At 42.6% G+C, this 72089-nt stretch overlaps 2 long non-coding RNA genes across 2 annotated transcripts; one reads left to right on the top strand and one right to left on the bottom strand.

The window, feature by feature from the left end:
* Nucleotides 1-28915: 28915 nt before the first annotated feature.
* On the bottom strand, nt 28916-30008 carry LOC137231276 (uncharacterized). Its single transcript, XR_010946438.1, has 3 exons — nt 29935-30008; nt 29088-29179; nt 28916-28970 (listed from the first exon to the last, which is right to left on the bottom strand). It is a non-coding gene; the product is annotated as an uncharacterized lncRNA (long non-coding RNA).
* A 34736-nt stretch (nt 30009-64744) lies between these two features.
* LOC137231275 (uncharacterized) lies at nt 64745-68311 on the top strand. Its single transcript, XR_010946437.1, has 3 exons — nt 64745-64875; nt 67384-67468; nt 68241-68311. It is a non-coding gene; the product is annotated as an uncharacterized lncRNA (long non-coding RNA).
* Nucleotides 68312-72089: the final 3778 nt, after the last annotated feature.

The following is a 72089-nucleotide window of genomic DNA, read 5'->3' as shown; positions in this document are numbered from 1 at the left end:
ATTAATTTCTTTCGAGCCGTTTATTTTGAGACATTTTATATATGTTCTAACAATTACTTCTTACAAAGTCCAGTCCTGTAAGGTCGAACTGACTTCTGCCCAATGAGAGCACCAAGATACAAAAAGTCTCAGAGTGATTTTCCCAAGGCCCCAGGGCTTGGTCACTAAATCCTGCATGATTTCCACTAGACAATATCAGTCAGCGGTGTCCTCCAAAGGCCTGGATCTCAAGGGGAGAAGAGGCAGCTTGGAGTAGAGGAAAGAACTTTAGTGGAATCTGTAGGTTCAGTTGCAAGGTAGGTTCAGTTGTGAGGTCTGGGCAAGTCACTTTCCCTCTCTCAGTCTCAGGTTTCCAATTTAGAAAATAAGAATGTCCTTCCTTACTTTACAGAGTTGCTGTGATGATCAAGTGGGGTAACATGTAAGAACAGTCTGTTCGTGCTTAGTGTATATGGTCAATGTTCTATGTAAGTAAGTGGAATCTGATTCTGTCTCCAGAAACTAATTTCAACAAGGAAGCTGGGAAGAAGTTACACAGAAGAGGCACAGGGCATAGTAAGTGAGAGGAGGACCCATTGTCCATCCTGCAGGGCCCTCAGAGGCCAGCTGCCAGGGCTCTGACATCTGGACATATCTGGTAGAACTGGGAAAGCATACCAGAAACTGTTTTGCCACTTCCTCGGCTTGTAGAGACCAAATATCCCACTGTGCGTGATGTCCAAGGAAGAACAAATATAGATGCCCTCATCTTCCCTGAATCATTGATTGTGTTTGTCTTGTGAAAAGTCCTATTGCTGTCTTTATGGCAAACTGTAAAAAAGTATTTTTGCTCCTTGTTTATCCAAGAATAACACAATCCCCCCTAAATAGCTATTTTATTATGACCACAATCAAAGCTGAAAACAATTTCATTTTCCCCTTTGAGGTCCTTGGAAACGATTTTAATTTCATAATAAAGTGAGGCAGCCCAGAGTTTGCTTCCCAGAGACAGCAGACGAGGGGTATGAATCCAGGAACCCAGGAGTCAGAGCTGGGCCCATGCTGGGGGGCTTCCCCTCAGCCTGTGCTCCAGATGGCTTGGAAAGCATTGCAGAAACCATTTGCAGTGTTCTTCCTCAGCAGGCTCTGACCGTATAGGAGGGCAGAGCATGGATTCACATCACTTGGAAGCAGGAAAAAAAATACCCCATGCAGGAGCAATCTAGCACTTCAGCAGATCTCAGGCCATGGTGGGGATCCAGAGAGGAAAACGGATCTGTGACAGGGGATGGGTACTTCCCTGTACTGCCCACTCAGCAGCAAGGCTCCACCTGGGACCCCATGCAGGAGAATGGCCTCACCACTCCCACTGCCCCAAGTTAGAAGCCTGAGTCCTACTAGATATCCCCATGTCCCCACATGTCTTCAAGTGTCAAGTCTTCCTTATTTCTCTCTTGGTTTTTTCCCTAAATTCACCTCTCTCCCTGTGACCATCTTTACTCAGACACTATCATATCACTCTCATCTGGACAACTACAGCATCCCCTAATTTGTCTCTCTGCCTCCCCTTTGGTCCCACCCATTCTTCCTCCATGTCACCAGGCCTACCTTATATTTTAGTCCTCTACTAAAAATCTCCAAGATCTCTCAATTACCTGGAATTAAGTCCCAATTTCTTAGCCTGGTATACAAGATTAGGCATTATTTGGTCTCTGCGTACCTCTTGTTACTTAGGAAGAATTATTCTTTTGTGAGATTATTTTATAAAAGTGAATCTAGATCCTTCTCGACATATTTCCAGACATTTTATGATGAATATTTTCAAACACAGAAAAGTTGAAAGAATTGTACAGTGAAACCCATATACCTGCAACTTGGATTCTACAATTAACATTCTACAATATTTATCACATATTTATCCATTCATCCATCCCTCCATCCATGCATAAATTTAACTTATGTTTAATGCATTTCAAAATAAGTTCTGGACATCAGTGCTTTTCACTCCTTAACCTTCAGCATACATATCATATGACCATTAGATTTGTTTACATCACCCTTTTCCTCCAAAACGGCTTCTGAAAGCATAGATATACTAGGACTAACAGATTTGCAAAAGGCAAGTTAAGCATAAAAAATAAAGGCAAGAGGGCTTCCCTGGTGGCTCAGTGCTTGAGAGTCCGCCTGCCGATGCAGGGGACACGGGTTCGTGCCCCGGTCCGGGAAGATCTCACATGCCGCGGAGCGGCTAGGCCCGTGAGCCATGGCCGCTGAGCCTGCATGTCTGGAGCCTGTGCTCCGCCACGGGAGAGGCCACAACAGTGAGAGGCCTGCGTACCGCAAAAAAAAAAAAAAAATTAAATAAAGGCAAGATAGGGGAAGAGGTAAAGTTTATAAAGAATCTCTGACTGAAGAAAATTATGCAAATGAATGCAAAAATGCCTCTGAGCTTCCTAAAAACCAAAAATCATATTAGGTATATTGCTTTAATCTTCTTGTAGAAGGCCTAGTAGGGACAAATTTTTCAAGTCTTGAAATCTTTGAATTTGTCAGAGGGGTATATTTTTTAAAGCGCACTTAGAAATGTAGGAAACAACGTTAATAGCATATAATGGTTAAGAACTCAGACTCAGGAGCTGGAGGTCTTGGGTTCAAATTTAGCTTCCACCACTTACCATGTGTGGGTGCTTACGCAAAGTCTTTTAACCATTCAGGTTCCTCATCTGCGAAATGAAGATCTCACAGGGCCACCTTCACGTTGTTTATTTGGTGACTTTAATCAGATAATACACTTAAATCACTTAATATAGTGCTGAGCACATAGTAAGCACTCAATAATTATAGTTGCTATTTAAACAATGAAAAGAAATGCTTCAGTGGAAGGTGAGATTATAAAATTAGAGCATGGTTTTATAAAAGATTTTATATGTGAGTGGACATGTGATAATCTTCAGAAAAATGTTTTCTTTCAATCTGGCTTAGCACAGTGAAAAATTTAGCTACTCTTTGAGGAATGTAGAAGATACCATTGATTGCTTACCCACTAATGATCCCTGCTTCTACTTCTAGAAGAATCTAAATTTTGTTCAGGTAACAGACACAATTTAGGGCAATATATTCACCCGCACAACATGAATCATTCCAGTTCAAAACCAATCATGCTAATTCCATTCCCATAATACAGTGATTGATCTAGAAACAAATAATTAGTCTTAAGGAGCAGCGTGCTGGAGTGAGTGTGCAGAGAACCATCTTGATAAAAAGAGAGAGAAAACTTCAAGGGAAAGGCCAATTTCTCACTTTCTGTTTTAGATGGTGTGTGAGGATGTGATGCATGGTACTGCAGCAGCCACTTTGTCACCATGAGGAGAAAGCCAAGGAATTGCAGAGAAGCTGACCCAAAGCTTTGTGTCCCACCTTCTTGTTATGTGAGCTGAATGAATATCTTTAAGCCATTCTTAGATAGTCATTCTACAATATTCAGCTGTAAGCATTCTTAATTAATTATAAAACAAAGAGCTAATATTTCCCTTTAGCTTATCTCTATTGTTTACTGGCTTTCTCTGGCTGGTTTGACAATAGCTGAAAGGGCTTTAAAATGGGTTAGTCTTGGGGCTTCCCTGGTGGTGCAGTGGTTGAGAATCTGCCTGCTAATGCAGGGGACACGGGTTCGAGCCCTGGTCTGGGAAGATCCCACATACTGTGGAATAGCTAGGCCCGTGAGCCACAACTACTGAGCCTGTGCGTCTGGAGCCTGTGCTCCACAACAAGAGAGGCCGCGATAGTGAGAGGCCCGCACGCCGCAATGAAGAGTGGCCCCCGCTTGCCACAACTAGAGAAAGCCCTCGCACAGAAACGAAGACCCAACACAGCCAAAAATAAATAAATTAATAAAATGGGTTAGTCTTACATTGTACATAATCACTGAGAGGAAAAACCAGCCATGTTACAGGAACCCCAAGTTTGAGTAGATCATGGCGGTCATTTTCTGCAGCAGTTGCAGAAGCCCTGCTCACTGATTTTGGCAAATGTTTTGTCAAATAGACATACAGTAAGTCCCACTTACGAACTTTCAAGTTGAGAACTTTCAAAGATGCAAATGTGCCTCTGTATGCCACCTGTTGTACTGTACTACTGTACTTTTCAAGGTACTGTACTGTAAGATTAAAAATGTTTTCTGTGTGTTTGTTTGTTTTTTATGTATTATTTGTGTGAAGAGTATTATAAACCTATTACAGTACAGTACTATACAGCCGATTGTGTTAGTCGAGTACCTAGGCTAACTTTGTTGGACTTTTAAACAAATTGGACTTACAAACGCACTCTCAGAATGGAACTCATTCGTATGTAGGGGACTTACTGTACCACCAAATGGCCCATTACCCAGAAACTTTAATGAGAGAGTAAGCTTATAACCTGTCAAAGGCATTGCCTGGAAGCATCTGAAATAGTATCTTCAAGAGGCTCTTGCAATTAGGGATTCTTGCTAGCTGCTAGCAGAAAGACCAAGCAGCTGTGGCAGATGGATAAGTCAAGCCCCATGAAGTAGGGAAATGTCTGTTTACCCTATGCTGTTAATTTATTGAAATCGATGTGTGAGGTCATAGAAACCAATTGTATATTTGGTCACCATATAGCAGGGTTTGAGTGGGAGGAATCAAATTCTATTGTCAAAGTTGGGGTACAAAAAAAAAGTTGGGGTACTAGTTGGTGTAAATGTAAGTATTCATAAGTGGGACCTGTATTCTGTGTTTGGTAACATATCTCCAAAATCATTATGGAAGTAAGGGGGAAATACATGGTTAAATATAAAAAATACCTGGAAACATGAAACTCTTCATGAATGCCTCAAATATGAGGGATACCTATGAGAGGGGCTGTGTGCACCCCAGCACAGTTGTGATCAATGTTCTCTAGAGCGTGAGGAGGGGAAACAGGGGAGGGAACTAACTTCAGATTGATGTGGCACAAACTGCTTGTTCTCCACCAAAACCCATTCCTTCTTCTTCCTGGGCACACAGCAAATGCACTTCCCAGTGGCCCTTGCAGTTGGGCATGACGATGTAACTAAGTTCTAGCCAGTGGGATATGAATGGAAGTCATATGTTTGCCATTTTCAGGCCTGAACAACAAAACCTCCCACATGGCCCACTCCATGCTCTTTCTGTTTCTGCCATTTTGTTGCAGACGATGGCCACACCCTACAAGACAACGGAGACTCCATAAGGAAGAGGGATGGATCCCTGAATTGCTGAGCGGAAGAGAGCTGTCAACCACACACCCTGGACACCTACTTGGGATTACCACGTGAGTGTGAAATAAGATCACATTGTGTTTAAGCCGTCATACGTTGTTTGTATGTTGCAGCAGTTTAGCCTGCACTAAGGGGTACAATTGTGTATCTATTAAGTGCATGGATATTTTCCACCTCTGGAGTCCCATATCTACTATAATATACATATGAATACATACAATAAGACCAATAGAAGTATATTGTGTTATATATATATATATTGTGTATAAAGACTTTAGTCTTTAATAAGATAATTTCCCCTAGAAACTCGATTTTGTTAAAATAAATAAATGAATGAGTATTTGAAAAGCCTGGTAGGAGCAGAGGTGGCCTCCTGGGGCTTTGGACTCTACAGCCCCTTCCTGTCAGGCAAGAAGAGGGTCCAGAAGGGGAAAGAAGCAAACTAAATTGCAGAAGCCAAGGTACCAAATAGTGTTATTTTTCCCCCTTGGACCCCATATTATTCACCAAATTTGCGTTGCTCATGGATGCTTTTGCTTGAGTAGTACATCCCTAAAAATGTTTATTTCTAGAGGGCATCCATAAAGAAGTTTGGAGTTCTGCATTCACTTGGATATGGAGAAAGGGGCAGGCATTTCAAATACCCACTTAGAGCTCTTCCAGAAAAATGCACAAAGGGCTCTCAGAGTGCAGGAGAGGAAACGTTTTCCCTGGCAAAGTCAGAGAAATCTTCAAGGAGGAACTGAGTCATCTTGAGAGATGAGTCGGAACCCACCAGTCTAGAGAAGGAGCAAGGACATTCCAGACAGAGAATATCAAATGGATTTCAGCCTTGTCAGGCCATGGCCTTCACGGATTTCCCTGATTACTGGGCCTAGGTGTCTGACCCTGTCGCCTTACCGTGGTAAATGCAGTTAACATCACTCTTAGCAGAGCGGCTTGTATCTCTGCGGTTACCTAAGGACAGGGATGTAAAACTCCTCAGATAAGGGGCTCGTGTGCATCTCAGCAATCCTGTCAGTTATCCCTGGGCTGATTTGCACGCCTGCTCCTTCTCAGCGTTAACACTGGCTGGTGAAGGAGACACTTCCTTTTATCGGTGCCTATTGTGCTGTCAGTCTTGGTTTACAACACAATAAGCTTACAGACATTTACAATTAATGAGCTTCTCACGCATGTTCACAAACACATTAAAAATGAGCAGGTAGCAAATTATCTATGGATCTCAATAATCTGCACTTACATACACATCCAGTTCTAGCCAGACTGGAATTGGCTGAAAGTCTGCCATTTGTCAGGTGATGTGTCAGCTTAATGGGCCCCGGAGCTCATTTATGGGTCACCATCTCCCACTAAACTGTCTAAATTGTCTGCCTGAGTTTCCAGAAATGCTTGCAGGGGTGGAGCCGGAACATGAGCCTTATCTGAACTTGACATCTGTGTGGGCCCCAGTTCTTAGGGAATCCATTATGGAATTCAGGGAAAAGTTCCCTGTTTTTTTTTGTTTTTTTTTTCTTTCAAAATGTACATCCACGAGAAAGATACAAGTGTGGACAGTATGGGGAAAAGCACCCATGGATTTGGTTTGAGTCTCTTGGTTTACTTGCTGTGTAATTTTGAGGACGTTAATGTCTCTGAGCATCAGTTTCTTCATCTATAAGTGGAGATAATCACAGAAGATTTAACATAAGGATTAAGTGAAAGAAAGAATGCAAGGCATACCAAATTTACAAAGCACTATGTGCCAAGTGTTGTGAGCACTTTACATTAACTCAGTTTGTCCTCCTAACAATCTTATCTGAGGAAAGTACTCTTTTGTAATCCCATTCTGCAGCTGAGAAAACTGAGGCCCTGAAAGATTAAGTAATTTGTTTAAAGTCACATAGCTAGTAAGTGATGGACCTGAGATTCAAACATGGACACTGTGATGCCAGAGACCTTTCTCTGTTGAAGAATACTACGCTGTGCTACCTGGTGCAGTACCTAGAAAGGGGTTAGTTCATGCTCTGTGAATGTAGGGAAGCTAGAGAGATGAATAAGATATGCACCCCAACTTTAAGAAAATACCAGTCTGTCAGGGAGATTTGTCTTGACCAGTCTGTCAGAGCCATTTGAGCCCTTGGTTAGTGTTATAACTGGGGCAACCGCATGCATCAGTTTTGATTGCTGCAAACAAATGACCACAAACTCAGTGGCTTAAAACAACACCCATTTGTTAACTCACAGTGTCAATGGGTCAGGAGTGTAGGCACAGCTCAGTTGGGGCCTCTGCTCAGGGTCTCAAAGGCTGCAGTCAAGAAGTCAGCGGTTTTCCTTTCTGGAGCTCAGGGTCCTCCTCCAGCCCACATGACTGCAGACAGAATTCAGTTCCTTGCATCTGCAAGACAGAGGCCTTCAGCTCCTAGAGGCTGCCCAGCTTTCCTGGCTGCAGTTCCTGTGGCTCTTTCCATAGGCTGCTCAACCCTAGCAGCTCACTTCTTCAAGGCCCATAGGAGAATCTCTCTCTTTAGTCACTAAGACAGAGTCTTAGATAAGGTAACATAATCGAGGGAGTGACTATCCTGTCACCTTTGCCATATCCTGTTGGCCAGAAGCAAGTCACCATGCATGCCTTCATGCAAGGGGAGAGGATTAGAGAAGGACGCGACTCAATAGGGGTCACCGCAGGATGTGTCTGTCACACCACACAATCTATTGTTCAACTGGGACAATTTGGAGAGCAAAAAAGATGCTCTTAATAAATGCTGGAAGAACAGGCATAAACTGGAACTGTCCCAAGCAAACTGAGACGCATGGTCATCCAAGCTAGAAACAGCACGAGCCACTTACTATGGGACCAGTGGAGACACGGTGTAATTCTGACCAGGTGGATCTGATAATACTCCTTTGAGCAGATGATTTCTCAATCAGGCTGTGAAGAATGGGTTAAATTTCTACAAGCAAATATGGGGTGGGGCAGGAGAGCATTCTTCCAGGTAGAGAAAGCATTTTGGGTGAAGATGTAGCAGTGAGAAGGAAACAGGCCAGGTTCTCAGAATGAGACATTCCAGGAGGGGCTTGTGAAATGTGTTTCAAGGCCTTTTATCCCAGGGAAGTGGGCATAGGGGTCTGTCTTGCTCTGTGGTCTTTGGCTATGGTTTCTGAATAGAGGGCACCTCTCTAATCCTTAATGCTCTTGGATATTCTAGGAGACCCACAGATCAGGAGAGAGAGGCCCTCAGCTTTCTGTTTCCTAGGAGGGCTTCTCTTGTGCATACCTGTGGCTCAGGAGCCCTTCACTTCATCACTGTTGTGGAGAAAATTCTAGAGAAAGGAACGAAAAGGGGTCAGCTAATTCCATAGATTTGATCAATGATTTGTTAGAATTGAGATTCAGTAGCCATATTATTCCGCGGATCAGCTCTGCAATTGTCTTATTCAGAACTGTGGTAAGTGCAATTTCTCTGTGTCATTGTTTCTGCTGGGTTATTTCTGTGAAGCGGTGTGTGCCTGGCTAGCCTCCCTGCTTCAGGGGAGGTCTTGTTTATTTCCCATCCATCCGTCCCCTTCTGTGACTCAGTGTCTGCCATGAAAGGGGGGTTTCCTAACCTCCCACCACTTCATCCTTCACTTAGATAAGCAGGAGGGATCCTTGACATGGCCACCGATGGGCCCTCTGCTGTCACTAGCCCACTGGCGGGCACCACATGGTTCCCTGGAGAACCACATCCAGGGAAGGGCCAGAGAAGGTGCCATGGAGGACGAGGCATGTGGTTCAGACAGGATCTGAGTCAGCCACTCAGGCTGGAGCAGAGAAGTCGGGATGGAGATATTGAGCCACATCTGTGCCAAGCTGCCATGGCTTTGGCTTCCTGCTCAGGGGCGGCAGACTAGCCATACCCTATAGCCACGGGGAGAATGAAGCCAGTCCACGCGGTTGGAGCAAGGAAGGAAGAGGGAGAGCCAGACAAGTCCAAGGAGCTGCAGCACATGTCTTCTTCTCCACCATAAGGCAAAGGATACACATTTCCTGGGATGCATTTACTCCTTTACTCAACAGCTAGTGACTGAACTTCATCTGTGTGCCAGGCACTGGATGTTCAATGGTGACCAAGACAAAACCTCTGTCCTCGTAGATCTTACAGTCTCAGGTCGGGGCGGAGCAGAGATAAGGAAGAAAACAAATAAATACAAGGTAGAATAAACAAAATGGGGTGGGGGGTAGCTGGTTAAATAAAGGGAAAGGAAAAATTTTCTCTAAGGAAGTGACATTTTACCTGAGATGAGTCAGAAACATCAACAGCATTGCAGAGAGAATGTGCACAAATACCCTACAGTGGGAAAGAGAAATTGGGAGAAAAACACAACAAAACAAAACTGTGGCTGGAGTTAAGGCGTGAGCGAGAGTGTGGGCTGAATGAAGTACAGCTGGAGGCAGGTCACAAATGCACCTCCACTCTCAGGGCGTGTTGAAAATGGGGGTGGCTATGCAGGTGTGAAGGCAGGAGGTATATTCCTATATCTCTATACCTTCCTCCTGATTTTGCAGTGCACCTAAAACCGCTCTAAAAAAATATAAAGTTTAAAAAAAATGCTAGGAGGAAGTTGGGACTCTTTTTTGAAGGTGGAATACTGGATGATTTAGATATAAGCTGTATTCCCTGGTGAAAACAATCTGACAAGGAACAGCATTCCAGGGGTCAGAAAGCCACAGTCATCACCAGGGAGACTGACAGAGTGGCTAGACAAATATTCTGACTGTCAGGGGCAATAGCCACAGGATTCTCCTGAAAAGGCAAAGCAGGATGAGGAGCGCAGCCCCACCGGTGGAGCAACTTTTACAGGCAACAAGTCCCCTCTGGTCTTCAGAGGACAGTGCCTTCAGGGTAAAGGATCCATGGACCCCTAGTGAAAAACAGAGCTTTGGAAAATACATCTGAAGGGAAGAAGCGGGCAGGGAGGAGGTGAAATGGTCCAAGACTGGAGATGGGGCTTCCAGCAGGTGACATCAGGAGAGGGGTTTCCGGCTGCCTGGGGCAAGTGACACTCCCAGCAGGGCGGCCTGGAGGAGCACAGAGAGAGATGGGAGAGGTGTGCTTCCTTCCTTCCCCATGCTTCCAACAGGAGAATGGCCACATTCAGAGTTCTGGTCCATGAAGTGCAGACTCTTTTAACTGAAAGGAACTGTTGTTAGTTTTACCTCTTTCCCAGAAGGCATTTCCCCATGTAAAAACAAAAAGACCAATGGTGTGGCAGACACTTCTGCATGTAAATTCACTCCAAAGAAAGAGTTAAAGTGCTTTCTAATATAAATTGGTTTTCGGTATTTCAGTGCCAATATAATTAGATTGTAACAAGCAAAAGCCCTGTAACATAACACAGCGAAAATTTGAAAATTTGATTCTGTCTGGCAAACAACCAAGTCCCTGCGTGTGCGCAAACCTGACATTAATAAGCTACAAGAGATTACATGATTTAGAAAAGAAGCACTTGGTGTTACCAAATCAAATAATAGATCTCTAGGCTATAATTAGGAGAATTGGGACTCAACAATGAAGTCATAATACTGTAATTTAGCTGTGAGTAACAGAGCCATGGAGGCACATTAGGAGGTGGGTGGTGTCTCCGGGGTGTGCAGCTCCTGGGGGGTGCCTGCTCCGGCACCCCACACACAGACACCTGTTGGCACCACGATGCCACAGGATGGACCCTGGTCCGCCTTGGCTGAGTGGCTGGGGCTGGGGCCCTTGTACTTGAGATGCATGACTTTAAAGATGGAGCTCCCCAGGGACAGCTGAGGAAGGCAGAGAGGCCGCTAGAGCGATGCCGGCAAATTGCTGCCCCGCGGTGCTTTCCGGGCTAACAAAGGACACATTAAGAACGCAGAAACATAAACAAGGCAAAATAAACACTGGAAGAAATAAAAAGAGAGTGAGAGAGGCCAGCAGCCTCATTCACAGTCCCTGAGCTGCGGGGGATTGCCAGTTTGGGCAAACGCATTTTTCCTCTGAAATAGTTTCTGCAGAGGCTGTGCAGAACTTAACTACCTCCTGGCAGAGTAACACAATCCATGCTCTTAGGTCATCAAACCATATAATTTCACGTTGAAAAGAAACCTTAGCAGGGCTTCTTAATCTGGGGTCCCCCAAGGGGCCTGTGGATAGAACTGAATTTCAATGTAATTGGTTTTCATTGTAATCCTATGAATTTTATTTTATGCATTTCAAAACATTATTCTGAGAAGGGGGCTGTAGCAGATGTTGGAAGCGCCCCTCTGCATATCCCCGGACCTTTCTGGATGCTCCAGCTGGCTTCTAACTGCCAGTCTCTGCATCTCTGGGGCTGAGAACTCTCTACCCCACCAACTATGCAAAGCAGCATTGCTTGGTGCCCACGTGGTATACAGGCTGGACGTGCCAGGGAGGTAATGCCCAGGAGCAGGTATGTCATTACCCCAGCTCCATTCCCCTTCAGGGGTGAAAATGCTGAGAAGTGGTTTTGCCCTCCTTGTCCCAAAATAGCCCGCAGGATTAAGCTCCAGTTGTCCATCTTTTTGGCGGCCTTTCCCTTCCCACTTCTCTATGGTTATTTCCTATATCTCCCAAATAAATTACTTGCATTCAGGATCTGCTTCTGGAAGAGTCCAGACAAAGATAGGGCCAACAGGTAGGTCAACAGACTGCCAAAAGTGTCAAAAACAGATTAAGCAGCCCTGCAAAGTGTGATTCAGGTCTTCTCACCCTCATCACCGTTTCACAGATGAGGACACCAGAGCACAAAGAGCTAAGTGTCTTGCCTACAAAAGGGAGTTATGAAGTATGACATTCACTTTCTATGGCTATTGTTGTTATGACGATTTTCCACACTCCATACTTTCAATTTGACTTTTCTTTTCTCCTCATTCTTTCCAAAATCCTCTCCAACAGCGGCCATTGGCCTACGACTGCTTGAAAGCAGGGTCCATGGCTGGATGCCCTTTTGCTTTCTCCCTGAATGCAGGCATCTGGCAGGGGCTTGGTACTGCATGACCCTGTTCCCAGGCCTGAGCTGAGTTCTGGATGTAGGATCAGCCACAGCAAAGTGTGGGAGAAGAGTCTCTCCTATCACATTCCACACAAATACCTTTTCCATTCACTTACCCCTTCAGCCAGATGGTACCTGTGTCTAAGCTTTATCTGGTCCAGGATTCCACAGTGGGATTTAGCATGGGGGTGGCAAATAGTATTCTTTTTTGTTTGTTTGTTTTGGTCACACCGCGGCATGAGGGACCTTAGTCCCCTACCAGGGATTGAACCCACGTCCCCTGCTTTGGAAGCGCAGGGTCTTAACCACTGGACCTCCAGGGACGTCCCAGTGTTCTTGTTATATTTACATATTATATATTATTTACTTATAAAGGACATTGTTCCAATTATTATTTTAAACAGATTTTAGAAATACTACAATATAATAAAATGATACAAGGATATCAAGTAGAAGGAAAATAGAGATATAATTATAGTAGGAAGCCAGCGTTAAACTGCGCAGAAACACACAGTAGTAGTAGTAGTAGTAGTAGTGGTGGTGGTGGTAGTAGAAAGGCTCTTTAATATATTGATTATCTCTTTTAATCCTCAAAAAAACCTCAGGAATTTGGTATTACTATTTTTAGATGGGGGAACTTCCTCAGATGAGAAAACTTCCAGGAAGCAGTTTAGTATTTTGCCATTCATTCCTCATTCTTAAAAGTTACCTCTTTTTCCTTTATTTTCCCTTCTCATAATAAAAGCCCCCTTCCCCTCTTCCATCCAAGTTGAAGGATTAATCTTGGCTTGCTGTTAGGACAACAATCTGATTAAATTTTTTAACCTTATTTTGAATGATTTGTTAGATCTTCCTATGATTGCTTCTTAATTAATATGAATCTCTAAGTTTTATACATTTTGACACAGAAAATAAAGCAAAACAAAAGCCATCTCAGGTATCAGGGGTAAATTGTCCTCAGGCAAGGTGACTTTCCCAGAATTCCACAAAGCCAGGAATTCCAGCCAGGTAGTAAGTATCAGAACAGGAAAGAAACAAACAAAAAAGAAAACCTAGGCCAGGCAGGCTTTATACGTGGGTCCTGAAAGGTGGTTCCTTTGACACAACAGCCTTGCCCTCCATTGTCTATTCCTCAGCACCTCAACGTGATGATTGAAAAGAAGAAATCCAACTATGTGATTTCCCTGCCCTAAAACTTTCAATGCATTGTTATCAGAGAGGATTAAGATTCAGTCTTCTTAAAATAGCATTCATGGCCAGCTCCTGCCCATATAGCTTTACTTCCTTCCTCCCTCCTTTTTAACTCTCCTCCAATCAAACTCTAACAAACGCCCCCAAATACGCCATGTTTTCTTATACTTTTTCTCATGACGCTTCCTCTTTCTGAGGAACCACTTATACCTCTTTCTGTTCTCACCCTTCTAAAGGTTTGGCTGCCCATCCTCTGAGAACATACCGTAATAATATATTCAAGTACCTGACCTCTCCCCATTTCACACTTGTCTCCCCCTGTTTCACACTGCTCCAAGCAGATCCACTGTGGATGCCTCCTCCTACTCATAAAGGATTCAGCTCAAATGTCACTTTCTCAGGCAAGCCTTCTCCAACCACTTTAAATAATGTTTTTCACTCACGTGTTCTTAAAGTGGGAAAATATTTTGAAAAATAGTGATGTAGTTCCCTTTTTTGATTTTATGTCCATGACCTTCTCCTTCATTTGTCATCTTCCGAACATGTGGAGGTGGGATGGGAGGGGGGTGAATTGCAAGGAGAATTAAGAATGTTGCAGAAGGGAAAGAAAAAAGGAAGGAAGGAAGTGAGTTGATTTGTTATCTTTACTATTTTGAATTTTTCAGAAAGTCAGGGCTTGCAAGTCAGACTTTTCAAGATTGTAGAGAAAGAGATTTCTAAATCCCTCCTGTTTAGCATGTCAAGTGCCAAGTGTGCTAGACTAGATCGTAGTCCCCACAGCCCCCCTCATGTTTAAGCCATGAGCACTTTTCCTGTTTTTTTTTTTTTGAACACAACGAAGTTTTTATTTCTATGTTATTCCAAGTTTCTATAATTAGCATAAATTCATTTCATAATTATAAAAAATAAAAAGATCGTGGCAAATGTCCACAATGGTTCTCTAGGAGTAGAAAATTTCTGATTGTTTCCTTAGAGCTTTTGTCCTTATTTTTGTTATTGATGACAATTTTTTAAACAAAATTTTTATTTTAGAAATTTTACATTTATAGAAAAATTGTGAAGATAGTACAGAGAGTTCTCATATGCCCTACACGAAGTTGCCCCTATTATTGACATCTTACATTTGTATGGTACATTTGTCACAATTAGTCAACAGTGATAGATTATTAACTAAAGTTCATACTTTATTCAGATTTCCTTCATTTTTGCCTACTATTCTTTTTCTGTTCCAGGATCTCATACAGGATAGTACATTACATGTAGTCATCCTGTCTTCTTAGACTCCTCTTGACTATGACAGTTTCTCAGACTTTCCTTGTTTTTGTTGACCCAGACAGTTTTGAGGAGTACTGGCTAGGTATTTTGTAGAATGTACCTTGATTGGGATTTGTCAGATGCTTTACTCATTAGTAATCTAGGTTATGTGTTTTTGCAGAGAAAAGCCACAAAGGTAAAGTGCCATTTTCATCACAGGAATATCAAGAATACCTGCCATTAACATGACTTATCATTGTTGCTATGAACCATGATCACTTGCTTGAGGTAGATAATTGTCAGGTTTCCTCACCGTCAGGTTCCTCTTCTTTCTCCCTTTCCATGCTGTGCTCTTTGGAAGGAAGTTACTATGTGTAACCCATACTTAAGGAGCAGGGGTTTATGCTCTACCTCCTTGAAAGCAGAGTATTTACATAAATAATCTAAAATTATTCTGCAAGGAGATTTGTCTCACTTCTCCATTTATTGTTTATTCAATTATTTATTTATATCCGTATGGAATCATGAATATTTTTTATTTGGGGTTATAATCCAATACTATTTTATTTACTTCTTGCTCAAATTGCTCCAGCTTTCACCACTGGGGGGCAATCTTTCAGTTGGCTCCTGTGTCCCTTTAACATAACCTCTATCATTTTGTGTGTGTGTGTTTGTGTGGTTTGAAATTTTTTAGCAATTCCTTAATTTCTCTCACTACGAGATATTTCAGGCCCATCTTATATATTTGCTGCCCCGCTTCTAGAACCAACCATTTCTCCTTTTATTGGAAAATGGTATTAGAAACTAAGAAGACCTAGGTACTAGGGGTGCTTATTGCTACTGGAGTGTCATTGCTTCTAGGCCTTCTCAGCTGACAGAGCAAGGAATTATATATGTGTATACTAACCTACATTTATACACTTATCTATAAATACTTCTTTATGTAACCATCTATATCTATATGAAGCTAAACATGAATTCATACTGATGTCTCCAACACTAATCAATTACCACATGGGTCATTCTAGTCTCTTTCCTTTGCTTATCTCTAACCTCCTACTCCAACAGTGAATCTGGCTCCCACCATCCACCATCCATTTATTCATTCAATTCTAGATACATGTATAGTGGTATCCGAATTGTTAACACATACTAGCATGGGGAACAATTTCATCAACTAGAATACAGTGCTTATGTACAGTTCATTGGACTTTAGTCTTCCAGAATCCTCTTATTTCCGAAGTTACTTCTGTCAGCACCTTTTTACCCCAACCCTTTCAATGAAGTTGTTTCATACATTTGTAAAACAGTCATGTTGTTCTGTCACATTCTACATTCCATCTTGGGGTCCCTGACCTCCTAAATGATTTTTAATTTGCATAATCAAGGATTATTCTTTTGCTATAAAACCTTTATAAAGGGTCTTTACAAACGCATAGTGTAAATGTACTCACCATTACAGCATCACACAGAATAGATTCACTACTCTACAAAAATCCCTTGGATAGGGACTTCCCTGGTGGTCCAGTGGTTAAGAATCCATCTTGCAATGCAGGGCATGCCAGTTCGATCCCTGGTTGGGGAACTAAGATCCCACATGCCGTGGGGCAACTAAGCCTGTGCGCCACAACTACTGAGACTGTGAGCCACAACTAGACAGAAGCCTACATATCACAACAGAGAGCCCACATGCCACAACTAAGACCTGACACAGACAAAAAAAAAAAATCCCTTGGATATCATCTATTCAACCCTTCCTCTCTCCCCCCAAACCTCTCTTGACCACTGATCTTTTTACTGTCTTTGTACAATAGTTTTGCCTTTTCCAGAACATCTCATAATTGGAATAGAACTTTATGTGGTTCCATTTGTCTCCTCTCTGAGCATATCAATTATACTTCTTTAAAAAATAATTTTAGTAGTTTCCCTGGATCTTCCAGTATACATTTTTACCTAGTCTAATTGCACCTTCAAATAACACTATACTGCTTCATGTATATATAGAAAGACAAAGAGTATTCCCAATTCCTCCCTCCCTTCCCTTATGCATTGTCATCATTCATCTCACTTACCTGTATGTTATACATTGCTATACACCCAATACATTGTTACTATTATTACATTAAACAGCTATCAATCAAAAGTAAGAGAAATTAAAAATTTTTCACTTACCTTCATTTATTCTTCTATGTAAGTCCAAATTCTTACTTATAAAATTCTCCCTCTACCTGAAAAACTTCTTTTAACATTTCTTGTGATGAAGATTTGTTGGTAATGAATTCACTCAGTTTTTGTCTATCAGAAAATATTCTTATTTCTCTTTCACTTTTGAGGGATAGTTTTACTGGATATAGTATTCTAGTTTGGTATTTTTTCTTAAAGATTTAAATAGTTCACTCCATTCTCTTCTTACTTGCATGGTTTCTGAAATCTGCTACAATTCTTATCTTGTTCCTTAATAGGTAAGATTCTTCCCACCACCATCCTGCCCTGGTTTCTTTATTTTCTCTTTGTCCTTTTTTTTTTTTTTTTTTTTTTTTGGTAGCTTGAATATGATATGCCTAGGTGTAGATTTTGGGTATTTATTGATGTTCTCTGAGCTTCCTGGATCTGTGAGTTGGAGTTTGTCATTAATTTTGGAAAATTCCCAGCCATTATTACTTCAAATATTTCTTCTGCTCCATCCTCTCTTTCTTTTCCTTCTGGTATTCCAATACACATGAGGTATACTTTTGAAATTTCCCAACAGTTCTTGGTTATTCTGTTGCTCTTTTCCTTTTTCTTTTTTACATTCATTTTTCTCTTTGCATTTCACTTTCAGAAGTTTCTGTTGACCTGTTTGCAAGCTCACTGATAATTTCTTTGGCTGTGTCCAGTCTGCTGATAAGCTCATCAGGTCGTTCTTCATTTCTGTTACAGTCTATTGAATTTCTAGCATTTCCTTTTGATTCTATCTTAGAATTTCCAGATCCCTATGTATATTATATTACCCATCCTATCTTTCATGTTGTGTGCTTTTGCCATTAGGCCTTTAACGTATTAATCATAGTTATTTTAAATGCCCTGCCTGATAACTCCAACATCTGTGTCATATCTGAATCTGGTTCTCGCGCTCACTTTGCCTCTTTGGACCAGGGTTTTACTTGACTTTTAGTATGCCTTGTAATTTTTTTGTTGTTGAAAGCCAGACATGTTGTATTGAGTAGTAGGAACTGAAGTAAATAGGCCTTTAGGTGAGAATTTATGTTAAGTTGGCTAGGATTTGGCTATGTTTAATGTTAGCTGTAGGTGCTAGAGATTTTAAATTTCCCCCATGTCTTTGGTTTTGTCTCCCTTGTTGTTTTTGGGCTTCCCTAAGTACTTTTCCTCAGGGAGAATCTTACAGTTCTTCCAAATAATATCTACCATTATTATGCTGGAGCCCTGTGGGTGTGGTGTCCAAGTAGGTAGGAGGGGAAGCATGGTATAATTTTATGATTAAATCTTGGTCTTTTAACAGGCCTGTGTCTCTGGGCTGTGACGTTTACAGTGTTTATGTATTGGTATGGCTTTTTGCCCTGTTAGGTGGGACAGGAAAACTAGAGAGGGCTGGAGCTGGCTACTTGCCTTTCTCCTAGGTGGGATAAAATTCTGGATCCCTCCTGGAGAATTGGCCTTTGTTATGAGGAACGCTCTGTATATGTTTCACAATGATTACTCTTCCCCTTTCCCTGCCAGAGCCACCAGGGAATTCCTGCATCTTCACCATGAGAACCTAGAGGGGTTCCTAGAAGGAAAAGCCATGAGAGTGTGGCTCCCCTAAGACTGCAGCCCCCAGGAGTTTTCCACCCTCTTGCTAGCTCACAGTCAGCCTCAAACAAATCATCAACATTACCATTTTAGTGTCCCTACAAGTTTATGGCTCCAGCAGCTCTGGCTCTAGGTAAGTAGATCTCACCTGGATCTCTCTGGATTCACCCGTCTCTCCACATCTTGGGGTGTTGGTTTACCCTGTTACTACAGGTCTCTGATGGGTCTAAGAAAAGTCATTTATTATTGGTTTTCTCAGCTTTTCTAGTTGTAAGGATGGAAGTGATGACTTGTAAGCTCTTTACAGTCACAAGGCTTTTAACCTTAGAGTAGAAGGAGGTTATGATGTAGAAGGAGAATTCTATTCTCTTCTACCTGAGGAATTTTGAGAGAAAAAATAGAGACAGAGGGAGAGGAACAGAAGGTCTGATGTCAGGGTTTTCATTTGTCCCCCTCCTCATCTGAAGGCTGAACTTTAAAGAGAGAGGCTTAGAAACCGATTGGGGTGAAGAGAGCATGGACAGGGGGTTTTCTGCCCTGCTTCCCTCATAGGACTCTGGGGAAGGAGCACCTCCTGGCAGCTGTCCCCTCCCCTGCCTCTCTGACAGTGCAAAAGGGTTAGTAGAAGGAGGTGCTAGCTTACAGCTCTGCTAGGCTTCTCTTGGTTTCCATGGGGTATGTAAAAAACTCAGCAGTTCCTGAACAGTGACTCAAAAGGCAGTTGATTTGCAAGCCAGTAGACCTGTCATGGAGTCTGCCATAACAGTGGTAGCAGTGACTCCCAGCAGAGGACACAAATGCAGGCCATGGCTGGTGGTATCTCGGCAGAGGCAGAGCCTCAAATGCATATGCGGTGCCAAGGAGTGCTGAGATGAAGACCAGGTAGCCGGAGAGGGCTAGTACGTCCGGATTAAGCTGAGAGAGAAGCGGAGCCAAGAAAACACTCAGGCACAAATGGGATGAATGTCATCCGAGAGAAGAAGACATTGCTTCAAAGACCAGAGAAGCTGGAGGATAGTACAAGAATGCCTCAAGGATCTAAAGACCCCTTCTTCTAGAATAGCACAAGGTCCCAGATAAGACACACTCCTCTAAGTTTTTGCCTTGATTTGCAGTCAAAGGTAGGGCAGCAAAATCCTACAGACTTTTTAGATTTTTGCATCAGATCAAAATTACAGATTGGACTAAGAAAGTTAATTATTTTGCGTGCTAACCATCAGGAAACACAAGAAGAATGGCAAAGAAGTTTTAGATAAAAGACATTTCTCTCTGCGCATCTGAGTATAGTGGGCAATTTGTGACTCCACTGCATTCTCCATTCCATTACTCTAACGCGTGTTCTTTATAACATCTTTTATTCTCTAAAGGCATCTTATTTATTTGTCTGATTAGGCTGTCTACCTAGCAGAGAGAGAACTTAGAAAAAACAGTAGCCTGGGCTGTCAGTCACTACTGGGTCCCTAGCCCCTAGGACAGGGTCTGGCACATTGAAGGTGCTGAATTAATACTTATCAAATAAATGGTGGTCTTTATCAGGTGAGACAAGTGGGTATAGGATTTTGAACCTTCAACTTTATATTAACTAATTATATTAACTAATATATATTAAGTGCTATCTCTTGATTCATTTAAATACTTATAGCAACACCATGAAGTCAGTACTATTATTATCCATGAAGTCAGTACTATTATTATCCAGTTTCCAAATGAGGAAATGGAGACACAGAGAAGTCAGGCAATCTTTCCAAAGTCACAGAGCTTAGAAGAGCAAACAAGGCAATCTGACTGCAAAGCCTGCGTGCCCATAGACCACACCACGCTGCCTCTCAAAGTCTCCTGTGTGGCCTCAGCTCACCGCCTCCTTCCCCTCCTCCCTCACACCAGATGAGCCACAGACGGCTAAGTAGGCAGCGAACACTCCTCAAGATGTTTTCATCGATTTTGCCAACACTCAGCTGCTTTATCGGCTCTGATGAAACATTTGTGACAACCACAGCAATTGCAATGATCATTTCCATGCTGAAAACATTTGCCTACAAAGCAGACATTTTCTCTTCAAAGTAAACATTGGTGCTGCTGAGAAGCTGCCACCCACGCCCATACATGCTGCTTCCTTAGAATTCTGAACGCCTCCAAGGCAGAATCCCCCCGCATCACTGATGGCAACACACAAGAGGAGGTGGACTTCTCCAGGTGACCTCACCTGTCACTCCCAGGCCAGTCATGAGGTGTCGCTCTTCATCCCCATCTCCATCCCCCCAAACCAGCACTTGCTTCACACACACTAGTAACAGCAGGCACAGGGATTAACCCTTCCTTATGATGTGTCTACTTCCTGTCTTGACGTGGCATGATATGGCTGATGCTTTATTGATCTTAAGCCCAGCACTTAGTTCCTTTGTTTAATTAATTAGTTAATAGTAAACAGAAGAAGACCGTGAGACCGCCTGAAGCTGGTCCTTTTAGTGTCCAGAGGGAAATGAGACAGAAGGCAATAGAACTGGATAGAAGGAGAGCTTCCCAAAGTATGTTTCAGTAAGTCCTACTCTAAAGGATATTAATAAGGCACTTGGGGTGGGGTGGGGTGGGGAGGCCCTCATTGCCAAATAAGATTAATAAATGCAGAGTTAAGCTGAATCTAAAGTAAAAGGATTTCTCGTCTGCAGGACTTTTCAGAGCCTTTGGCATGCCCAGGTGCGTGGCGAATCTCTAAAAGGGCCATGCCACGTGTAGCATTTTGCGAAAGCATTTGACTACAGAGACGTTTCTTTGCCAGGCTCTTCAGGGTCCTAGTGGACATAAAACCAACTGAAGAAAGGCCGTCTGCATAGGCAAGGGGAGAACGTCCATGGTCTAACAGTGCTTTGCATGGGCGTGCATGGGCAGACCACTGGGAGCCTACCGTTGGCACGGATGAAGTCTTTTTGAGAATGGAAAGACCCTCTTTAGGCCCAGATGGCATCTCTGTAGGAACAGTCTCCCAGATACATGGAAGAATGTGCTGTAGACAGGGCCCAATGGACAGTTACTTGCAGGCATCATGCTGGGTCCTCTCAGGCAGCTAATTTAGCCCCTGACAGCCCTGTGAGATTGGCATTATATTCCTATTACACAGAAGAGAAATTCAAGGAGGCTGGGCAGTGGGCTTAAGCAGACAATATAAAAGTCTTCTGGATACCAATCCAGCCTTCTCTACTTCTCCTAGCTACTCAGATAAAAAGTAAAACCCAAAAGGTTGGGTCAAATTTGGGAGCAGTTACCTCTCCTTCAAAGGTCTGGCATCTGCAAGACCCACTCTCTCCTGCAAAACCTGACCAGAAATGACCTTTAGCTATAGGGCAGCCAGTAGGCAGGATGGGGACCCCCTCCCCAAGGCAGACAGAAGCCTCTCCTCGTACTTCATCTACACACCAAATCACGAACTCTGCCCGTGCTCTTAAGTGATTGTGACTGTTTCGTTTTCGAAATATCACTCGGCCTGTTTGAGTAATTTTATACTTAAATTATTTAAATGCAATCTATCCATTGAAGCAGTTTCCCCTGCACAGGAGAAGTGTTTTCTTTTTTAGGGAACTGAAGCATGATAAATAAATGAATAAAGACTTGTAGCAGTGTCTCTCTCTCTCTCCTGAAGAAAGCACTTCGGCTGCAAGTCCCTTCTGTCAGAAATCTTGGAACTCATAATATTCCCTGTGGTTCTGCCGCTCAGCATTAAAAATAACCAAAGACTCAAGTCACAGGTTTTTTTTTTCCTAGACACGAAGCACATTTTACGCCACAATGCCCGGGATGACACAGGGACTTCTCAGAGCTCGCTAACATTCTCCTCTGCCTCTCTCCCCAGGCCTGCAAGCAGTTAGAATGGCTTAGTGGTGATCACAAATGCTGTCCCATTTGGAAAGCACTTCTTTAAGGCAGCACAGATTAAAATTCATGAAAGGAGGCTTGCTTGCATAAATAAATTAAAAGCTGCAAAACTAAAGTTTAAACACCCATACACAACTAGCATTTTGCAAACACCATATGCATCGTGGTTCTTAATTCTGAGCTGTCATGCAAGAAGTCGGGAAAGAGGCCTCATTGGGTTTGAACGCATAAAACTGGAAGCACCTTGATCACCTTTGGCACAAAGGAGCCTCAGCCTCAAAGTGTGAACTAATTGATTTGAACCTTGTCTAAATGCATATGGATTTTAGGAGAGCATGCCAATATCTGGAGAGTATTGTAAAAAGGAACCGAGAGAGAGAATGAGCACAGGCTTTGCGATCAGACGATGCCAGGTTCAAAACCTAATTCTTGAAATGACTTTGTTGCCTTGCATAGATCATGGGAAGTCTTGGATACCCAGTTTTCTCAACTGTAAAACAGATGTAAGAAAATTAACCTCTAACCTTAGACTGTTGTGTGGACAGTAAATGACATGCTTGCCTAAAGCAGCTGGCAGAGAGGAGGCACCCACGAGCTGTGAATCCCCTTCTTCCTGCTTTTATCTTACATTCATACAGTGGTGGCATTGTGGAAGGGGATGAGCTCTGGGGTTAGAAGCTTCAGGTCTGAACCCCAGCTCTGCCGCTCACTGGCTGTGTGACCTCAAAGAACTCATTTCCTCTCTCGGAGCCTCAGTTTCTTCATTTGTAAAGATAGGTTGGTAACATTACCTCTCTCCCTCACATACATAACATCTGCGAGGTATCTGGTCCTGGCAACACTACAGGGTAGGAATGGTCAGCAACTTTATCTCCATTTCCTTAGTAAAGAAACTGATGCTATCTTAGAGGGGGCAGAGTGAACCCAAAGTGACTTGTCAGATGAGTGGCAGACCTAGGACCAAAGGGCAGATGAGCCTAACTCTCCTGCCAAGGCATCCTGGGCCCTCCTCCCACCTCAGTACCTTCTAGCTGCCCCATAGCTGCTCAGGGTCTGCTAGGGAAGCACCTGGTCCCAGATGTAGGCATTTAGGGGTCTTCCCCACCCTGATGGAATGAATATATCTTCATCCCTGTGCTCCAAAGCCTTGCTGCCAAATTCTGATTATTCAGTGCAATTGGCAACAATGGGTTGAATTTCAGTCCCTCCTAAGTAACGAGTAGGCTTCTTGGTATGATTTCCTGAATTCCCAAGCTGCTAGTTTCAGACAAGGTGAGTGCTAGAGCCAGAGTTCCACAACGCTGGCATATGGGAATAGTGATCTCATGGGGTAACTGCCTGAGTCGGCTTGGAATATGTTGCCCTTTATGAGTTACTCTAGTAGGAGAATCATATCAGGAGCCTGGAAGTACCCATCTGTTATCCTCTAGCTAGAGCTCTCCAGCAAGATGTTAAACCTCAGGACTCAACAAGAATCAAACTCAGGCCCAGTGGGGGCAGATTCTGAAACACAGATTGTATCTGCCAGTAGTCTTGGAGGCAAGCAACAGAAATAAAATTCTAGCTTTTATACTCAAAAGTGTGAAAGTGTAGACTGGTAATCTGAAATCCTCCTGCTACAACATATCTAGAGATGCTGGAAAGAAATGATAAACACAGTATATATGAGCTTGTAAGAGTTTGTGAGAAAGTAAAAGAAATCCCAAAGTGGATTAAAATGAAGAAGAAACTATACCCCTATAACTGCCTTGGTAAATAGGTGGGGGTGGGGAGGTGGGAAGGGGCCTGAGGCGGGGTCAGTCTCATTGACCTAAAGGTTTGGATTTACTGCCTACATTGGAACAAAAGACCAAGCCCTGGGCCTGCACAATCTGACTCTTGAAAAAAGTCCCGAAAAAAACCCAGGACCCTCAAGGTGTTACACTATGAATAAAAGAAGTGACTTAAAAATCTACTCAATTCATTCTGTGTACAAGGTTGCTTATCTTGATTGAGTTCTAGGAGAGAAAATATGATCTTCTCTAAGACTATGTAACGATAAGGATATAACTCACACAAGTTTGGAGTTTAAATTTAAACTATCCATGTTGCTTGGTGACCCTGCCCTCCCAACTCAAGAAACTAACAAAAAAATTAGATCCCAAAAAAGGGATACTTTGGGGCACCTAGTAGAAGCAAGACTCAAAAACTCTTTTAAAGGATGGCCCTTCAATCCAGGTAGTATGGAATTTATACAAATAAAACCCCACTACATGTGGGCACATAATTCAATATTATGAAATATTTGAGTATAGGGGAGACTCTCTGTTGCTTATCCCAAGGATTTCCATCCTCCCTTGCTTAGGTCCCTGGCAACTGCGGGTAGCCATATGCCTAAGTTCTGACCAATAGGTTATAAGCAGAAGTATTATAGGAGAGCTTCCAGGAAATTTCCTCAGAAGACAGCTGCCATGTGCCTTTTGCTCCTTCTTCTTGCCCATTCTGCTCTTTGGAGCATGGATGTGATGGCTATTGTTCCATCTTGGACCACGAGGACTACTGTGGAGTGGCACCATATCAACGTATATCACACCAGGACTTTTATATGAGAGAGAAATAGACTTCTATTGTATGAGTCATTATTTTCCTTATTTTTGTAATCCACAGTAAAACCACATCCTAACTTACGCAATGAGGGAGAAAATCTACCACAAGTCAAGTCAGCAGGTAAGATAAACAACAAGGCTGTTCTCAAAAAAATTAGATGATATAAATATTGGAAAGTGATTACAAAATAATTGTCTATGTAGTTAGAGGCGTAAAAGAAGAAATGGACTATATTTTTTTTAAAAAAGTAAGACATTAAGGAAAACAGGCAGATTTTTAAAGAACCAGTAATTGTAATAGAAATTAAAAATGAAGTCATTGAAGCAAACAAAAACCCCCAATGGATGAATTAAATAACCCATTATGCAGAAAGGAAGAAAGAGTTGGTGAACTTGAAGGTATAGCTGAGAAAATTATATAGAATGCAACACAAAAAGAAAAAGAAATGGAAAAAATATAAAGGAAAGTTGAAAGATGTAAAGATCAGAATGAAACTGTCCAACACACATCTATTAGGAGTTCCAAGACAGTATAGAGACTGGGGGAGAGACAATATCTGAATAGCTAGTGGCTGAGAATATTCTATAATTAACAAAAGCCATAAGAAAGAGATCAGATAGACAGATAGTATAACTAGATATCCACAGAGATAACACTATAATGAAACTGTGGAACTCCCCAAAGAAATCTCAAAAGCAGCGAGAGAAGGAATAGATTAACTGACGGAAGATTTCTCAATAGAAACAAGAAAAAACAGAATACAGTAGAATAGTATCTTCAAAGTGCTGAGTGACAATAATTGTCAACCTAAATTTCTATGTCCAGCTAAATATCATTTTTCAATCACAAGATTGAGGACAAAGACATTTCTGGACATACTAAAACTAAGAGAATTACCACTAATAGATTTTCATTAGAAAAGTTACTAAACATTATATTTGAGAACATTTAAAGAGTGAATGATGACCAAGTTGCAAAAATGAACGGTGAGCAATGCATTCGGAAAACATGTGAGTAAATCTAAATAAACATTAAATTATTAACTTTTTAAATAGATAATATTAATTAGGAGGTATAAAAACAAGGTCAAACTAAACTACAGGACAAGAATGACATGTGAATTGGGAGAAGTGTGATTGGCACTAAAGCAGTCTAAGATCCCCTTTTTTGCTGTTATGTTTACACCCTGGTGACATCAGACAAGCATGTTAAAAATTAAGGGTAATAATTAAAAGAATAAATATAGTATAAAAAGTTTCCAAACAAGTACTGGGGGTAGGAGGATTAAAAAAATAAACATTGTCAATTTATTAGAAGACAGGGATTGAGAAAACAAGAAACAGCATAGAAAAATAAGAGGAAATAGAAAAAGTGAGAAAATAGAAATAGAATTTATATATATTTAATATAGATTATATATAGATTTATATACATATATAAAATTATATATATATGGGGGATTGCTGAATATATATATATATCCCCAAATAGAAACATACTAAAAATATAAACATTCTCAAAAATATAAACATAAAACATAATAAATCCATAACCTAAAAGAGAGTATCAGGTTAGATTTAAGATAGAAGCTTATTGGGAAATTAAACTACCTCCAATAAAGTCAGATTTGTAAATTCAGGCTTTGATGAGACCCTTCTCCTCTAAACACATTGGTAATATTAGGCCTTTTGGGGGCAAATGCATAATCCCTGCCCCCATCCAAGTTCAGTACAAACTGAGAAACAGACATAACAGTCAGACATGTGGAGATCAAAGCATCACTTTTATTACTGATAATAGCTCTGTTGTGTTCTCAGGTGTGTGACAACATAGGCTTCCTTATTCTGAACCCCCGAACTTAGACTGACTTGCCCACGCAGTGACAGAGTGCTAGGCTGCCTTAAGCCTTCCCCTAAGGGACCGAGTCTGCCGTGTTAAAAGTTATGACATTGGGAAGGAGAGAAGAATCCATGTTTTCTGCAAGAGGTAAATAAACAAAAGAGAGAGAGGGAGGAAGGGTCTGAGCTGACCATGCTCAGCTTCAGCACCCAAAGTGTCTGGCCTTTGGAATGAAGGGTGGGGCGAGAGAGCAGGCATGCTCCTGCAGTGGGGCACCAGCCACAGGGCACCATGAAGTCTGGAGAGAGTAGATTCCTATCCAACAGCCTTCATAGGCAAAAAATAAAAACCGAGAAGCAAAAGCAGCATAGCCAGGCTAAGAAACAAACATAGCTGTGTACCAGAAACAGAGCAGAAAGGTAAACCCCTAGTGGGTAGGTCACATGGGCCTGTGGTGCTTCAGGTCAGAAAACAAGCCGTGATGTTCAGTTTAGTTCCAGCAGGGCAAAGGGGACTTAAAGTGCTCAGTACAAGATGAAGAAATGTGCTGTGGTGTGCTGCTCAACTTGGAAAAGAAAACTGAAAATGTTTCCAACCATCGACTGAAGCTGGGGAGGTTAGTAGACACATGTATAGCCTCCTAATGAGGAAAGTGCTGGCTCAGTGGCTTGCTCATCAATAAACCCAATATTCCCATGTGCTGGAAGCCCTGAAGTATTGCCATGTGACAGGAGACCTGATTCTTGACTGGGGATGTGAGGCCCAGTGAAAGTGACCAGGAGAGCCTCCATGTAGGGAAAGGGAAGCATCCAGAAGGAGAAGGAAAATTAGCCTAAAATAAAACCTCCAACTTAAAATGATCATATTAACCAAAAGTATAAAATACATTTTAAGAATCCAAACCTAAAAAAGACAGAGAACAAAATTAACAGTTAGTACGTGTATTCTCCCCATGTAAAATTGATTTTATTATATTGGTCTGCCAAAGATATTAAAGCATGAGTATTTAAAATTCTCAAAGAAAGCAACTAAGAAATACATTCCATTAAATAAAGAGCAAGAAATGAAGAAACCAAAAAAATCAGGAAATGAATGAAACACATATGTGAAAGGGAACCAACTCACATTCTTAGAAGTAAATAGTCATTAAAATAAAATACTAAGTAAATAAATTCTGAGTCAGACACAGTTGAAATGAGAATTAACAAACTACAAGATAACCACAAGGAATTCACCCAGACCTCAGCAAAAAAGAGAAAAAAAATTGTTTTTTTTTAATTGGTGGAAAGAACTGTTAAGAGACATAGAGAAGCTTCAACATACTTCTAATTGGAGGTTCTGATAAAAGAATAAAGGAAATGAAAGTGAAGAAACATTTGATAGAACAAATGTCTCCAGGACTGAAGAAAGATGTGAGGACTTTTGTTTAAGGACAGAGGACTGGATGCATTCATTAAACTTTCATCATTCCCTAAATCTCACTAAAATGATAGTAGAGTGATTTTAAAAGCCATATGTTAGCAAAGGAAAAAAAAAGAAAAGGAGGGAAGGAAATAGCAACAAAATTTTGGAAGCTAGAAATCAAAGAAGAAAAATCTGACTTTGTAAACTTGAAAAAGCTGAATCTTAAACCAGTAGTGGGAAGAGTCAAGACTCAGTTAATATCACGGAGCTATCCAAAGGCTCAGGAATTCACAGCAGCTAAGAACTTCTGAAAACCTCAGTGAAGATGGGGGCTAAAAATAGGTGAATTGATTGAAAGTCTGTTTAAAGAACAGTTAGACCCCATACTACTCTTCACAGCCAGGCAAACGCTGCTGCTCACCCAGCGGAAGATTGGACTGTCGTTCTCTGAAACAGTAGTCCTCACAGTATAGTCTCAGGACCAGCAGCTTTGGCATCACCTAAGAGTTTATCACACATGCAAATTATTGGGCCCCACCTCTGACTTCCTGAAGCAGAAACTTCAAATCTGTGACTTAACGGGCCCTCCAGGTGAAGTCTGAGAACCACTGTTCTAAAACAAAGGGCTTTTGAACTGCAGGGCATTAAACACAATTGAGATAGATGCACATACTAAAAATAGGGAGATTTAGGAAAAGTTTATTACTAAATGTTGAGCCTGAGAATTATGTCCTCCTTGACTCCAGAATACTAGCAGGTAGAATGTATACAATCCCAGGAAAGAGACTGATCTTCTCTGGGAAATCTGACAAACACAAAGGGAGATATCTTAAGATGCTGACATGGAGGGTTCTACAAGTTAAAGCCCACCCAGATCACCCTACTTTAAAACTCACAGTTGACAAGCCTCATATGTGCTTACCTCCTCTATTCAGCTTTGACGTCCCCCATTCTGAAATATGATCAGACCACTGAGGACCATCAGAAATCCATCCAGACAACTGGTGAAAGCTTCTGACACCATAGATATTAAAAGGAAAATATGGTGAACATACAGGACACAGAGACTGGGGAGAAGCAAACTTTGAAAAATACCGATCATTCATAGCTTTTGAAAATTAATATTGCGACCATGCAGAGAAAAATGGAAATTGAGAAGATTCAAGGAACAAAAGGGAGATCTTGGAAATTAAAAGTAGGATAAAAGAAATGAAAAACACAACAGAAAATTTTAAATGTAACGTCCCCAAGAAAGCAGACAAAGATGAAGAGAGGAAAAATTAGAAAGTAAAAGATAAAGTAAATTAAAGCATAAATCTAAGAGATCTAATAACCAAATAGAATTTCTAGGAAATTTGAGGAAATAAGATGAATGCAGCCCACAAAAATGTAATTCAAAAAACTTTCCCAGTACTAAAGAACATGAGTTTCTTGATTAAAAGGTGCACCAGAACAATGGAATTTTTTAAAACAGACCTACAACAAGGCATATTATTGTGAAATTTCCAAATAATAGGGACCATTAAAAGAATTCCGTAAGTTTCCAGAGGGAATAAAAAAGGTCACCCAGGCTTGGGAGTTAGAATGGCTACAGGCCCATATCAAACTGGAAGTTGGAAGACAATGATGCAATGCCTTCAAAATTCCAAGGGGAAATAATTTCCAACCTCAAATTCTATTCCCAGACAAACTATAAATAGATAAAATAAATAAAAAGTACAAGGGTAAAATAAAACATTTTTAGAACAGCACAGTCACAAAAAAATTACCTTCCATTCAACTTTCTCAGGAAGCCACTAGAGGATGCACTCCAGTAAAATGAGGGAATAAGAGGATATCATGGGGTACAGTAAAGGGGAGGAGCAGCCTAGGACGGAGGTGAAGGCAGCCCCTAAGATGATGCAAAGGCAAGTCCCAGAAAAATCGTTATGCACAAAGCAAAGGTGATTGAAGTGTCAGGAGGGTCATGGAGAAAAAATGCTGGAAAACTTGATGTAAATGGAAATCTTGAGGGGAGAATTAGACATTTGGCAAAGAGTTTGGAATTTCATTACTGATTTGTACATGCAATCCTGAGCAAATGAAAAATATGACAAATATTAACTCTAGGAAAAACCAAACCTGAGGGAAGGAAAAATAATCAGTTTGCTAAATGAATCACCTGTAAAGATCATTACATGGAGATAAGAATATAAGCACTGAATATTTATCTCTCAAAATTTTAATATTACTGTATTGTAATTAGAAGGATGTGCCATATGGGAAGAGTGTGAGGTGGGTTAGGGGGAGCGAAGATTGTTAACTTCTCCTTTTCCGTTGTGGGAAGTCCTCAGATAATGCTTAAGCCGAACACTCAAAAGGTAGCGATATGAGCATGTTGCTGAGAGGTGTGGGGTAAATGACAAAACTGTCAGATTTTAGGGTACAGTGCTTGCCTCTGGGAAGGTGGGGGTGACCACATGGAGACAGGATGCTTCTCTTCGATGTAGCTGACTTTATAAAGTTGTTGAATTCTCCAAATTTTGTCCATAATTAACTTAAAAATATAAAACAAAAGAAAAATTTAAAGGGGAAATACAGCTCAGATAAAGGCCTGTGATTTGGGTTAGGACTTTACCTAAAGTATTATAATCTTGTGGGGACAATGTATCCCAGGAAGATGTGTTAATGTTCTGCCTACTTAAGTCAGTTCATTTTCGTAACTATATTTTTAGTGGGGAGAAAAAGGTTGTTTTGCAGATGAAGTGAAATGTTCCAAGGACAAGTTGGTCTTTTGACTGCTCTGGGAAGACAAAGTAGGGGAGAAGGACAGGAACCCTTTCTTTCGGTTGCTGGGAGACCTTTCTGGAGTAATGTGAGAACACCATTTGAGACATGCCTGATGATGTCAAACCAGCAAGAGGCCTCATCTTCCACTTTATATTCTGAAGTAGGAAAGAAAACAGATGAAATAGCTTTTTCATTATTTTCCATGTCCCAAAAGGAAATTCACTTCAATTTTAATAACATCTCTTTCTTATTTATCATCATACAAACCTTATAAAAATTGCAAACTCCAAATTTGGGGGGATAGTCTGCAAGATGAAAAAGAAAATGTTTCTGTCATCTAGTCTTTTTTTTATTATTAAACTAAAAATAAAACCTACGTTATTTTGAAGGAGAAAACAGATGGATAATAGCTAATTCAGCGAATGGCCATAAAGTCTCAGGAACCTGGCTCAGGGCTACACAGCCAGGAACAATACCCAAGGTCACAGCACAGACACAAGTCCTGCCTCACCTTGCTCTGACCTTTCAGCTTACACCAGTGACACAGCCAGCCCTGTCCAATGTCCACCACCACTCCCACACAGCCACGAGTGATGCTGCACTCTTCCACCACCAGGCTACAAGAAACACTTCCTCCTGGTCCCTGCCTCTTGCATCACTAGAAATGATTTGAAGGCCAGGTAGTACTTCTACACCTGGGGCACATAACAATTCCAGAGTTACAGAGAAAGCTAGGAGAAAGAGTATCTGGCATTTTCAACTACCCACTAAGACTCCTAAGTGGAAGAGGGGCTTGATATGAACAGCAGTGACATATAATATATATGCAATGATATAAGAGCAATAACGACTATCATACTTTGAGCCCCATTAGATGGTAGTGAGGCATATAGACTCTGTGGTCAGACTAACTGGGTTTAAACCCTAGCCCTTCCTTTCCTTAGCTATTCAGCCAAGCAGATTCCTTCCTCAAGGCCTTTGTTTCCCGCGGTTCCCTTTCTCTGGGATTCACTTCTCTCCAATATGGGGTTCTTCACCTGCCTTATTATCTCAGTAAGGCATGCTGTTCAAAGCCACATCCTCCCTGACATTCCCAAGCCCCCTTCCAGGATTTATGTTTCTTCCTAGAACTCATCATCATGGGATAACCTATATGGTTGACCTGTTGATCTTTTCCCTTCTTCTTTCTTCCCTCCTCCCCCACCCCGCTTGGAGGTAAGCACCATGAGAGCAGGGATTTTGTCTGTAGAGTTTATTGTTGTATTCCCCAAAAGCCAGAAGAGTACCTGGAACCTAGTGGACATTCTGTAAGTATCTGGTGGCTGAATGAATTGGCTTTGAACCTTCCCTCATCAACTGTAAAATGGGGTTAATAATATTAGCTAGAGGAGAGGATTGTGCGAAAAATTAAATAAGACTTTTTGTGTGTAGGAGAGTGAGTGTCCCCTAACTCAGCCACCTTGCATTCCTTGCTTCCATCTCAAACCCCACCCCAGACTGAGTCAGATGGAAACACCTACCACTTTAGGAAAACTGTCTTGGTAGAGCCAGAGAACAGGTATCACATTCTGGGGTTTTAGGTTCAAAACTCTCAGTCCAGGAGTAAGACAGAAAATATTCAGGAAAATCTGTGATCCACTGGAACCAGTTTTTCCTGCCTTACCACCCATCCATAAAATCTTCCAAGGTGTGGAGGAAGTGGAGAGCATGTGAGAGGAAGCAATAGGGCTCTCATAAGTGGCTCTTCCATGCTGCACCATCCTCCCTGCCCCCGAGTGTCTGGTGCAAAAGGGGAAGAGTGGTCAGGATACTCAGGCAGAAGCTGTGGGCACTCAAGAGTCTCCAGTGGCCCCAGCATGTCACTGGAAAGCAGCCAGCATTTCCTGTACCCCATAGCATTGTGTTAGGAGAGAAAGAAGCCACAGCAGAAAACAACAGAGACCATGCAGCCAGGGACAAGGTGGGACACAGCAGTGCCTGCATGCCTGGGGCAAGGATGCCAGTGACCAAAGACTAGGAGATACATCTTGGCAGATGCCATCGTTGGAAAAAGAATGACCTGCAGCCAGAAGCCTCAGCCTTTCCCCCACCCACACTCATGCCAGGATACTACTCAGAACCAGAAGGCAAACACCACACCAAGGGGAAGGAGAGAAAGGGAAACATTCTGAATTTACTGAGCTTAAGCCCAATGCAACTTAGAAAACACTGAAGTGACTGATTCCCCTGCCAGGACTAGAATTGGGTGTCTGCCATCACACACAATGGGAGCTTGAAATAAAGTTTTATAAACAAGTAATTAATAAATAAAAATAATAAAAATGAAGATTATAGAAAAATACACAGAGAGTTATATTTATTTGACTTGCAGAATGTGTGGCCTATGAAAACCACCCCTACTCAAACATGTGAAAGACGTTTCACAGTGTCTGGTGCTCAGTAAGCAACAAAGTAAACGGCAGATGCTGTTAGCACTGACACCAGCAGCTAGATACCAGGCCACTCATTTGACACGCATCATCTCTAACTCCCCCAGCAATCCTGCAAGGAATCTTACAAGACAGGGAATTATTATTTATAATTCTTATAAGACAGATTATTATTTCTATTTTGTATTTAGTAAAAATGGGACTTGGAAAGATTCAGTGATTTGGCCAAAATCCCATGCTTGGGAGAGGTCAGAGGTGGGGTTTGAACCTGGGTTGCCTGTTTCTCTCCTAGGTGCTCAGACAACACACTGAATCATAGGGGAGGGCAGTCCTGCTCAGTTAGATAGGTGTTTGCTCTGTTGACAGGCTAGATGGGGCTGCCCTGAACTGGGGGGCTTCTAACAGTTAAGGCAGGGGTCCTAGGCAGTGAGAGGAAGTTCAAATCCACCTGGCCTTTCCAGGGCTACCCAGGTAGACAGGCATTGCTCCATGATGTAGAGAGAATCCAGGGGCCTGTGGACTTTGAACTGGAACACTGGTGGGTATTTCCTCAAGGGTCTTCTTTTTTGTTGTTTTTGTTTTGAATTGTCTATTTACTTATTAATATTCAGCTTTGATCCAAAAATTTAGGAATAAGCTCTGATGATCTAATTCTTTCACAGGATTAATAAATGAGCTTTTTTTTCCTTTTCCATTATGGTTTATTACAAGATATTGAATAGAGTTCCCTGTGCTATACAATAGGACCTTGTTGTTTATCCATTCTATATATAATAGTTTGCATCTGCTAGCCCCAAACTCCCAATCCATCCCTCCCTTCCCCCACCCCCTGGCTACCACAAGTCTGTTCTCTATGTCTGTGAGTCTGTTTCCGTTTTATAGATAAATTCATTCATGTCATATTTTAGATTCCACATGTAAGTGATATCGTATGGTATTTGTCTTTCTCTTCCTGACTTCGCTTTGTATGATAATCTCTAGGTCCATCCATGTCACTGCAAATGGTGTTATTTCATTATTTTTTGTGGCTGAGTACTATTCCATTATATATATATCTTCTTTATCCCTTCATCTATCAATGGACATTTAGATCGTTTCCATGTCTTGCCTATTGTAACTAGTGCTGCTGTGAACATACAGGTGCATGTATCTTTTCGAATTATAGTTTTGTCCAGATAGATGCCCAGTAGTGGGGTTGCTGGATCATATGGCAACTCTATTTTTAGTTTTATGAGGAACCTCCATATTGTTCCCCGTAGTGGCTGCACCAATTTACAGTCCCACCAGCAGTGTAGGAAGGTTCCCTTTTCTCCACACCCTCTCCAGCATTTGTTATTTGTAGACTTTTTAATGACGGCCATTCTGACCAGTTTGAGGTGGTATCTCATTGTAGTTTTAATGTGCATTTCTCTAATAATTAGTAATGTTGAGCATCTTTTCATGTGTCTATTGGCCATCTGTATGTATTCTTTGGAGAAATGTCTATTTAGGTCTTCAACCCATTTTTTTTGATTTGGTTGTTTGGTTTTTTGTTACTGAGTTGTATGAGCTGTTTGTATATTTTAGAAGTTAAGCCCTTGTTGGTCGCCTCATCTGCAAACATTTCCTCCCAGTCCATAGGTTGACTTTTCATTTTGCTTAAGGTTTCCTTTGCTGCACAAAAGCTTATAAATTTGATTAGGTCCCATTTGTTTATTTTTGCTTTTATTTCTATTGCTTTGGTAGACTGACCTAAGAAAACACTGGTACGATTTATGTAAGAGAATGTTTTGCCTATCTTCTCTTCTAGGTGTTTTATGGTGTCATGTCTTATATTTAAGTCTTTAAGACATTTTGAGTTCATTTTTGTATATGGTGTGAGGGTGTGTTTTAACTTCATTGATTTACATGCAGCTGTCCAACTTTCCCAACACCACTTGCTGAAGAGACTGTCTTTTTCCCATTGTATATTCTTGCCATCTTTGTCAAAGATTAATTGACCATAGGTAGGTGGGTTTATTTCTGGACTGTCTATTCTGTTCTATTGATTCATATGTCTATTTTTGTGCCAATACCAGGCTGTTGTTTATTTTTAAGATTTTTTTTGTTGTGGACCATTTTTAAAGCCTTTATTGAATTTGTTACAATATTGCTTCTGTTTTATGTTTTGGTTTTTTGGCTGCAAGGCATGTGGAATCTCAGCTCTCTGACCAGGGATAGAACCCACACCCCCTACATTGGAAGGCAAAGTCTTCGCCACTGGACCACCAGGGAAGTCCCAATACCAGGCTGTTTTGATTACTGTAGCTTTGTTGTATTGTCCAAAGTCTGGGAGGGTCATGCCTCCTGCTTTGTTCTTTTTCCTCAGGATTGCTTTGGCAATTCTGGGCCTTTTATGGTTCCATATAAATTTTAGGATTATTTGTTCTAGTTCTGTGAAAAATGCCATGGGTAATTTGATAGGGATTGCATTAAATCTGTAGATTGCTTTGAATAGCATCCCTCAAGGGTCTTCTAATCAATCACTCAGGCCCTTGAGACAAAAAAGTATGGATGAGAAGGGCAAAGTCCTCCGCTCGGAAGCCTAGAAAATGAATAGGGATGCCAGTGGGTGGAAGTCCTTTCCATGTCAGCTGGGGAAGTATCTGGGCAGCACAATCTAACTGCAGTGGCAATGATGGGCTGGCCCCACTTCATGAGAGCAAGAGAGGCCCAAACAGGGACTCAGCATCCAGGGCAAGAGCTGCAGAACCCAAATGCCCACGAAGGAGCACCAGCGAGTCACGTGGGTCTGTGCTGGAGCTATGAGGGAACCGGCTGGGGAAGTCAGGTGACAGCTCCTTGGGCATGAGGAGATGAGGATTTGGGACAGTGAAGCTGTAGACTGTGGAGGAGTTTCTGTTTTTCACAAGGACCAAGTACCAAAGCCACAAAAGCGGGTACCAGAGTTAAGGCCAGCTAAAACCGCCTGATAAAGTTCCACCCCTTCCCTGTCTTATAAGATCTCAATGTCCATACATAATGGAGGGTGGGGTTAGGATTCTTTGAATGGAAACTTTCTAGACAGAAGCACAGGAGGGCAGAAACAGACTCCTTGGCACTAGGATACTTCAAGAGATGAAGTGAAAGACTGGCCAGTGACATGTGCTAACCCCAATCAGCAAAAGAAAGGGGTCTCTATGTCCAAGACACAGGCTGGAGTGTGTGTGTGCTCTAAAAGGGGGAGGGGGCGTGTGTAGGGAGGTGGTGGCCAAACCTGCTTCAAAGTACACCACCAAAAACCTTGTGCCACCGCCCACCCCACCAATAGTGGCTTCTCTGAACCATGATGTCTTCATTCTCATAAAAGCTCACCACTCTGACAGAGAAAGAAATTGCCCAGAGCCAAAGCATCAGTTAGCTCTCAAAGAGCTCCAAGATAATAACTGGGCTTTACTGAGCTCTTACCACGTGCCAGGCCCCATTCCAGGTATGATTCGGTCCTTACGCCATGGAATCCATACAACTACTCTCTGAGGTAGGTACCATTTATTATCCCCATTTTACAGTTAAGGAAACCAAAGCACAGAGAGGTTAACACAGATTACAGAGCTTGAGGTCACACAGCTAGGAAGTGACCAAGCTGGGATTCGAGCCCAGCAAGCTTGGCTCTAGCACTGAGAGCTTGGCTACCTCACCACACTGCCTCACCTGTGCTTAATTCTATCAGAGCCCTCAAGCCAGTGTGTTGCCCTTTTCTCTTCTGCCCTTGGTCATGAGCTCCTTGAAGGCAGACACCACATCTTAAAAAATATGACTCTAGTAGGCGTTCAGTAAATGCTGAGTTGGACCGATGCGTTTAAGCAATCCTTATAAGGCTTGCACTATTGCAGAGGAGAAAGGTGACTAGGAAAAAGAATATTTGTTGAACTCTTGCCATGTAAACAGCACCATGCCAAGAATATTGCATTTATTTCCCCCCTTAATTCCTTAGAATTCTCTGAGAGGTAAATACCCTTATTAGCCCAGTTTTGCAGAAGAGAAACTGAGGCACAGAAAATTTAAGTGGCGTGGACAAGCCCCCACAGCTAGGATTCTCATCTAGACATTTGACGTTGCCCATGCACTTAATTATGACCCGAGGTATTGCTCTGGGCTACAATGGGCTACAGGAATGAGGCAGGACAACGAACAGTCTAAGGAGGAGGAGATGCTTTCCAGCCAGAGGATCAAGGAAGTCATTTTGGAGGAAGCGGCATGTGGCCTAGATCTTGAAGGATGGGTAGGATCTGGACATGCAGAGATGGCAGGGTGGGCATTGCATGCAGAGGAAATTGTGCGAGCAAACACACAGGCAGAAAAATGCAGCATGTGCAAGAAAATCAGAATTCTCTTCACTTGGCTGCAGGATGAGTGAAGAGGAATGACTGAGGTTCAGTCAGGAAGGAAGATGGGAGCCAAACTGAGGAGAGTTTGAATGATAAGCCTGATGGAGTTACTAGGCAATAGGGAGCCATTGAATGCTTTTGAGGAAGGAGTGATATATTAGAGCTGTGCTTGGGATGACTTAGCAATCAGAAGGAGGATAGTTGAAGGCAGGGAGACAGGGGCAGGATAAAGAGCAATTAGGACTCCTAGAAAAATGAGCCCAGGGTCTTAACCAGGCAGGGAGAGGAGAGAATGGAAGTAATAGATAATCTGAAGCCAGAACCCATTACTTAGCTCTGGGTAAGGTGTGAGAGCTGTGATGGAGGAAGGAGTTAAGAGAGATGTTAAGATTTTCCTCGGGACTCAGAGAATGACAGTTCTCTTAACAGAAGACGTGTACGTGGGAACGCAGACCTTGTCAGGGCTGGTGGGTGAGTGAGGCTAATGAGGCGAACCCCTCACACTGAGAGCATCTCCTAAAGGGTCAAATCTAAATTCCAGGCCATCTGCCCCCTCAGCCAGGAGAGCTCCAATTGGTTAGTCAGGGCTCCGCTTCCACTGCTTAAGCAAATTCTCCTTCTAGATTTGATTTATGCGGGGCAGTGTATATCCGATATTCGTGTCAGGCATCAATAGCTGCCCGACACACACACACACACACACACACACACACACACACACACATACGCACGCACGCACGCACGCACGCCCACCACAATTAATGACCAGCAGCTTAATGAAACCCCCTCCTCTGTGTGAGCATTAGCGAGTTGATCCAGTAATAGAAGACAAGCCGTACAAATTGAAAACTAAAAACTTCCAGATTTCATCCTGCTTTTCCTTATGTCACTTATTTTATGCTGCATGAATTGGATATTAGTTTCCCCGTTTCGCTGAAATGTCGGATCACTGGGGTAGCTTGAGCAGACTCAATTTCGCTTCGAGTAATAGAGTGAGATTATTCAAAATTATTTCCAGTGGGCTGAGCCTGCCTGTTCCTTCTGTTATGAGAATAGAAGTAAACAACTCGCCACCCTCCTCGCAAGCTGACATCCTTGACACGGCGCCCCTTTGCCTAGCTCCTTAATCGCCAGAGCATTTTGGTTTTAGCCACGCTCAATTAATTCATCCAGGAAAGGGTCCAGTCAGAAAGAGTTGATTTAAAGTGAGATAAACTGGGCATCTGCTTGGAAAACCAGATGATCCCAAATATGTCTTTCAGAGTAAGAAAATGAAGAGCTCTCTCCACGTTTAGAGCAGTAACTTCTCAGCAGCATTTTCTTTTTCCTTGAGAGTTGAAGCAGTAGCAGTGGCTGAAGTGATCAGTGGGCTTCCTCTCCTGGAGTGTGATGGGGCTGTGCTCCTGGGGCTGAAGAGACCTCCAAGCCACCCACCACCTCCGCTTGCCTCTGGGTCTGGCAGGATCAGGTAAGAAGGGGTGGGAGTCAGAGTAGGGTTTTTATCCGCAACTAGATACACAGCTGGTCCCTCTCGCCACTGAACACAAAAGAGCTGAGCTAGCACATGGGAAAGTGGGATGTCAACATTTTTTGCTCAAATTTGATAAGCAGCGGAAGATTAGCACCTTCCTCAAGTCTCTGTTTCAAACAATGTTCCTTTCAAGGCATCCAAATCTGGCAGAAAATCCAGACCCTACAGACAGCCCTGAAGCTTGTGGGGAGAGGAGAAGGGTGGGAGGAATCTAGCATGGGAGGGAAGATATATGGTGACAAACCCCAAACCCACAGCTTTTAATGCAGCAACGTTCACTTGGGGGATGAAGGAAGCTCTACCACGTGGATTTTCCACCGTGGGAGCCGTCCTTGGGCTGGTTTCAGGGTGTTCCCAGCTAAGAAAGGAGGCCAGACAGCAAAGCATCTGTCCAGTGGGCAGGCAGACCCAGGCCCCTGGTGGCCTCGAGTCACCCCGGGCATCCTGCTTCACTGTGCCGAAAGCATTACATGGCACAAACGAGCTGCGGAAATCAGGGACCAATCAGAGCATTAAAAACAGGCTTTTCTGGGCTCCCAGGGAAGGCTAGGATTTCGGCTCTGCTGCCATCTCCTCACATTTTCCACTGATGTCACCCCAGGCAAATAATTGGTGGAGAGGAGACTTAAAGGGGAAGAGAGGGGCTGTGTGAACAGAGCAGCAGGATGGAGAGAAAAACAGGGCTGGGACTGGCCCCAGCTGTGACCATGGGGATCTCGCCCTCACTTGGGAAACAGGCATGCGGGCCAGCCATTTGCTGCAAAATGAAACCTTTCTCTTGTTCCTTGATCAAAAACATGCCAGAGAAGTTGCTTCTCTCAGGAGTGGAGAGACTGCTTCTCGCCAGCCCTGGCCATGGCTCCCACTGTCCCAGACCATGCTCCCACTGGTGCAGCCAGCACACACAAGGCTGCTGATCGGAAAGGGGGTTCTGGCCCTGCCTCTACTGCCCTGTGCGACGCTGGGAGATCCTGGGCCCTCTCTGGCCTCTGCTGCAATGAGTGTGCTTGGCCTTCAACTTTGATTGGGTAATCAGCTGTTCAGTGAACTTCTTCAAACCAGCTGAAATTCAAGAAATATTAATTAAATGTCTCCTATGTGCTAGGCATTGTGCTAGATACCTTCACATTAATCACCGACATATTTATTTTTAAAAAATTATGAGTGGCCTGTGTTGTGTGATCACTTTGCTAAGCTAGGGGTGGGGGGTGAGGGTGGATAAAGCAATAAGCAAGACAGATGCCTCTCTTACCTCTCAGAGCTTATGTTCAAACTCCCCCATTCACACCTGGCAATACCATGATATAGTATATTAGCTGCATTTTACAAATGAGATGATAGCAGCTCAGAGAGGTAGAGTGACTTGCCCAAGGTCACAGAGCACTCAAGAGCAGAGTCAGGAGAGGAAAATCGGTCTTCTGGCTTTAAACTCACATCTTTTCCCATTATGCCATCCTGAATTCCCATGCACAGAGTAGCAGGAGATGCTGAAACAATCTCACCAGCCATCAGGAAGAAAGGAGAGACAGAGGGAAGAGAGAGGGAGAGAGAGTGGGAGGGAGGGGAGAGAAGAGAGTCAGCTTCTGCTTTGAAAGTCTCACAGCAAAATATTTCTTTAAATGCTGTCTCCAGCCATCACTCTCCAAGAGGCCAAAGCTCTGACCTGCCCACATTCTATTCCTCTATTCCAAATATTTCTTATACCAACCAGGCAAGAAATGCTGAAGAGGCCGACCAAAAAACTAAGGCTCTAATAATAATAATAGGCTTACATTAAACCAAATACAGTCATTCTGAAATGACCTAAGAGAAATAGCAGAGGAGAAATGCCCCTGGGCTCACACTCTGTTTATGCACCGTACATTATACCTTTTCATCACAATTACCTAAAGTGGTACATTTGTACTTCCATAATGTATGGAATTCATTACATAGTTTTGCAATGAAATTATCACACTGTGCCTGGGACATCTGCACCCTGTCATACATCATTCTATTCATTTCTAGTTAATTTAATCCCAATATCTGCCCACATGATAAGACAGATGTTCAGCTACACTGCAGCTTCAGTGGTTTTCTGCCTTGAAGAAACTTGAAGCCGTTGAAAGAAATGACATCTTTCAGACACAAAGCTTACAGTATTACAAAGTTTGGGGGTTTTGCCACTTGACTATTATCAACTTTATTATCGTTGGTCTATCGCAGTAACCTCTGCCGTGAGGATCAACATGTGAGATTAACAGAGGCATAAGTCTAATGGGAGTATTTCTACAAGTATTTCTATAGCCACTGAAGATGAATCCCCATCAAAACTGGTTTAAGAATATCTGCATGTCACTCAAGTAGAAAGAAAATCTAGACATTTCACACGTTATATTAGTCACATTTGCTGTTCACGGGGAGAGGGAAGGAGGCCATTGCTGCTTGAGTTTTTAACCGTTGGCCAGCATCAGTCTGGACGCCTGGCTCACATGATCTCCTCCACTCTGCATTGCCATCCTGGGAGGTGACCACTATGTGACTTCCCCACCAGAGTCTGTGACTTGTATCCCTCCATGACTTCCACTACTTCCCTGATCAAGTGCCCCATATGAGCAAGTGCACGGGCCTTGGAGACCGCTCTCTGTGGGTGTGAATTATGGCTCTTCCACTCACTGTCTGGGTAACTTAGGGTGAGTTACTCAACCCCCTCGGAGCCTCGAATTCAATATTTGCATAAGGTAAATAATGACAATTATTTCATAGTGATGTGACGATTAAGTGAGATAATACCTGTAAAGTATTGAGCACAGGGCTTAGCTCAATAATATCAATAATACTTTTAACAATAAAAGTAGCACTTTTCATATAGGAAAAATGTCTAGCATAGTTCCTACATGGTGGGTAGCCTCCAAGGATGTTACAGACATTATTCCACAATAAATCCTGTTATACGGAAAATAATTTTTACTCCCCAGAAGCCCCAAGTTAAAATCATTTTTGATTTTTTGTGATGGTCAAGTACTGTCCTTATTAGATCACAAAAATATTGCCGTGGACCCTGGAATTCTGTGTGCATTAAAGCAGCTTTAGGTAAGGGAGTCAGAGTGAAATAAAAACATCATCTGGAGCAGGGACAGAAGGGCATAAATGCATCATTTGTACAGCCTTCAAGTAGGCTGTCCCCTGAGGACCGAAGGAATCATTGCACTATAGAAAAAGAAACATTGTTTCCAACTCCATTTATTTAAGAAACATTCAGTGAGTAGTGAGCCCCAGCTAAATGCCAGAAACTGTGCTGGGCTATTTCGTGAGACAGGACTGATAAAGATACAGATTCTATATTAATATGATCATGATGATACTTATATTGTATATGTACATTATATATATATACACATATACATATTTTTATATGTGCTATCATTTTAGTATAGGGATATATTTTAGAACAAAATCAGGGACTAGCTCATGGGTCTAGACGGGCCTCTTCATATTTTGAGATCCCCTACTACCTTAGCAGGCAAGTTGCAGACATGACGCTTAGGAGGTATAATGTAGCTTTGCAAGAGAACCTTGCAAATCCAACCTGTTGAACTTTGTCAGCAGAAAACTTTCGACCTCCTTTTTCCACCATCTGGCGAAATATCATTCAATATAGGCTTTCCATTCTCTGTTCTTACTTCTTTTCTGTTCTGCTCTGAACTCCCTTATTTATATACTCATGCATTTATGGCTCTTATCTTCTTCATTGTACTTTAAACAGACCTTCTAAATACATACATGTATACAGTGTTTTCCTTAATTTTCTTCCTTCTAACTTGGTCATAGGCACAGGGAGTAGCTTTTTGTTTGTTTCACTGAAGGAGTGCTTCAAGTCTGGCTCTATATCTGCCACCCAATTCCACCACTGAAAATTACTCCTTCTTGAGGTGCTCTTCAGTGACCTTGAGAGGAATGGTACACTCAACAGCTAACCTACAGAGGACCTGTAGTCAGGGAAGGGACAAGGAAGGTACATACACTGTCTCTGTTTTCTCTCATTTAATAAGAAGTCAGAAGGCATGTGGCACGGGGTGGGCCAGTAGGAGATAATGATTAAAACACTGAGCCAAAATGGATTAAGTGTCTCAGTGTTTGAGATGCTGGACAATGTTATGGGAGGTGGGGCGTGGGAATGGAATTCACCCTCAGGCAAGCAATCCTGACCACCAGGCCTTCCCAGCCAGCAGAATCAATGAAAAGCCAAGATACAGAATGACCTGGTTCCCTGGCCAGAGTCAGGAGTCCTGTTCCTGCGATGGCTGCCCTACATGGTATAGAATATCAGAGATGAAAGTGGCCTTAGGGATAGCTAGTCCAATCCTCTTTTACAGAAGAGAAACATGAGACTGAAAAGTATCTGTTTCCTAATCTAACACCTCTTCTCCCTGTACGCATCCTTTTGTCTTTGTGTCCCAAATGCCTAGCCCAGTGGTAGGCCCGTGGCAGAAGCTCAGTGACAGTTCAATGAGCTAAAGTGAGGCAAGGCCCAGAGAGCTCCAAGGGCTTACCACATAGTGGCAGAGTCCTCAATGGAACCCAGATTCCCCAGCCCAGATGCCCTTATTCCTGGTTCTGGTCACCAGACAGATTCACCTTCCCAGAGCCATGAACCCAGAAGGCCTTGTGGTCAGGAATGACATGCTGGAGGGCCAGTCTTATCTCTTCCATCACTCACAATATTGCTCATCATTCCAAGCCCTGCCACATGTACCTCATCAGGAATCCAAGGTCCAGTCCCTTTGCTCTCTAGGTGTGTTTTTCACCATCTGTAGCTTGAGGGGATTGGTCTATATCACTTGAATATATGTTCCAAGACTATACATTTCTGTTCACTTCTGAGTCCCCAGTACCCATCACATAGTAGGTTCTTCACAAATATATATAAATATAAATGAACAAGTGAATGAATAAACCAGGCATTCAAGGAGGTTTCAGCTCATGGGCCAACAACTATTAGAAACAAATTCCTAGAGTTCTGTTTAAGAAGATATCTAGGGCAGTTCCTGGGCTTTCTGGGAAAGAAGGTTGTAATTAATTAGTAAGACCTGGCCTGGGCTCAGGGACACATGGTATGGCTCGGGTATTCACTGTCGCCAGACAACATAATTAGGTGGTGCGAAGAAGAGAGTAAGGAGAGGGTGCATTGTGGTTTTACAGAAGGACACAAAGAGTGAAAATAAGAACCAAATGTGAGATGAAAAATAAAAGCCACTGTCTTCCACCTCCAAATGACTCTGCTGACGACGCTGAGTCATCGGCATCCTTGGCGTTCTAAGTGGCGTTTCCCTTCTGCCCACATTTGGCTTTCACTCGAGGCCTAGCTAAGTGCTCCCATGAGCCCCCGGTATCTCTGATGTCTAAGTGGCGGAATCTGATCACACTGGCAGCAACATTTCCAAACAAGAGTGGAGCCCTGCCTGGAGACTGGTTCTGGTTACAAGGAGATACCTAGCTCAGGCTCTGGAGTCAAACAGATCTGGCTTCAGCAACCAGCTCTGCAAATGATGCCTTGCTTGACACAGTTACAAGCTGCATATCTTCTTTGTGCAAAATGGAAAAACTTACAATGCTACCACACCTTAGGAGTGGACAAAATGAAACAATCCCTTTAAAGGGATTAGCGTGCTTTGTACCTTTGGGTCAGGATATCGTCGTCTCCCTAACTCTCTTCTGCTTTAGGCCAGCCATTTATAAGCAGCACCAATATTGCTCCCAAAGAGCCACCATTGCTTAAGTGGATGGAAAAAAGGGGTCTCTCCTCTGTGGTTTGCTGCAACAGTAGCTACTTTTCCTAGATCCTGGAAGCCAGCTTAATATTGAGTTCCCTGGCTGGGGGCCTCCAGATAAGCCCTGAGCATACTGAACTCCAGCTGTTGAGCTGAGGAACAGCTGGAAATTACACAATTGACACCTAAATGGAGGCAGTGATCCCTGCACAATCACCTCTCTATTACCTGCACAGAACGTCTGCCTCAGCCGTGCTGATTCTTCTGTGGTTGCCCAGGCCCGTGCTGACTTCCCAAGCTGGTCTGGTGTCTGTATGGTGCTGGTCATGGTGGGCTGTGTGTGTGTGTGTGTGTGTGTGTGTACAGAGCTGACTATCATAGTCAAATTCATATGCAGCCTGGGGAGTGCATATTGATTTTTATCATCTGTGCCTCTGCTTCCTTATCAAGAAACCCAGAGCATTCCTCCAAATAGTCATACACTGGGCAGAGCAAAACCATTCTTGGTTACTTTTCAGCCCTGGGGCCTGTAACAGCGATTGTTCCTGAGACTCTGTCGGGGGTGGGGGGTAGGGGGGAAGAATGGCATGATAGGAAAAGCATAAACTTCTGCTATGGCCAAGTCCAATTCCCAGCTCTGTCATGTCCAGCTCTACGACCTTGGGCAAGTTATTTATTTTCTCTGTCTTACAGAATCCTTTCCCAAGGTCACATTTGGGATTCCTGATTCTAAAGCCCTTCAGTCCAGCCCCTGGGTGATAGTGCCTTTCACCCTTCTGCACCAATCTAACCTCATCCCATACAGGTATCTGCACCTACAGGCCTCGCCTACATCCCTCCATCCCACCCCGCTAGCACTCCCTCCAAAACAAACCGGGGATGTCTTTGTGGTCCAGATAGAGACGGAAGCCAGTCTGTCTTTTCCTTATAAAAGGCAAGGGAAAGCAAATAAGCTTTGATGGTATAATTACTACCTGCCAAGGGCCCTAGTTGCTGAGACATCCACCAAGCGTCATTCCTGATTTATAGATGAGGTTTCTGAGGATCACAGAGGTAGAATGACTTACCTGCTTCGGTGGCCAGCCAGGGTAGAGAAGCAGCATCTCAGACAGATGGCAACATTGCGAAACACTGGCCTGAAGCTCACCCCCTAATTCTGTGGCAGTGACCTGGGAGGAGGCCTGTGAGGGTGACCACAGACCCAAGGTGACCGCAGGAGCAGGACTTCAGTTGGATCTGGAAGGAACTACATGGCAGAAACCAGAACAAGTGGGAAGGAAAGGCTCTGTGTCCCCACATCGCCCTGCCAAGGAGGGGAGGGATGGGACAGGCGACTGGGGAGTGAGGAAGGCTGGAATGAGGCTGGGGACTTCCCCCATTAGTTTTCATTGCGATTGAGACCTATCGCCTGGCTTCCTTGAAGCACCAGAAAGAGCCCCATCTTCCATGTGCATTCAGAGAATATGTATCGGGTGTGTGCTCTGGCCAGGCAATTGTTTGACTCAGGGGATACAACAGTGAGCAAGACAGAAAAGGTCCCTGCCACAGGGGCTCTCGTTCCTGTGAAACCAGACAGATGATAAACACATGGATTGGTGGTTCTGACCTTGGGCTGGTATTGCCTGCCAGGTGGGACGTCTCGTGTTCGTGGGAGATATGGGGCAGGGCGGTGGGGGGAGGGTTGGTTGTCATAAAGACTCTCCCTCCCCACCTCATCCTCACTCTGGCATTCAGGCTGGGAATGGGAAATGCCGAGCGTGCTGCAATGAAAGACTTGTTGCTGCATGGTGAAGATTTGCCCTGCTCCAAATGCCAGAAGCACGCTGGTTGGGAACACTGTAGTTGGAAACACATAAAGAAAAAGAGGACTCTAGACAGTGAAAAATGCTGTACAGGAAAGAAACAGGATAATGAGATAGAGGGGCCAATGGGATCTATTCTGCATTGGATGATGTAGTAGGTTGAATAAGATGTCCCTGTCCTAATGTCCAGAACCTGTGAATGTGAACCTTATTTGGAAAAAGGGGCTTTGCCGATGTGCTAAGTTAAGGATCTTGACATGAAAACATCACCCTGCATGAACCAGGTGGGCCTTAAATCCAATGACATGTGTCTTTATAAGATAATTGCAGAAGGATATTTGAGTCAGACAGCAGAGGAGACACAGACACACAGAGGTGACAGTCATGTGAAGATGATGGCAGAGATTGGAGTGGTGTGTCTACAAGCCAAGATGGCCCCAGCCATCAGAAGTGAGGAGAGACGTGGAACAGGTCCCTCCCCAGAGCCTCTGCAGAGAGTGGGGCCTCCGGAACTATAAGAGCCAATGAATCTAAGGAGGTCACAGTTATGCTGAGACCTGACTGCTAGGAGGGACCAGCCACACAGAGAGACACCAACACACTCCACAAACTTATGTCTCTAGAAATGAGGAGAAACAATGTCCCCAGGTCAAAAAGGTCCATGCAAGGGGCAGAATAGAGTATCTTAACTGTATGGGCCCAGACCTGACTCCTGGGGTTTCAATCCTGGCTTGACTAATGAGTAGCTGGGTGACTGTGGGCAAGTTGTGATCTGAGCCTCTTTTCCTCATCTGGAAACAAGCTTAATAGTGTGCTCCTTCTGAGTTGAAAGGAATGGGTTAACAATCCTTAACTCCATGCTTGGCACAGAGCATAAGCTCTCAATAAATGTTAGCATAATCACTATTATTAGTGTTATTATTTCAATTTGAAGTCACAAATGGCCATAATTCTCTTTCTTGATCACAAAGACTTAAGTGGGAAGGCGGAAGCTGTTTGTAAAACTATGGAAGAACCACCTTTGGCCAGCTGAGTCTTCAGGATGGAGCCTTCCCATTTCAAGTCCGCAGTCTTGATGGGGGCGAGAAGGTGGCCACCAGCTCACAGCTCCTGGGAGGACAGGGCCAGAGGATGACAGCTCGGTTGGAGGTGCACACGGCTTGCAGATTCCTGCCTTTCTGAGATCTGCATACGTGCCACCCAGCTCCCCCTTTAAAGGCATAAAGCTGCCTGATAAACAGATAACTGACAGATCTCTGATCTTGCACCTGAGGGCCAGAGGGAAGGGAGAGGCCCACTGTGGCTCCCTTTACAGGAGCCGAGGAGCTGGCTTGGCACGCGCAGTCCTGCACCACACCCTCCCCTCTTCAAGCATTTGAGGGCTCCAAGAAGTGTCTCCTGGTGCAGAAGAAGAGGCTTCAAGAGGAGGGGCTGCTGTCCTCTGCAAGTCACTCTCAGAGAGGCGCCACACTGATTCCCAGCCTGCAATCGGCAAGTCCATGCACTGTGCCCCTCCCCACTCCAACACAAGGCTGGACAAGGTCACGTTGGGTCCCCGTGGGATCAGCTGAGAGAAGATGCCAGGCTCAGGCTGAGGAGGGGAGGCCACTGGGACATGTTGAGGGCTGAACAAAGGTTGAGGTGAGGGCTTCCCTGTTGGCGCAGTGGTTGAGAGTCCGCCTGCCGATGCAGGGGACACGGGTTCGTGCCCCGGTCCGGGAAGATCTCACATGTCGCAGAGCGGCTGGGCCCGTGAGCCGTGGCCGCTGAGCCTGCGCGTCTGGAGCCTGTGCTCCGCAACAGGAGAGGCCACAGCAGCGAGAGGCCCGCATACCGCAAAAAAAAAAAAAAAAAAAAGGTTGAGGTAAGGACTTGATTAGGAGGCAGATTCATTTAGCACACGAGTAGTCATGGTGGACTGGCTACATTCCAGATCTGTGCTAGGTTCTGGGATAGAAATATAAGCTGAATTAGACAGTCCCACCCTCCTGGAGCTGATGCTCCAGTGCAAATCTGAGTCTAACCTAATAATGGCACAATTGCAAGTCAGATCAGCTTGCTCAGACCACTCCAGTTTCCCCAGTGCTCCCCCTGGGGCTTCTTGGCATGCTCCAGACCCCCCTAGACTCTGCAGTTAGCCCTCAAAGTCCAGCCCTGATCTCCACCAGCCAGACACGTGACTCTTTCCGCTGTGTTTCTGTCCTGGGCCCAGAGAGGGGTCTCCCCTTGTAACTCTCTCTGGCCTTAGTCTCTGAATTAGTCTTTCCCTCCAAGATGTGCAAATTGTTTTCCTCTTTATGGGTTTTCCAAAAGAGAAAAGGTAACAATTACTTAAACAAGAGGAGACTGATCACTTTTAAACCGAAAATTCTGTACTTATCAAGCACAGATAAGTTTCCAGGTGTGGGCTGAGTGTACCACCAAGATTCACACAAACATTCCACCCTTTTTTTCTCTCATAGTTATAAGGTTGTCAGGTGCTGGCTTCTGTTCCCCAGAGTGCAGCCAAAAACGATAACTCAGAGGCTCATTTCTGCTGATGAGGTGAAAAAAAAACACTCCCCAGTTCTAGACTGCCAACAATTCCAAAGGTTCCTTTGCTTATGTTAATTTTACTATTTCTACAGAGTAGGAAGAGTTGCCATTTTAAAAAGTGTCTGACTGTTTATACACTGGTCAGTCCCACCATGGAGGCAGGCACCCTTAACGGTGGCTGGCAAACAAGGGTGGTTATGCAAATCCGGTAATTATCATGATTTGAGGTAACAGGATCATTTGGGATTGGCTGCTGCCTTTGACAATGGGTGGCATTACCAGCAGGCCTGAAAGCTAATATGGTTCTAAGATTAAAGTATCACATGCAGGGTTATGAGTAAAAGTGTACCTTATTCTCTATTGTTTGCCAAGACATCTCCCAGTATCTCTTAGGGCTGAGAACTAAGATTAAGTTCTGGATTACAAAGGTCCACCGATGGGCACGCCATCTCAGGTATTTCAAGTGCCAGACTTGTGTGTATGAATGTGCGAACGGTATGTACGAGTGTGTGTGTGTGTTACATGTATGCAGTATACATAATAAGCATTAGAAATGGGCTTTGTAGACTGCCTCCCATCTACCTGACAAAGATTAGAAGGTCCAGGTCCATGCACTCTGACATACAGACGTAAATAAGACACAAAGAATTCACACCTAGTCAGGGAGACTCAGTAGGTGCACAAATAACGATGGCACACAGCATCACAGGAGTGTCGTGAATGAGGTCCAACCAGAACAACACAGGATTCTGGAGGGAGGGGAAAACATTACCTCTGGTTGAATTCATGGGGCCTCAGAGGTTTCATCTGTCTTTGAGGGTTTCACTGTACAGGTGAGGTCCTTTTAAGCAGACTGCATGGCATGGACAAAGGTGTGGAGGGGTAAGGGAGGAGAAAGGTCAGAGAACGGTGAGACAAGCCGTCATGAAACCCGTCGCAGGTAACAGATGCTCATTTCAGGGGCGTCTCCTGGAGACTTCATCCTAAAGCACCCTTTGCATCCTTCAACCCGTCACTTCCACTTCTTAAACATTCTTCATTCTCCTTCTCAGCTGTAATGACTATAACAGCATCTCCACCTGGACTCCTACAGGAGCTTTGACTGCCCTGCAAGTGGTCAGGCCAGGCTTCAGGACCGGCTACCTGAGGAGGTAACAAGACCCTAATCCCCATAAATATTTAAGCCAAGGGAGAACATCTCCTTTTCTGAAATATTATAAATAACACATTTCTGGGCATTATAAACCAAAACAGGGAGCAAATATTAGTTGTTGATGTTAGGGTGGTAGCAGTCACATATGGATGACGACATAGGGAATGTGTTCATCACAGGAGGGGGTGGACTAGAGACTCATCAACCTGAGAAAGGGAAGCTGCTTTCCAAGAGAATAAGTGACTGGCTCAAGGTCATCCAGCTAATGAATGATGGGACCCACATCTTCCGAGTCATTTTCACAGCCCATGCTGCCTAAATAGTGTTGAACATTCAAACCTAAGAACGATATCCATTTCCATCTGCCTAAATAAATGACAGTTTTCTAAAAATGGCACTACTGGGTGTTAGCACTGATGTTAGAAATCCCAAAGTTAAAAACAGTTTTCAAACATGCTGGATTTTTCCTTCAAAAGTTGTGTTCAGATGATTCTGTAATTTGGGCAATTAATGCACTCTCATTATGTGTCCCTTGACATTGACTTCCTGTCCGTTTGGAGGCGTCTAGTGTAGCAGTTGAGGACTCTGGAACTTAATATCCTGGTTTTGATCGACACACTAATGTAAAGGGCCTTAAGCAGGATTCTTAACCTTTCTGTATCTCAGTTTTCTCATCTAGAAAATAGTGATAAAAACAGTACCTAGCTTATAAGATTGTCGTGAGGATAAAAAGAGTTAATACATATTAATAGTTAGAACAGTGCCTGGCATGTGCTAAGAGTATAATAAAAGCTTGCTACTATTATCATCATCAGTAATTTTGTTATTTTACATGGCGGAAGCTCTCAACCCCTATATTAATGGCTCAGAACTGATCAGAATCACGCGTGCCACAAACGATCCTTGTCCGTGCATCTCTACTCCTTGTGACTAGAGCTGGGTGACTCAAAACCCTAAATCAATTAGGATCCAGGCACAGAAAGAGGTGGCATACTCAAGCAGGTAATGGAGGAACTATTTATAGAGGTGTGGGAAGGTCTGAAAGGCCAAGTGGATAGGGGTGTGGTCGGGGGAGCCAAAAGAGGGAGCTAGAACTGTCAAAGGGTCACCTGATAGGAGCTGCAGCCTTCAGAAAGGGGTGTAACCGCCCACGGTACCCTGGCAGAGGCAGAGCCAGGCCCCGTGTTCCATCCTCCCGCTGGTGCTTCCGTTGACCAACCACAGCCAGAGGGCAAGAGAGTCTGTAAAGCAGTCAAGAGAGTTAGCCTCCTGGGGCACGGAGCTGGACAGAGACTGGTGGAAGGGCTGGAGGGGCCCATGGAGAATATCCAGCACAAGATCCTTTCTCACTTTGCTATGATGTCCTATAGAAAATGTACCAATGATAGCAATACAAACCTAACCATAATTAGGGGGATAGGAGTTGTTCCTTAAGCCTTCCCAACTGGAACGTGACTTTTGAAAAACTTTTTGGCTCAGTATTTTCCATACAATATTAAATCCTACTAGAGTTTTGTTGCAATTAGACTAGTGAACTAAATGAAACACACATCAGACTGCAAAAGATAAGAGACTTTGCACCTAAATTCTGAGTTTAAATATCAGCTCTACTCCATGTCACCGGAATGACCCTGGGGACTGAATGAACTAAATGCAGTGAGAACAGGTGAAGTAAGATATGAGAAACAGCGTAAGCAACAGGTCTTGATGAATGCGTACATGTTGGGGGTATGTACTGAAGGGTAAGGTGGAAGAAGCCGGGAAGATGACGAAGCCATGGACCGAGTTAGGGGATCCAGGGGAGAAGATGGTTTTTCGTTCCTTGCAGGAGCACCTATATTATTCCCACTCTTTCTTCAAAGCCCGAAAGTCCTTCATTTTCCTGGTTAAATGGACTCAGGGGGAAATATTCATGCTGTTGGCCTCGTGGCAGCTGAGGTCTGTACTGACCCAGGTCGCCAGGACACAGCTGCCACCTTGGAAACTCAGTACGTAGTTTGGACTGATTCCCCTATTAACTAGGAATTTGCAGTCTCAGGAGAGGGATAATTAGCACAAGTGATGCAATTTGGCTCATCCTCAACTGAAAGCTAAAAGGAGACAATCAACATCAAAAAGCCTCTTGGTCCAGCAGTCTGCAAGGAAGTGACTAAGGATGGAGGGATTTTGATTTTGTGCTTTTAGTTTTCAGCTGAACCAGTCCCTAATTGGAACAATATCATTAATTGCACGTTTGTCCCCATGTGGTCTCCGGGCCCCTTAATCTGCTGCAGATAAGGATCCCTACCATAGGGCAGTTTATCACCGTGTCCTGTGTCTCGTGTTGTAGTTGAAGGCAGTGTGGGATGGCATGTTTCACTGCTAGGATAGCAAATGCAGCTGGCAAATTTACTGGATTTACCCCTCCCTATCCAAACAGATTGCTCTTCTCTTCCTCCCTCACTGATGGCATCCCGTGCAAAGAACTGCAATAATTAAGACGTCTGGTCACCAGTGTCCAAAAAGGAGGGAGCTGTGCTTTAATAGCTAACTCCCAGTGGAAAAACTTCCCAAGAATTTGCTTGGGTCAAAGACTTTTCAGACTCTCCCGAAGCAAGTGATAAACTTCTCTTGAGCCCCTGCGGTGTGCTGGAATTGTGGGGACACAATACACATTAAAACACAGCCTCTGCCATCAAATAGGTTAGATTTAAGTTAGGAAGCAAATGCATACACATAAGCAGGTGACCAACAATGTAAGCCAACCAGAGGATCTAGGCTTCATCCGAGCTCCACTGAGCTTAGGATCATGGAATACCTCTGAGCCACTATCTTCCCCTGTAAAAGGGCATCCTAGGACTGTTGTGAGAATTAAAATAGAGATTGCTTGTGAAAGCGTCTTAAAAACAAATGTAGGGCTTCCCTGGTGGCGCAGTGGTTGAGAGTCCGCCTGCCGATGCAGGGGACACGGGTTCGTGCCTCGGTCCGGAAAGATCCCACATGCTGCGGAGCGGCTGGGCCCGTGAGCCATGGCTGCTGAGCCTGCGCGTCCGGAGCCTGTGCTCCACAACGGGAGAGGCCACAACAGTGAGAGGCCCGCATACCGAAAAAAAACCCCAAAAAACATATGTATTCATTATTACTATTACTGTGATTTACAAAAGTAAATCGGAAATAACTTAATTTTCCAATGACGCCAAGTGCAAAAGTAATTTTTGGCATTAACCATTCATAGAAACTATCTAATCATCTACAAAGCTGCTTGGAATAACCAGAAAATACTCCTGTTATACTCTTAAGAAAAATCAGGAATAAAAACTTCAGCGTGGTTCAATTTCAAGTTTGTAAAAACAATTTATAGGAAAAAATGCAAAGAGAAACACCAAAACGTTAAATATTAAATGTTAAAATGACATCTTCCTTGGTAGCAATAAGATCACCTAGCACCCAGATCTTGGTTTCTAAATACCATTCCCCACTAGCAGGGACCAGGAATCCTTAGAAAAATGGCTGGCTCCAGGGCTGAAACTGAGAAAGCATAAGATGTGCTTGGGATATTGTCTTATCTCAAACAATATGGAGTGCTCAAAAAATGATAGGGAGGTTTCAAAAGGACAGAGAACCCATTTTGAAGCAACTCCCACTGGCCAAATCTAGGATAAATGATGGCGATGGAGAATCTGAATAAATGATGGTAATGGATTGTTACCCATGGAATAAAATAAGAATCCATGAACTCATACTGAAATTAATTAAATAATCTCAGCATGGTACAATTTCAAGTTTGTAAAAATACTGTATAGGGGAAAATGTGTTAATTAATGAATTTAATTAAATACAAAAATTGAAAAGAATGGAAAGTTCTTCCTTACGGTAGAATTTCAACTAATCAATAAATAAAAAATCATAATATTAGAAATCACTATTTGACAACCATAGTAATAAGTTATTCAAGAAAGAATTATCAATATATGCTAAAACTAACATATGAAAACTTCAATGAGAAACATGATATCTACTTTGTCTCAAAGCATCTTCTCACAAAATGCTCCCTAATTTCAAAGGGAAAAAGAGTAACTTTATATGAAACAGCCTGTAGATACCACCTTAACCAAGTGATCTAAGTTAACATCCATAGTAATGGGACATATCTACATCCTGTGGCTGATATAATGTAATGAGAAGAACACTATATTTTATTTCTCTGATGTTCATGACAAAAATGCATAATTTGAATCCGTTATTTAAAAAGTCACATCAAATTGAGGAATGGTGTACAAAACTGACCCGTATTGTCCAAGAATATCAGATCATGAAAGGAAGAAAATTTAAAAACTGAGGAAACTAACTGTTCCAGTTTGAGAGACTAAAGAGACATGAAAACTAAGTATAGGGCTTCCCTGGTGGCGCAGTGGTTGAGAGTCCGCCTGCCAAGGCAGGGGACATGGGTTCGTGCCCTGGTCTGGGAAGGTCCCACATGCCGTGGAGCGGCTAGGCCCGTGAGCCATGGCCGCTGAGCCTGCGTGTCCGGAGCCTGTGCTCCGCAACGGGAGAGGCCACAACAGTGAGAGGCCCGCATAATGCAAAAACAAACAAACAAACAAACAAAAAACCTAAGTACAATGCATGATCATAGATTAGATCTTGGAGTGGATTTTTTTCTTTTGCCATAAAAGACGTTATTGAGACAATTAGAGATATTTGACTAAGGTTATATATTATACAGTAGCATTGCATCAGCATTAATTTCCTATTTTGGCTAAAGGAACATTTGTTATATAAGACATTATGTTTTTTTAAAGGAAATAAATACATCCTTAAGTATTTATGAATAAAAGAGATCATGTCTCCAATTCATTCTAAATTGGTTCAGAAAGAGTAAAGATTGGCACACACACACACATATGTGTGTGTAGATATATACATATGGCAAGAATGATGATACGTATGTGATAAAATGTAAACATTTAGGGAATCTGCGAGGTAATGTAGAATTATTTACACTATTGTTACAATTTCTCTGTAAATTTAAATTATTGAAAGTAAAATGTTGAAAATATAGTAATATTGGACAATGGGGTCATTTTTTCTTCTTTATACTTTCCTGTAGTTCTCATATATTCTGTAGTTAATGTGTGAGATGGATAGAAGCATACGTACATACACACACGTATGTGAAATAAGGTTTTTATATCATTGCATTAACACTACTCTCATTGTACTTTATACACTCTTGTACTGTAGTACATTACTGTATTGTACATTAATACATTGTACTGCAATACAATACATATCCAATGTAATACAAATTATGACAGTTTCCTTCAGAAAAATAGCATCATCAGTCAGCTATGGGACTTCAGTAAGCCTAGAAAAACAAAACTCCCAAAAGTTCAGAGACTTCTTACAACAGAGCCTTACTTCTCAACTCACGTTACCTGTGGACTGTTAGTTGGCTGCATTCTGGGGCTCAGCTGCATATGGCTTTCCTATCCTGGAAGTAAGCATTCTCTATATTGGTGTCATGGCAAAGACAAAAGATCAAGAGAGCTAGTAGAAAAATGCAAAGAAAAAAAAGAAAAATGCAATGGTTCTTAAAACTTCTATTTACACATGGCACATGACAATTTTTCTCACATTTCATTAAGCAGCGAAATTACATGACCAAGTGGAAAATGGGACAAAGAACTATATTTATCCCATAGGGAAGCTCTCCAAATCACATGACAAGAGGCAGGGATATATAATCTTCTTGGAAAGGAGGAATCAAAAGTTGGGAACAGAGATACAGTATTCCACAATGAGTATCTTGATCATAAATATTTGCTTCCCTCCCTTCTGCACACAAAATATACCACTCCTCAAAGGAAAAGCCCCAAAAGTCTAATGGGATATGACAGTAAGTGGAAAGCCCAGGTTCTTATAATAGTCTCTACGTTAAAGGTGGTCAAATGTGGCTCCTCTTGATCGAGAGACCCATGAACCAAAACAAAACAAAAGACAGTTAACTTTTCTTCCCCCCAATTCAACATGCATTGGTGGAACAGAAGCAGGATAACTGCAATGAATTCTCCCATTTGTAAAGGAGAATAATAACGTAGAAGCATCAAGCGATCACTTGTCCACAGCAATTCTGAAATATGTCTGGGCAAATACAGTTAAACCCATATGCTGAAGTAAGGAATATTCTTTGATTAAATACCAGGTCGTCTTCTCCCTGGGTGCAGTCATTGCTCTCCACGGCTCTTGGCTTCATACTTTGATAATTTCTTCCTTTTCCATTATCTTCTTGATACATCTGTAGAGACCATTAAGGAATCTTCTGTCCTTGGGAGCTGAGTGGCAGAAATTTGGGGGCCTTAAAGTTAGTTTATGTCTTTAACAGTTACAGTCTCTTAATTCATGCTGGTGGCTCTTTTGGAAATAAAAATCTCTCAAAACCATCATTGGCTATTCACCAACCAACATTATGTGCCAACAACTACACCCAGAATTCTTTTGAAGACATGCCTCTCTTTCTAGAATTAATTAGAGGTGCTTCAAACTTATCATGCTTCCATGAGAGAGCAAACCCTTCGTTTCCTTTCCCTGAACCAATGTAAATAATTTATTCAGAATCACCTTAATTCATTTAAACGTTTTAACAGAGGATATGGAGGTTACACCCTTAATTTGGACTTTGCTTGGGGCCTTAATATAATTATCTTTTGTTGCTCAACACATTTTTCAGTTTAACTTTTACAGGTTGCATATGAGAATCACTTATATCCTACAAGTCCTGAAAGTTCTGGATTCTCTCTTTTCCCTTTTATTCCTGCTTGAAAGCTGGACAATGACTTCTGAGCTCATCTCTTTCTTATAGTACCTTGTCACATGCCGCCAAGAACCAAAAAGTACACAGGTCTCATTCTGTTTGCCAAACTCTTCACCTAAAGCCACACCTTCATTAGGTAAATTATTATCCTCCAAGTTATCTCAGGAAATAGTTTTACCAAATGTTTAGCCACTGCCTGACATGAGTCACTTTGTTGTCAACTTCAATAATAATTTCCTCCCTGCCCACTGCTTGACTGTGAGCCAGTGCCACATAATTTGGTTGTTTTTGTTTCATTTTGTTTTGTTATGGTAACACCCCACTCTGGTACCAATTTCTGTATTAGTCAGCTTTCACTGGGTATGACCATGGTAACAGCCCCAAATCTCAGTGACTTCCAAAAACAGTGGTTTATTTTTGTTCATGTGTAATGTGAGCCTTACACCCAGTGAAGACTGACTTATATACACTTCTATACTAGAAATGTGAACTCAAAGGAAAAGCTCCAAAGCTTCAGAGATGGTGTAGTAACAAGAAGAAGTTCTACAAGAGGGGAAAAACTGCCTCCTCCTGCTGTATTCCCTAATACAGTGAATGACTTCACCATCTATCGGGCTTCCTGAAGCTACAAATAGATAGATGAGTAATCCTCTACTTCTCCCTCTCCTTCATCCCCTGCATCCTCCAGGCTTCAAATAAAAATATTCTTGGCAACTAGAACATTACCTGACTTATTGTGTAGTCTCTCAATAGTTGTTGTTTAAGTTAATGTACAAAATTATCTGATTAAAAGAAAATCTAATGCTTATTAAATCCCTACTCTGTAGCAGGGACTAGCATCCCATAGCTGTTAAGTGATAGTACAAGGAACCAAACCCAGGTCTTTCTCACTGAAATGCCCCTGTTCTTATAATATACTTTATACCTCTGTCATTGCTTTGGGACTAACGGGAGGTCCATAAAAACAGGCATAGGCAGATCCTCATTTGCCATTATCCCATCTCCGTGCATTCAAACATGCTGTCTACAAGGGGCAACATGGCCTACTTATTCATTAAGGCTAACAGGGAACACACGTCCAGGGTCATCTTTATCTTCATCTGAAGGACTTCAGAGCGTCTCTTTGATTTAAGGGAATCTTCTTGCCAAGTATTAGTACCTCCCTCCAAACTCTAGAATTACCCAGGAGGGAGAGCCTTATGTTGCTACTTTAATTACCTGGCCATTCTTCTCACTAACTAGGAAATTATGAGAGAAACACAGCACTGAGAGCACTGTATCTAAGACAGTGTTTACAGATCATAGTAGCTAGTCGTCAAGGATAAGAAGACCCCCAGCATTCATGCCCTGATATAGTCTCCCCCAGCACTGAATCTGGCTTGGTCTGTGGCTTGCTTTAATGGATAGAATGTGGTATTATGCTGTGCCAATTCTGAACTTAAGCTTTCAGAATGCCTCACAACCACTTTTGTACTTTTAGGAGCCCTGAGCTGCTATGTAAGAAATCTTGTTACCTGCTGGAAAGCACACTTGCAGAAACCAAGTGGAGAGGCCACTCAGAGAGGAAGAGGTCCCAGATTACATGAAGACAGAAAGAAAGACCCAGCTATCTCAGCATCCCAGCTGAGTTCGGCCTTCTAGTCAACCTTTCCTCATTTCCACGGCCATTGTGAAAAGTCAGATGAAATAATGGTTGGAAGGGTGCTGTCTGATCTCTGCCCGAGCACACAGGTTTGTGGTATCACACATTCAATCAACCATAAGTGTGTGTTGAGCATTGAGTTCAGCCAGACAGTAGTAGATGGAATAGGAAAGGGGATGTCAAGTCTATCCTGGAGGACCTTCCACTGGAGAACAAAACAAACTCATGCACAGAGATGACACTGTGTGCTCAGATATTCTCCCTCTCAGCTCTTGGCAGAACCACAGGGATGGGAGGGAAGCAAGGACGATCAGGGGTGGGTGACAGGGCGGAGGGGTCTGTGCCTCTGAAGGTCAGAACACATAATGAAGCAATCACACCACCTCTCCTAAGGGAGACAGATTCGTTATGGCACATTCTGGGGAAATCAACTAACTTGTCATGGGCTTTTCTGGTGAAACTTGATTTCAGACATAGGACCTTAGAGGAGAGAAAGCAAGGTGACGTGACAGTATCCCCAAGGTGCTAGAATTCTGGTAGACCCTTCTCCAGGGGACACAGGGAATTTTTGAAGCCAATTATACTCTAAATTAACTTGCAGCTCCTGGAAATGCCTTCTAGTCTTCGGAGAGAGATCAAGAGTTCCTGGAAAAGAGCCACGACAGGGGCAAGATGAGGGACACACTAACAGGAAAAGGGCCGCATGGCTTTACAATGTGTGCAGTCAAGAACTAAAAAGGAAATAAATAAGGGAAAGTTAAATTCACTCCCAGCTACAGTGGCCACAGCAGCCCTCAGGGGTCAAGGTGGCTCCACAGGCTGCCGGAACCACTAAACTGGGTCCTGGACAACCTGCCAGGGCTAACCCTGTCCTGCGTTCTCGGTAACCCCTCCACATGGCTGATCCTGCCCCATGAAAGAGGCTAGACATACAGAATTCTAGAATAAGCAGAGCTTCAACGTTCCAGCCAAAACCTTGCTGCTTTCTGAGCATCTCAGCATGGTTCATGGGTATAAGTTGGACAGACTTATCTCAAGACGTGCTGGGACCTCAGCAGTACAGACTGATGGCCTAGGAAAGAAGAGCCCTGACTGCGCCAAGAGGAACGCCGAAGGACCTTCAGAGATGCCCAAGTGAGTGTGGTGAGCCCAAACTTGAATTAGGCTGCAATTTCTGTCAAAGAAAATCTACTGAGTGGGTCAGTGTAACAACAAGAAACCCGCTTGGAATGGATCCATGTATCAGGAATAATGGTACATCATCAATGCAGAGGGCGCATGGGGCTGTGAATGACGACCAGGCCCACTGACTAATGGGCTGAAAGCAAGAAGGCCAATTCTAGGCTCCACTCAATAGAGGAGATGATCCTACAAATGTCCTGCCAAGTCTTGATCAGAATTTCCTCAGGGCATGGGACTGATGGAAGACACCAGTGCCTACAACTTGGGAAGTCAGGGACTGATCATCTCAGTGATGGAGTGCTTGCATTTGCCTCCCGTTTTCTGGAAATTTCCATATTAGACCCATTCAATCCCTGCGTACACATAACCATATCAAAGCTTGGCTCATACCCTGGAGGACCAGCTCTCTATACGTATACATCTCTGTATTTAATGCACTTTAAATTCCACTTCAGTGATCTGACTAATGACTCAACATCTCTCTCTTGCCAATGCTTAGAACCAAAGACCCCGTCTCAGATGGAAACTTTACCTTGACCATGTTGATCCGCCCCTTGAAGGTCTATAAGTCAGTCAAAGATTCCCTCATTACTCTACCCCAGCAAGTTACACGAGAAGATTTCTTATCCTATTTACCCCTTTCATACATGCCTAGGTCTCTTTTCCACCCAGGTAAACCCCATATCCCTCACAGGGATAGTTCAAAAGTGAGGTGGAAGTACAGCTCAAACAGACACCAAAGGACCATAAAATTATTTTAGTTGTCAAACTTTTTTTTTCCAAACCATATTTTCCACAGTGGACTGGCATGTATATATAACAGATATGTGCCGAGCTGCTCCAGATGAACAAAGGGCAGGGGAAGGAGATCCTTAGGCCTCCAAGGGACTCAAGGGCTATCAGAGCAAAGGAGGAGAGCCACCGACCTAGACTGTGTCGCTTAATTTACAAAGGAGAGCACTGAGCCCTGAGAATGGAAGGAGTTTGCCCGGAGTCACAGAATAAATCGGTGCTAGAGCCTAAACCAGAAACACTGTCTGCTCTGACTTTATACATGGAGATCTCTATGCTCTCTCTCTCTCTAAAATTTATCCAGGACATCCATGGAATCAGATAATCAAGTTGTTCAAATATATCCATTTGACTTGATCCATCTTATTTGGGAAATGTGTGAAATAACAAATCCAACATAATGTCAAACCATATTTTATTAAATTTCATTGGATCCCTATTAGGATCATCATAAATCTTTTATTTTAGGAAAATCAGAAAATGCTCCAATTGAATAAAAAGTATAAGTTGATTACATTAGAGAAAAGGGAACCCTCCTACACTGTTGGTGGGAATATAAAGTGGTACAGCCACTATGGAGAATGGTATGGAGGTTCCTTAAAAAACTAAAAACAGAGCTACCATATGGCCCTGCTATCCCACTCCTGGGCATATATCTGGAGAAGAACATGGTCCAAAAGGATACATGCATCCCAATATTCATTGCAGCACTGTTTACAATAGCCGAGACATGGAAGCAACCTAAATGTCCATTGACAGAGGAATTGATAAAGAAGATGCGGTACATAGATACAATGGAATACTACTCAGCCATGAAAAAGAATGAAATAATACCATTTGCAGCAACATGGGTGGACCTAGAGATTGTCATACTGAGTGAAGTAAATCAGACAGAGAAAGAGAAATATCATATGATATTGCTTGTACGCAGAATCTAAAAAGAAATGATACAAATGAACATATTTACAAAACAGAAACAGACTCACAGACTTAGAGAATGAACATATGGTTACTGGGGTGGAAGGGTGGAGGGAAGGGATAGTTAGGGAGTTTGGGATTGGCATGTACACACTGCTGTGTTTAAAAAGGATAACCAACAAGGACATACTGTATAGCACAGGGAACTCTGCTCAATGTTATACGGCAGCCTGGATGGGAGGAGAGTCCGGGGGGGAGAATGGATACATGTATATGTATGGCTGAGTCACTTTGCTGTGCACCTGAAACTATCACAAGATTGTTAATCGGCTATACTCCAATATAAAATAAAAAGTTAAAAAAAACTTTCATTGGATCCCTGTTAGGGTCATCATAAATATTTTAGGAAAATCAGAAAATGCTCAAATTGAATAAAAAGAATAAGTTGATTACATTAGAGAAATAATTCAAATGTGCTTTGAAAATGCATTTTGCTTGTTTATTCATTTATTTATTATTGGCTACATTGGGTTTCTGTTGCTGCACGAAGGCTTTCTCTAGTTGCAGTGAGCGTGAAGTACTCTTTGTTGCGGTGACAGGCTTCTCATTGTGGTGGCTTCTCCTATTGCAGAGCACGGGCTCTGGAGTGCAGGCTCAGTAGTTGTGGCACACCAGCTTAGTTGCTCCGCAGCGTGTGGCATCTTTGCGGACCAGGGATCAAACCCGTGCCCCTCTGCGTTGGCAGGCAGATTCTTAACCACTGTGCTACGTGGGAAGTCTGAAAATGCATTTTTCTAATAAGTCATTGAAATCATCTTTCTATGGAAAACTAAGTTATTAATTTAAATAGACTTAATGTATCTGTTCATGATCAATGTAAAGAGCTGGAATCGGCACTTGTTCGAAGCACATGTAGAAAATTTAGCAGAATATGAGATTTAGTAATAGCTGCACAGAAGGGTGAAATTAGTCTAGGGACTCAAGTTTTATAACGTGCATATGGTGACCATATTTTCTAAACAAAAAATCAGGACACATGGTTGACAAGTAAGAATACCCTTATGGGGACAATGGTCTGTTCCAGAGAACCTGGTCTGTTCCAGAGAACCTGGAACATATGGTCCAGGCTGCAGAAGCAATTTTGTGAGGCTTGTCTCCTTCACAATTAATCGTCTTATTCATGGGTTGAGAAACCAATGTGTATTCCCAGTGTCTGTGTTCTTAACTTTCACTTTGTCCTCCTCAGGCAAACTTTATTAAGAAAAAGAAAAGTCTTTAAAAAGTTAAAGTTCTATAGAAACATGAATGTCCATAATTATTAACAACACTATAAAATATATAATTTATGTATTGATATACTGGGCCAAATATTTGTTTACTTATCCATTCAATAAATAGTTTATCTGCTCATTTTGTATTAGGTACTGTTCTGGGCACTGAGGTTACAGTGATGAATCAACCCTGATCCTTTCCCTCATGGAGCTTACAGTCTAAAAGACAGTACACTAACATAATAATAATCATGGCTTACTAGTCATAGTCATAGTAAATAGTCCACTTGCCATCCTTTCAACCAATTTTGTGTGATGTAGCAGATCGTGCATGCCTATATTATCAGACCTAAATTTATATACATACTAGCTGTGTAAGTTGGAACGAGTCACTTCATTGCTTTGCGCCTCAGTCCCCTAATCTACGTGGGGATAATTAATAGTTTCTCTTCATAGGATAAAAGAGAATGGGATGTGCGTATAAAGTGCTTTTACTGAGACAGTCTGCAGTTTTATTCTTTACAATAAAGGTAAACAAATAAAATGCAAAAATAATCTCAGTTTATTAAGGCGTCCAGATAAACAATCTTTGCAGAATACGTTATGAGCTCCCTAGAGTACACAGCCCTCGTATACATGCGCTTACACAGCTCTTGGTCCAATTCACTCAGATTCAGAAAGAAGTAACTTGCTTCAAGTAAAGAACTCGCCTGTCTTCACTACTGTTTGTATACATCTCTAGTGTAAATGTGCTCAAAGGTATCCCACTGAAGTTTGAAACACCAAGCAGCGGGTATGGCCTAGCAGTCATCAGCTTTCCTGCAAAGAGTTAGGTCCCCATGCAGTAAACAGGAACCTTTTTGCAGGTGGGAGAGGGCTCCCCACTTTCTTTAGGGGATCTAGATTTGAAGAGTGATTGATAGTTGTCTCACCCTAGGAGTTAGATGGTGAAATGGCTTTTGTCAGAAGGAGGCAGGTCTGGAGGTAGGATGGTGTAGGTCTCTGAGTAAAATCTTGCCAGCCAGATATGATAGTTTTCCAACTTATTCTCTGGGTGCATTTCCCTTTTCTCATCCCCAGCTTTAATAAAATTACGAAAGCAGCCAAGCCTTTTTTATAGCTTTGCAGAAGAGTATTAAGACAACATCTAGCAGGACACTTTCGGCCCTTACCACACCACAAACACACTCTAAAATGTTTTCTATACATCTTTCTGAATGCCCGGGATAGCACATCCCCTATATTATGTCCTGGTAGGTTAGTCCTTAACCAGAGAAATGGCTGTGGTTGGTCTTCAGACAAAAGAGAGATGGGGGAGGTCTTGATGGAACGAGATGATACATCAACACCCCTGCATCTCCCTCATGCTTATGACATCATCAGGTAGCCCAAGACTGTACCAGTTGCCTAAATTCAGCCCGTTGTGGTCTTCCTCCCCTTTTCCTGCATGCCAGTAGTCAAAGGAGTGCGTGTAGCCCCACCTGAACCAGCCCGTGGTTGCAGAGGAACGGGAGTTATTCTGCATGCAACACAAAGTCCTGAAGAAGTCGTAACTGAGTGATGAAGAAAACGGTAGGGGTCACCAGAGGCAGGAAGCACGTGACTCGGCCAGCATCTCGGCAGCAGCGCGTCAGCCTGTGGTTCTCAGCTGGCCGCACTCCAGAGGGCCAGACTCCAGACATGTAGGCAGCGCAGACAGAAAAGTAATTCTCTGGAGGCCAGAAAAGCCAACCGGGCACCTGGGATCTTAGCCACCATTGACATGTACAGCATTCTTGCCATAACAACTGGTTAAAGGTAATAAACCCCCTCTTATTTAAATGGCAAGTGACTAGGACTGTTCGTTTTTGCTTTCAACAGAAGTGTAAAAGAAAAGGATTCAAAGGGAAGAAAAATAACCCTGACTCATTCCCTGAGCAGTGAGGCAAGAATTAGAAGAGACAGCCTATGTTTACATAGAGCCCATCGATAGGTCCCCAAACGGGTCTCCTTGCTTTCATTGTCCCCACACATTTCTTCTGTCAAAACTCTTAAGCAGGAGATTTTCTTTGGGGAAACATGATAAAAATTATGATTGCTAAGCTATCGTGCTTTTTAAATTTATAGACTAAAACTCCCTATGCGTACTCCTTCAGGGACCACGTACATTTATTCTGACATCACATATGCTCAAATGACAGACGTGCCCACTCAGGTGTCACACCTATTACCTGCATGATGAGAACTGAGGTACCCACAGATGGGTGACCAGCTGCTGATGAGGGAAAGTTCTGCTCTTTCTTGGAAGTTCCTCTTCTCAGAAAACTCTTTTCTTCCTCCTCCTTCCTCACAAAAGTTTTATTGTCCTCATCATTTTATGTTACCATGTCCCATGTTATAATAGGACCAGACCTCCTCTGTCTTCATTGACTGCAGCCTCATCTAAAAATCTAAGGACCAACCATGTAGTTAAAGTTTTAACTCTCAGGTAGATTGCTTTTTACCAGTAGACTTTTGTATTTGTCATTGGTCGTTTCCAAGTAACTTTCAGCCATCTTCAGGAATTGTGTCTACTCTCTCTCCTTCTCTCTCTCTCTCTCTCTCTCTCTCTCACACACACACACACACACACACACACACACACACTGAAATACAAACACCATTCATGCCACTGGTTGGTTGACTCCCATCTTATAATTGTCTTAGAACAGATGCCTGTAAGTCAGCCTCAGCTCCCTTTTTGAAAAAATGCCAATCCCTCCTGCCTTTCAGCCTGGGTAAGCCCACCTGCATTACTAAAAGTTACCACATCATTTGCCCTGGAAAACTCCATGGACCTCGAACAGATATTCAAAGTGTTTAGGGGGAAAATAAAATACATTAACGGCACTGCCAAATAGCTGTGGGGAGGGAGCCTCAGAAGTCACCACGGGCCTGACTGGAAGCCGATGAATCTTTGCAAAGTAAAATCCTTTTAGCCCAGGATCCCTCCAGGCCACAGAAACTGCCCTTGAGTACATAAAGATGGATCTGAGGCTACTGGCCACACCTCGGGCTGCAGGAGAACTTGTGCATTTTTTAAAACGATGTTTATCGGGTCTACGTTGTTTTTCTAGCTCAAAACTGAGACATGAAAATGGAATTTTTAGCCAGTAACTCATACATTTAGATTCCTGGTTTTTAGGTTTTGGAAAAAATGCACCTAGTTGTTTTCTTATTACAATACTGCTGGTTTTGTTCACCGGTCCATGTTTTTCTTGGACTGTGGTGGAGTGGAATGTTTTAAATTATGGGCTTTTGCTTTTTACCCTCCGATGTCTACTAAATAAGTCCATCGTCTAATTCTAAAATTGTGAGGCAGCAAACATGCACTTGTAGCCAACAAAGCTACATTTTTATTCCAGAAAGGGTATTTCTGTTCTAAATTTACAGCAAAATAGCTCTGGAGACAAAGGCAGGATTTCAGCCAAACCAGACGTGCTTCTTTATAATGGCATGTGGCTTCCAGTGCGTTGCTAAGTAGTCTACCTTACTGAATGTTTCTCTTCATTATTAAAATCTATCGTAAAGTGTTTTGAACCTTCAGCTGATGTTAAAAAAAAACATTGGCTATGTTTTGATTTAGCCATTAAAACAAAGCTCAACAACAAAGACAAACCCACCACTCTGCGGGATAAAGAAATCTGATATTATTTGGAATCAAAGACTAAGTCATATTTTAGGCTTTTGTTACCAACAATGTTACAAATCCAAAGCAGTTGTAAATTAAATTTAAGTGAAATGGATTAAATCGCTCTTGGTAGAGCTACTGCAGTTTGGCTAGACTCCCCGTCCCTCTCTTTTCTGCTGTAATCCTTTCAGGCAAGGGGCTAGGGGTGGACACTGCATGGCCTTCAATGCCCTTCCTGATCTGAGATTTCAGGGACTTAATAATTCTGAAACTACAAGCTACTCTGAATCAGTAAGTCTAAGCTTCTCTGATTCTCTGCCTACCTGACTCTCAGACATCATGGCAGGTCACTGGGGTGAACTCCTAGCCTTCAAAAGGAGCTACGGGTCATGAGGAAGCAGAGAACCCGGGTAAATGCCACCTCGCCTTCTAAGCAGGCATCGAATTATTGATCCTGATCCTGCCAACTCCTGGGGAAGTCAAAGGTAAAATGAGAAGAACTTATTAGAACTTTTGACCCTAAGTTGCTTATAAGTAAACAACAGTGAGAACAAAGCCATGTCAAGGTTTAAACTCTTAAGTTTCAAATGTAGACTTGAAAGAACCTTGGCAATCTTTCCCTTCTTCCAATGTCTTTCCTTTTGTTTTTCTTTTAGAGTTTGAATTAGTCAGCTTCGCTACTGTTGGAAAACTGTGAATTGGGACGAGCATGATTGTGTTGCTGTTTGGATGTTGATGATGGTATGTCTTGGAGGAGGGAAGGGGTGTACAGTGCCCGCCACCTCCCAGCACTCGGATTAGCTTCAGTTAATAAAAGGCCAGACTCTTGCTTGGCACCAGAGCCGAAGAGACAAGCACATACTTTCCTGTGTCGTTAGAACATCGCGTGAAACCAGTTCCACTTACAAAGACTCCTTTCTTCCATCCTTGCTCTAAGCCACATTTCCCCATTTCATATCTACTATTTACAGATTAGTACTAGAATCTGGGATCCTGATTGAAAGTCCTACTATTGGGAGAGAGGGGAGGGAAAACAAGCCTCATGTTAGTAAAACGTATTCTGCAGGAATCTAACTGGTCTGCCCTGCTATCCTCCTCCAGTCCCTGTCTTCTGCTACTGCTTTAGCTCCTGCTAGTTTTTGACCTTGACTATCACTCAAATGCTAGCTCTGGTATGCACTGTGCAGGCAGGCCCTTAAGTTGTCCATCAGATGTAGCTTCTCCTGATGCCTCCCCAGCCCTTCCTGAATAACCATGATATTTGTCTGCTGTAACTTCAGAATCCACTTGCCCTGTTAAGCCATACTCTAGTCTGGGTGGGAAACCATAGAGTTCTCAGTCTTTTGGCGCTAAGAGAGAAAGGAACAATTTTTGCTTTAGCCAAATTGCTATAGGATTCTAAACTTGGGTGTTATATATTATAATCAGGTTGACAGATGGCAGCAATGTGTGGTTTGAAAGACACAAAATAACCCTCTCTTCCCTCTTCCCCCCAATACTGATCATGTCCTAGGGTCGGGAACCCTCGACACTTGTTCTGACCCTGGGTCACCCTGTGGAAGGTCCTCGTGGAAATGATGCAGGTAAGCTTTCTGGGAAATGTGCATTAGCCTGAATTTGTTTTATATAGAATTGCAGAGAATAGAATCTCAGCATTTAGATCAGGCCCTCAGAGTTTCTTGCTCTATCTACTCAAACTACCATAAACCCCACGGAAATCTCACTCTGCTTTGCACAGTTCTGCTTCTTACAAACTCAATCCTGGTGTTAACAGTGATCGTCTCTAGGTGCTATAGGGTCATGGCTGATTTTTAAATTCTCTTTATACTTTTGTTTTTGTATGTTATAAAATTCTGTAATGAGCAAATATTATTTAATTTCTGTAAAAAAGTAAGCTTCGTTGTTTTAAAACCAGGAAAAAGAAAGTTCTTTCCTATATGAGCCAAATTCTGCATCCCTGACATTTTCCCTCATAGGTTTTGTTCTGACATCTGATCAGTGAGCCTAATTCCTCTTCCCTTGACAACCATTCATATACCTTAAAGTATCAAGTACATTCTTGATTCTGCTCTTTCTAAATGTCTGCCCCTATTTTCATATAGTTTCTGGTGCCTTCTCCAGCCTGGCCAAACACTAAATGACCTCTAGCCTACCTGCAGTATTTAATAGTGGTTTAGATCTGAATACAGTACAGCTAGTGTGCATTTGCTCAGTGCAGATAACAGCGCAATATCACCTCCTTTAATCTGAGCAATCTACTACTATAAATATAGCCTTTAGCTATCACAACACACTTTGGTTTCTATTAACTGTTTAATTCATCTAAAATGCTTAGGACACCCCGCAACACATATGTAAACAAGATTTTTTCCGGCTTAAATTGAACGATTGATTTTTCAAAGCTAAATAAAAGACACTGCGTCCATCTTGTAACATTACCTCTTGTACTTTGGGCTCTTTATTTTAGCCCTTTAATGTTATTCTGATTCCTGGTCCTACCACCTAAGCCTCAGTGATCACTCTGAGCTTTGTGTCACCTGTGAATGTGCTGCTCATGAACTGACAAGCCTAAGATGGGCTGGGAGACTCACCACTTGGAGGGACTGCCCTTTGAGCCAACAGGTGATTCTGAACATACTGGAAAGAACACTGGCTAGCAGATGCTAATTAGCATAACCAAGTCTCCGTTTCCTCATTTTGTGATTTTTAATTTCTTCTTTTCAAGATTGTTGTGAGGATTAAATAATTTTTAGATAATGCCTTGAAAGATGTCTGTCACACAGAGGGTGCTCTTTACTACTAGCTTCACTTCCCATGTTGGTAAATTTGTTCAAGTAGTTGGGAACCAATGTAACCATGTAATAATCTAGCCCACACTTGGCTAAAAGTCTTGCAAGAAACCATCTCTGCCCTGCCTATGGTACCCTTCTCAGAGTCTCCCAAAATACAGAATAACAGGACAGCCTTCAGAGATGCACTTGAAACATCACTTTGAACTTTCACTTTTTCACAATGGCCTTGTATCAATTATCACAATGGTATGAAGTTTAAAATGTAATAATAATGGCATCTTATATTTATGCAGATTTGGGGGGTTTCTAAGATACTTTTGTGTGCATGATCAAGTCATCTGTTACAGCAGTTCGGTTCGTTAGGATCCCTAACCCCCCACATTACAGATTAGCAACCTGATATCTGAAGAGTTCCAATGACTCGCTCAAAGCCGTGTAATCAACGACTGAGCTGGTACAAAACCCAGGTCTTGTGATGGTTGGTTTTGTCCTCTTACTTTCATTCCACCCAAGTTTATTTTGGTTCTCAGAATGACCAAACGTCCCAAGGGTTACCTCTGAGTAGATCCCTATAAGAGGGCTTGGTTTAATAAAATGGGACCCATTTCTTTCTGACTTACACAAATTCGTTTGTCCAATTAGCCTAAGCAAAGAACAAAATTCTAAGGACTGATAACTTTTCATTAGGGGAGCAGAAGGAGGGACAAGTCAAAGGTACAAGGAGTCAATTTAGACTGAGATATGACAGCAAAAAACCCAGAAAATGAAGTGAGGCAAAGTGCTAGTGAAGAGCAAAGGAGCACTGAGGACAATCTTTGTTAACATCACGCCTGTTTCCCAAAGCCACTACTACGCGTCATTTTTAGATCTATATTCTTCTGCCCCAAATCCTAAATAGCACCTTTCAGCTCTCCAATATTCTCCATAAGCCTTCACTCACTCCTCCAAGGAACTGTATCACTCACATGCATGCATTTGCAAAGTCTTGCTCATGGACAGTGCCAAGGAAAATACATCCACAATGTGGCCGTGGTCAGGGTCTGGAAGACATGTTTTAACACCATGGTTCTCAAGCTTTTCATTGCCAAGGACCACTTTTCATGTATTCCCCCAGGCACCTCAGAAAGTCCTACAATGGCAGCAGCAGACAATCAGAACTTCTGATCCACATGAGATATCCAGGGTTACCAGACACACTCAAAGAAATTCCATTCCAAAGCACAAAAATTTGACATATTTGTAGGCTGTTTGACTTTATTTGGGGCAAATGTACATTTTCCATTAGCCTTATTTATTTATCTGAATATTTATTTGTATGTATTCATGCCCCATTTCTTCCCACTAAGAGTTTGAAGTGACCGTATAGCAAAAATACAAACATTGAAATAAAAACAAAATGAAATGAAAAAGTTGGGAAATGCAAGTATACATGGAAAATCAAGACCAAGAAAAAGAAGGCTGGAAATATGCAACCATTAGGATCAACGTGAGTGCTGTGAAAGGGCATCTTATTTCATTAAGACTGTCCTGTAACCCAGGGCAAAAATGGGAAACAAAACCAGTTCTTTGGTTTTCGCTATTCAAAAGGGAGTCTCGTGTGGGACTTTCTGCAGCATTGGATGTAGGCCTGAAACTTCTGCTTTAACCTAATATTTTCAGACCTCAGGGCTTCTATACAATAAAGCCAAAGATTCATTCTTGTCTGGGCACCTGCTCCCCAACCTAACAAGTCTTTAATGAGTCCACCAGTAGTAACAGCAAAGGAAACAGACCCCTGGACCACACAGCTCTCCTGTTTTCTCCCCTAAATTAGAATTTGTAGGGAGAGAGCAGGATACCACCCCTCCCCACAGCCACAGGCAAACTTTATAAAAAGGATGTGAAACCCAAGAAATCATTCCATTACTGTTGTGTATATACCTAGGGGCTCACACATGCTAGAAACTCTGCCAGGATATTTACATCTACAAGTAAGCAACTTGCGAAAAGTTTAGAAAAACAGCGATAGAATTAATATTCATTCCTGGGCTTTGGGAAAGTAAGAAATTTCAATAAAAAGTGCTGAAGTGAGCTGAAAAATACAATAAACCAGGGTCAGCAAACATTTTCTATAAAGTCTTATAGATAGCAAATATTATAGATAGTAAATATTTTAGATTTTGCAAACCATACATTTCCATCACAAATATTAAACTCTATCATTGTGGTGCAAAAGCAGACATAGACAATATGCAAATGAACAGATGTGGCTACATTCCAAAAAAATTTTTATTTACAAAAGCAGGCCAAGGGCTGTATTTGGCCCACAGGCCATGGTTTGGGGACCCCTGCTATAAATGGAAACAGAAATAACATGCTATGCCTCTGAACAATGACCCTAAACAAACAACTTTACGAGTTGCCATGCATTAAAGACTCCATTGGCTGTTTCTAAAACTCTTGGAGTTTCTGGCATCTCTACTTTCACTTCTTTTCAAGCTTCTTCCAAAGGTGCTGGGTCTGATACTAGTTTTCTTGCGCAAGAATGGAGAATTATGAAACATGCATTCCAGTGAACACACTGATGACAC

Source organism: Pseudorca crassidens, chromosome 9 (genome assembly GCF_039906515.1).
Source record: "Pseudorca crassidens isolate mPseCra1 chromosome 9, mPseCra1.hap1, whole genome shotgun sequence".
Lineage (NCBI taxonomy): Eukaryota > Metazoa > Chordata > Mammalia > Artiodactyla > Delphinidae > Pseudorca > Pseudorca crassidens.
This window is presented reverse-complemented; position numbering and strand designations above follow the sequence as displayed.